We start from the raw sequence: 51,634 nt of genomic DNA, 5'->3' as shown, positions 1-51,634 counted from the left end.
GACGTGTCTTTCTGCAAAATTTGGGCAAACTTCCCGGGATTTTCCTTCATCCCCTCTTCTTATTTTCAAAGAAAACTGGTCCATTTCCTCGGCCCGAAAAACCCAAATGATCAATCACTAGCAAATTCCCCTTAGTAAATGCAAAGAGTGACATACTGGAAAATAGCATCATTAATCACAATTAGTTCCCTTTAGTCTCCTGAGATGTACTATGACACTGGTAATAAAGTGATACTGTTTAGGGGTGCTGGCAATACAGGAGTCCAATATCAAACAGTTTCCCAAAGACAGGCAGCATTGAAATGTATTGTGGTGAAGGCTGGTGTAGGCCTGGGGCTTGACTCACCCCCATAATAAACTAGCCTTGACCAGCCTTGTGTGAAATTCAGTGAAACCACTGAAATTAAGAAAAAATGCTCTGTTGCTGCTAAGGTTCCCGCACTTCAGGAATGCTCCTAAGAAGAGTTATAACACCAAGGGTTGTAAAGTGGAGACACCCAGGTGCTGGAAAGTTTTAGGGAGGATACAGAAAGACCCAGCAAATGGTAAAATAGATATGATCAGCTCTGACCAGCAAATTTATGCTGACCATCTGCACAAACAAAGAAGGTTATAAGTAATTTACAATTTGTGCAGGAGAGATAAAATGTAAAAAAAAAGACTTGAGCAAGGAGGAGGAAACATAGGTGCCAGGGTGAGATTGGTTACGTTTTGTTATCTTGGTGTATTGAATAATGATAGGATACATATGCCAAGCAAATCTGTTATGCTCACCACTCCCAATATACAGACAAGCTTCACCTGATGGTCAGTCAGGATCCACTCGTCTGGAGTGCCGGTGCCCATACAGGTCACGGTCGTGCAGAGGGTAAGATCTCTAACATCTTGATGTTGGGCTGCAGTCTGGAGATGGTTCCTAAAGAGCACTGTTTTTCATTTACATTGTATAGGTAAAATTAACTACCTCCTTTAACTCTACTAAACCTGTGTGTGTTGCTAATAAATAGATGTTTAGAGCACAGCTGTATAAGGCTCTTTCACTGAGAAAAGGTGAGATCCGTAGAGCTCTGAGCCCCATTGGTAAGGGTAGGTGCCTTACGCCCCGAGCCCTCAGAAGGGAAAGGATGGGGTTGCCTAAATTAACCAGGTCATGCCTCAAGACCTATAGGCAGGGTACCCTAGGTTTTTATGGGTAGCACTGGGGTTTTTATGGGACTGTAAAGGAGTTAAGTATCCAACTAAAAGCAGGAGGGAGTTGAGTGCTTCATTTATTTAGGCAGTTTGAAAATTCCACACTAAATAGCTGCAGTTTTGGACTAAATTAAATTTCCAAATCTTGGTTAATTCCACACTAAATAGCTGCAATTTTGGACTAAATTAAATTCCCAAAGCTTGGTTAATGTACAGCTAAGTTTGCGCAACAGTGCCTTGTGCCCTTCCAGAATGTGGGGAGAAATGAAGAGTTAAAGTACTTGTCACATCTGAAATACAGTGTTGCCTTTGCTCACTTTAGCTGGCAATAACTATTGGCAATGGTTTGGTAAAGGGAGCTTCATAATAGGTAGACAGGGAAAACTCTTAGCTTAGTTGTGTTGTGTTCCGTAGATTTCAATTCCAATATTTATCTGCATACACTCTGCCTGCTTTCACTGTGTGAGAACAGCTGCATTATATGGTAGAGGGTTTACTTGGAGCAGTTTGCCAGAGCTGTCACTGGTATATGAGGAGAGGTACCTGTATACTAGGTAGGGTCAGGTATACATCATTTACATGCTGAATTTTTTAGACTTTTGCACCGCTGCAGAGACAGAATGTCTTCTTTCCATGGGAGTTGTCCTCAGTCAGACAACCAGAACTCCTCATTAACAAAGATTTGGGGCATTTAATTTCCCAGCTCTCCTCCACTGTCTCTGGCTCTCTGGCAATGATTACCCAGTCACAGAGTGTACTGGTTCCCTATTAATTAGTCCCTTGTCCACCCCAGCTTCATCTCCTCATCTCCTATTTCTTTGCCATCCAGCACAGCCTGTATTACCCTCCTCAGCACTCCTCCCCATTGAGAGACAGAAATCATCATGGGACCTGCACATGGAGGAGCTGTATGGAAGATACAGGAACAGCTTGGAGTCAGTGTGGACATTTTTGGAAGGACAGACATGGATGTGGGTCTTTTGGGGACAGAAAGTTGAAGCCTCTTCAACAACCCTCACTGCACAGTTCTGACCTTCTGTTCCAAGATACCAAGGCCAGAAGGGACCACCGTGATCCTCTAGTGTGACCTCCTGCATAATGCGAAATAGAGAATGTCCCCAGAATAATTCCTAGAGCATGACAAACAATCCAAACATGATTTAAAAATTGCCAGTGATAGAGAATCCACCACGACTCTTGGTAAATTTTAATTTCTCTCACCATCAAGACTTTACACCTTATTACCAGTCTGAATTTGTCTAACTTCAACTTCCAGCCATTGGATCATGTTCTACTTTTCTCTGCTAGACTGGAGAGCCCGTTATTAAATATTTGTTCCCTGTGTAGCCTGTAATCAAGCCACCCCCAACCTTCACTTTGTCAAGCTAAATAGATAGAACTCTTTGAGTCTGCCACTATGAGGCATATTTTCTAATCCTTTAGTCATTCTTGTGGTTCTTCTTTGAACCCTCTCTAGTTTATCAACGTCCTTCTTTAATTGTGACCATAAGAACTGGACACAGTTTTCCAGCAGTAGTCGCCAAATATAGAAGTAAAATAACCTCTCTGCTCCTGCTCCAGAATCCCCTGTTTATGCATCCCTTAATTATATTAGCTCTTTTGGCCCACAGGATCGCACTGGGAGCTCATGTTCAGCTGATTATCCACTATGATTGCCAAATCGTTTTCAGAGTCACTGCTTCCCAGAATAGAGCCCCCTCTGGTAAGCAGGCTTATATTTTTGTTCCTAGATGTATAGATTTCCTATAGATGTATAGATGTATAGACGTCAATGCATTGTTCCACACAGCCCCCACATTCACCCTCACTGCTCAGACCCCCATATTCTCTCCACCTGTTGCTGTAGCCCTGATTTGGAGATGGGGGTGTGGTCTCCCTCCAAGGCCTGACAGCAGTCCAAGATGGAAAACAGGCAAACAAAATATTCTCCAACAAAACATACTCAGCGGGCTTACCCCACCGTTCCATGCATGGCAAAAGGTAAAGAGTCTGTGTGAAGGGAGCTGGGTCCCTAACCTCCCTAAGTGCCTGCAAGGCCCAGAATGAGCATCCTGGGCACTAGTGAAAGGCAAAGCAAAATAAAGATGTTTCCTCTACCTCTCCAGAGGCTCCAGGCAGGAGAGGCTCTTCAGCTGGGTAAGCCACCCCTGCGTTGTGGGACTAGAGCACTCAAGCTCTGTTTCTCTCTCAGTGCCACCCTCCACTGGGCTCTAATCCTCCTTTTTAAGTTGCAGTCCCTCTCCAGGGGCAACAGGCTTCACAGGTGGGTTGGGTGACTGCTGACTGTGTCCAGAGAAACTTGTTAACCCCTTCCTGACCAGGGTGTGAACCTGCCCCACCAAAGGAGACAATAATATAGGATGAGTGAAGAGTTCTCTACAAATCAGTCTGTCTCCTCTCAGAAGATATCACTCACTTAGGCAAATTTCAGATATAGATGTTGTCACATTTGCAGAGTAACTGAGATGCTGACAACCTTTGTGGTCTTCTCAAAGGAAGCTCTTGTCACATTTCAGGGCAACTGCACCTGTTTTTCCTCCTCCATGGTCCAGCAAGGCCACCCACTCTAGGCTCCTAGCTCCTTGGCAATCACCTCTCTTGGGCAGAGACCTACATCTCTCTCCCTCCTGACTGGGTGTTTTCCCAGACTGCACAGTTCCCTGCCTACACTGGGATATCTCCAGCAAGCCAAAATGTGTAACAGGGCATCTGTGGTTTGCAGTAAGGGACAACCCTTTCTCTAACAAGAGTTCCCTCCCTATGTTCCCACCTCATACACACTCACAAAGGTCAGTTCCCTAGAATGTGAGCCATCCAGGCCATCCAAGAGCAGCAGCCCCAGCTGGACACCATGGTTAGCAATCTCATGAGAAAGAGCAAGACTGAACTTCTTTTCCACCCTTGTGCTTGTCTCTCATGATCAAGGCTGAGGCCAATAGGTCTGCAAGGATAATTACACTGGTTATGTTTTTGTGTGATTAGGTGGAGGCATGTCTGACAGGAATTGGACTGGGATCACTAATTTATTTCACTCACCCAACCAAACACTAGGCAGAAGGCAATGAAGCTCAGTTGATGTTGACTCGGGATGTTTTTTGAATGGGTGGGAAAGGAACTTCTATCTTATCCTTTCTCCCCTAACTGTGGTCCCCACCTCTTGGAATTTGTCCTGTAATATAAAATAGTCATGTCCCAAAAGTCCTGATACTGCATTATAAAGTCACATCAACACGTGATGGCATCATGTCATCACAACAGCATGGTAAAACACCATCACTAGTTGACACAACATGAAGACAACATCATCACCTCATGATGTTGCTTTACAACACCCAAAACAAGTTTATTTGACTGGGCCTCACTCCCAGCACCCAGGGCAAGAAGAAACTGGTCAATATTAGGAACTTTATGAGGAAATATGGGACAGATGGTAACCTCATCATCTCAGCAGATAGTTAGCGTTCCCTTTGGACTTGAGCCTTTCCATGGCTCCTGATGAAATGCAGAGAAAATACAGTCTTCAGGGGAACTATTAGGGAGTGGACCAGGACCAAGCAGTAACTTGTGAGAAACTATATGCAGAATTTCATGGGGTGGGGAGGATTGCAGGGGACATAACAGAGAGATTACAGCTACTGTCCCCATTTCCTTCCTCATTCTTCAGAATCCTCTTTTACTAACTACATCTTGGATGTCATGGCTAGATCCCCTTCTCCTCCCCACATCTCTGGATGGTTGGTAAATGGGGTGGGTGGTTGGGTGACATGAGGTCATTTTCACTCCCTATCAAGTGGCTGGGAGTGAGAGTCTGTTCTCTTTCCTTCCTCTCGGCAGTCACTGCTCACCAGCATGTGGAAAACATTCCTAGGAATTACTGTCTTGAGGGTCTTTCAGAGCTTGTAAAATGCCCATCCTTTTGAATCTTTGCTGTGACTTTTGGGGATTAAAATTTGATCATACATATTAATAAATCTGTGATGTATAGTGTTTGGATCTTTTGAACTCTTATGAATTGTGACCTGTTTGCCTTGTGAGCCATTACCTGGCCAAATACTTATAGAGCTGCACAGACAAAGCAACCATTTGGCTCAGCTCATATAAATTGGTGTAGCTCCATTTAGGTAAAAGGAGTCAGATCCCCAGTACTGCAAATCAGCACCTCTCTATTAAAGTCAATGGGCCAGATTCCCCAGCTGGAGTAAACTGATGTCAATCCACATTAGTAAATTGAGCCATGTTATCATTTAGAGCAGAAATGCAAATATTGTAAAATCCCATATGCCAGTGATCAAGGGCCTCATCCAACAGCTCCTGAAGACAATTGAGTTCTTTTCCATTGTCTTTACTGGACATTGGATTAAACCTTAATTGAACAGAACTGATGGCTGTTCACAAGCAACGATTCCGACAGGGCTCACTGCCCATTGCCAAACTTCTCAAGCTCCCCTTTCTAAGAATGCAGAGTTAATAGCAGAAGTTGACACGTGACTTCTTGTATCCTCTTTGTTATGTAGGAAGGTCCACTGTAGAATGAACTAGAATGTAACATCACAATTGTAAGATTCAAAGGCATCTACAGGACATGTTGGTGAAAATGTGAGAAGCTGGGGGGTAGAAGGGGTTCTTATTTAATTAAAAGACAGAAGCTGACAACAATTAAAGGAACTAACTCTCAAAACAGCTTTGAAAGCTTTCCCTAAATACTTGTCCAAAATAACATAGATGAGTGCTTCTTCAACAACTGTTTCCAGTGGAGAAACCTTGAAATGCCTCTGGGTGCTCATTAACCAAGGCAATGACACACTCCCAGTGTGTTTAATTTACTTTAAATATTTCTGCTTGAACTTCACAGCCAGAAGATCTTTCCCAAAGATCCTGTTGAACTGCGATTTTGCAGAATGAAATGTGGAGACAGAGCATGAGATCAGCCTCTAAGGCTTTCTGAATTGGGGGAGAGGTGGATTTGTAAAGATCCCTGAGTTCTCACTTGACTAAACCACTTCTCCAGTTCACAAATTTAGACCTTACACATCTTGACTGAGAGCAAAGGACATCCTAAGACAAGACTTACAAAGACTGGTGTTTAAATGAAATTTACAAACAGAAAATCTATCTTGCAGGGAATATCGGATGCTGTAGTAAATCACCCTCATCATTCTCCAGTTGCTCACTGCATTTCAGACCTGAAACCTTCATCACTGGAGCAAATTAGAAGCTGGGAAGATAAAGCCCATTTCCATCAAGGTAACTACTGGGATCTGTAAATACAACCCATGGCTGAGTATCTCATGTTGTTCGTTCCCTGCTTCTCTTTATTAATGTAAAGAAAAGAAAACATTTCATGAGGACTCACTCCAAACTAAATTCCACCCATTAACCCATCAATTGGAAATTAATTTATCTATGACTCTAAAAATCTTTCTTAGAAATTTCTTCCTTTGCTGAACATTATATTGTTATTTATTTATTTTAATGTTAGTCTTAGACCTATTTTACAAATTTAATCACAGCCATTAGAAGCAAGCTGCATAAACTGTAAAAACCATCGTTCTAGCTATTTGTCTATCTTTCTGTCTCTTAAATTTAATCCATTTTAGCTCATGACCAATCGTAAAAAATACTTTAGAACACAGGAAATTTAATTCAGTCAAATAAGTGAAATGGTAATACATAGGGTCAAGTTCTCTACTAAGATCTAAATGCTTTCCATTACTCTTGTGATATAGTTTAACTGACCAATCAAATACGGTTAATGTCTGCTCTGAATTGCTGGAGAAGCATAAAGTAGTTAAATTTGTAATGGTGAGTCTGTATCATAAAACTATTGGTTGAGTCAGGATCCTGGGAAAAGTTGGTCAAAATTTTCCACCAAAATCTTTTTTCAATGAAAATGGCTTTTCAGCTAAATGCAATTTTTTGTGAAATAGTTTTCACTTTTGTCTTTTTTTTTTTGTTTGTTTTGAAAATCTGAAAAATATCAAGTTGACTTTTTTGTTTTTGTGTTTTCATTAGTTAGTTTTGTATTGCTATTCTTTAAATGAAAATAGAAAATTTTGAAGAGATTGAAAACTTTGTTTTCATCAAAAATTTTCACAAGGCCTTTTTTTCTTGGGCATCCCTTGTTGAGTTTAAAGAAGATTGGTCATAATTTATAACAGGAATGAAGGAAACTAAAGAAATTGAACCTGATTTGGAGAAACCAAGAGATATTCTAGACAGCATCTCTCTGATTAGCATCAATTTAAGTCATACCTGTGTGGCTCTCTAACCACTGAGACCCACGCAGGGAACCCTAAGGATCATGATGTAACCTAGATCATAATTGCATTAGACATCTCTAGGAGCATTAATCAGAGGTAGGGCAAGAGATCTCCCAGTTGTGGAGCAAGGGGCAAAGAGCAGATGGAATTCAGGCATCTTGTGATGGAGTTCGAAAGGGAAGAGACAAGGTTCCCCCATACACAAAATTAGCCCATCAGCTGCCCTGACGCTGCTCTTTCCATTTCCCACACCACTAACATCCCCATTTATTTCCTTTTGTCATAAACTATAGAAGAAACCAGAGAAGAACCTTGCCCTCTATCTTTGTCTGACTAGCGCCCTGCCACACTTGGCACAGTAAAAAAAAAAAAATCAGGAAAAACTGTTACTAAAAAATTTGAGCTAAAGTTAGATGTGATGTCCCTATAAGGCAGACTCTAATGCAGACATAACAGGTTTCTAGGACAGGAGTAGACTCTGCGTCATTGACAAGGAACAATACGAAGGTCTGGAATGATGTTAACAAATAAGATTACATATTCCAGTACTTCACACTATTGTCCCTTTAACAGAAAAGAGTATCCCCCCAATTCATGATTTTCAAAATCAGATACTAAATAACTTGCTTTATGTGTGTGTGTGTGTGTGTGTGTGTGTGTATTCTTCCCGTTTCAGGTTCTCTAAGGGTTTGTCTTCACTTACCTCCGAGATTTGGAGGCAGCTGACCGGAGTTACACAAGCTACGCAAAAAACTTGCATAACTCCCGTCGACTTCTCTGCTTCTGTTCTGCGCGCCGTCTTCACTGCACTGCACCGACGAGAACCACGTTCCCATCGATGCAGCGCTACGCCACTTGAGAAGGTAGTCTTAATATGTTGATTTCTGGATCGACTGAGTGGGTCTTCACTGACTGCTCAGTCGATCCAGAGAAATCAATCTGCCGGTGGCGAATTTGCCACTGTCAGTGAAGACATAGCCTTAGGAATATTTATTTTAAAAATTCGGTTACATATATGAATTTTATGGTCCTAAGAGAGATTCCTGATGTTTGTCATGAAACTGATCAGGGACCACTTTTTTAACATTGGCTCCTTAATGAGACATCCCAGTTTCATGTCTTCATGTACAAATTAACACTTTTTAACACTGATGTGCCCAGATACAAAAGTGACAGTTCTGGACATTCGAATTAAGAAAAACTGGGATCCCTGAAAGTACTGAATAAATGCAGTAGAAATGAAATATAATATATGTCATGGAAGGGTTGATGGTGAAGCATAATTAATGTTGAGTTTTTCACTTATATTCAAAGTCTTTGATGATTCATTTCAACCTTTTTCTTGTGCATGACGTATAGAAATAACCCTCCCTAAATTGTCCACACTGATTATTTGAGTATATATCGTTAATATATTTCAGCACCTCAAGTTTAATTCCTACTGCTTGTACAGCTAAATATTAGCCCATTTGTCTTAGTCAAAGTCTACAGTTTAGCCAATGCATTTTTCATATTCATCTCATCATTGGATAATATCCACTTATTCGTGTCCTTGTTTTGTGTCACAGCAGGCGAATTAGCTCTGTGCTGTATACCCATCATTACACTGAGACCATGGAACCTGCACATAATGTGACTGAATTTATCTTCTTGGGACTCACTCAGGATCAGGAATTACAACAAACGTGTTTTGTGCTGTTTTTATTCTTCTATCTGGTTATCATGCTGGGAAATCTCCTTATCATTGTCATTATAAAGCGCAGTGAGTGTCTGAATTCCCCCATGTACTTTTTCCTGAGCTACCTGTCCTTTGTAGACATGTGTTACTCTTCTGTCACAGCCCCAAAGCTCATTGCAGACTTGCTTGTTGAGAGGAAAACCATCTCCTTCGCTGGCTGCATAGCACAGCTGTTTGGTGTCCATTTCTTTGGGTGCACTGAGATCTTTATCCTCACAGTGATGGCTTATGATCGTTATATTGCAATCTGCAAACCCCTCCATTATATGACCATTATGAACAAGCAGCTGTGCAGCTGGATGGTGGTGGCTTCATGGGCAGGGGGGTTTGTGCATTCCATGGTTCAGACTCTCCTGACTGCACAGTTACCATTTTGTGGGCCCAATGAGATCAACCACTACTTCTGCGATGTGCACCCTTTGCTGAAACTGGCCTGCACTGACACTTATATAGTTGGCATTATCGTTGTTGCCAATAGCGGGATGATTTCCCTGAGCTGCTTTGTTGTGCTAGTTGTATCCTACGTCGTCATCTTAGTCTCCTTGAAAACTCGCTCTTCCAAAGGGCGTCTCAAAGCTCTCTCCACCTGCGCCTCCCACATCACAGTAGTGATTTTATTTTTTGGGCCCTGTCTCTTCTTCTATATGCGACCTTCCATCACCTTCTCCGAGGATAAGATGGTCGCTGTGTTCTACACCATTATCACCCCCATGCTGAACCCCTTGATCTACACCCTGAGAAATGAGGAGGTGAAAAATGCCATGAAAAAATTATGGGGCAAAAAAGTGACATTGGGGGTGAAATAAAAAAATGTGATGTGTAGAATGTCTATAGCTCTGCAAAGTCATGGGGGGCATGGAGTGGAATATTAGTATTTGCCAGGAATTTTAGGAAACTCTATCTCTTCGTGCCAGTTTTTCAGGAAACTGTCCAAATGTTTCCCTCTGAATTCAGAGCTGCAAGCTGCCATCTTTCTGCTATTTCTGCCATTGTTTTGTTGTAATAATACTGTTTGTAAGATTATTGAAAAAACACCTATTATATTTTAAGTTATTTTCTCTTCTCTTTGCTCAAAGATTATTAATTATCATGACTTAGTATATAAGACAGTCAATTACTGACTGAAGTTAGGAAGAATTTTTTCCTACAGGCATCTTATTTAATAATTCTCCAATAAATTGTTCCTTTCACCTACTTCTCCTTTCTCCTTCCGGCTTAGTGGTCACTTGCAGACAAAAGAAACAGGGGTAGGGGGATCAGTGATCTGATCTGGTACAGCAATTATGGTAAAATGACCAAAGAGAGAGAACAACCCACATGTGACAGATGTTAGTCATGTTGTTCAATGAACTTATCAAGGTGTTTAGCTCCTAAGTGGATGAGGGCCATATAAACTATATGGAACCTATATGGAATACATTGGAACATATTCATACACTTTAAGCGGAGAAAGGACCGTGAATTCATCTAGCCTGACCTCCTATCTATCACAGGAAGCTAGTCAGAGCTGTAGAACCCCAGCAATTAATTCCTATTTTAACTACAGATTATCTTTTTTTTCTTTTTTCTTTTTTTTTGGGGGGGGGTGGGGGGACTTTTAATCTTGATTGAAAATTTTCCATTGATGGAGAATTCACCACAACATGAGAAAAGTTGTTCCAATGGTTAGTTAGAATACACTAGACATCCTAATGTTTTTTAAATAATACAAATTCCTTGAGTATAATTAAAAAGCTGCTTTCAATGAAGTCCTGCAATGATTTAATAGGTAAATAACTTGGAACAACTTATTACTTCTTATTATTCTTGACAACGTTTTAAGAGGTTCGCCAGAACACCTAGACAGACACGGTTCTGGCACCAGGAGGCTAAGACTAAAAAAATATCTAAGTTAGTTGCTGGGTTCTCAGTATTTTGTTAATCAGGCCAGTTATTTGGGTGACTAAATATGGACCCAGGGCCCTACATTCAACATCCATTTTTAAAAAGAATCTTGACCTTCTTTCTGAATGAAATAACTGTATGAAACTTGTAGCCCTCATTGAGATCTGAACACAGATTGCTGTGTTTAGAGTTGATAGTGATAACCACTGCAGCATCATTAAAGAAGTTCCACTCTTGATTTACAACGCAACATAAATCCTAAGCAAACATTCTTCGAAATTTCTCTCTCTGATCAAAATTTCAGAGAAGAGAATATTGTTACCAAAAGAATGTTGCTTGACCAAAAGATCTTTTAGATCCTCTTGCCATAACTGCAGATATTTGTCTCGCAATTTAACCATTTCGTGTTCCGGTCTCGCCTCATTCATCTGTGTGCGTATTCTGCAGTGAAGTTGTCACCGTTACCATGGAAATAACCATAATGGAATCACTTATAATGACAACATTACAAGAGAACAAAATTCTAAAACCCAAATTGATTGTGAGTGGAATTGACGCTTGTATCATCAAAAGAATTAGTGCCCATTGCCACAGTTCTCCACATCTCCTGCTTGAAAATCAGCTGTTCCTTGCTGAATGTGTCTAAGGGCAGGTCTACATACTGCTTAAGTTGATATAACTTACATTGCTCAGGGAGGTGAAAAATCACCCTACTGAGTGATGCAAGTTACAGTTACCTAAGCGCTATCCATTCCGGCACTATGTCGGACATAGTTTTATCTAGTTCCTCGGTTAATGCCCATGACTGCAATGCCTGCATGATGCGGTGTTGGTACCTGGGTTATCTTGAAAGTTGAATGTATAAAACCCAAAGGAAGGGGAATCCTGGCTTTCAACATGAAAACAGAGACTCCCTGAAGAAATCTGTTCAACAGGGGACTCCATGTTGTCTCCTCTGACCCCAGTGTATGGGAGCTGTCATTCTCACCCTCTTCAGTCCTCCTCTGTCACTTTCCTTTCATCTGCAATTTTCCAAACTCTTTCTTCAAACTCCTGTTCCCATATTCCCCTCAAAATTCCTCATTTCTAGGCCTCCTTGTGCTCTCACCTCACATAGTTTTTACCTTGCTCTTTATTTTTCTGCCATCCTAAATTACATCTGTCTCCAGTTTCACACCTCTACAGCCTCCTTCCTTCACCCACTACATTCTCCTTCCCCCTTTCCCCATATTTATGTAATCCCTGCAGTATCCTTCCCTGTATCCTCCATAGTCATCTGAGTCTTTCAGTGATCCTCACCTCCTCCTCACAGCATAGAGGGCTGCTACATCTCTTAGGGCATTCTGTCCCACGGTAAGCAATGAGAGATGATAGCCATCTTTATTAAAGGCAGTCTCATTGGCATACGCAAAGTCTATCTGGAAATAGCAGTCATTTTGATATCAGGGTGGGCTGTAGCTTCAGTCTCATTGAGAAAGAAGGAAGTGGCGTTTAGCTTGGTCAATCCTAGGTCATATGAAGCTTGGAAAAGGACCCAATATCCTGAGATTGAGTTAAAGCATCTCCAAAGAGAAGCATTTCTATCTTCTTACTTGGCATTGCCCAAAGTGGCACCTGACTCACTACTCCCTCACCACTCGGAGTGCAAAATGTTTTCCTGACACCTGAATCAGGAAAACCAACCAAAAATATCCAAAAATAGTGATTTGGGTGAGTTATACACTTACAGATGCCACAAAGAGCCACTTTGGGCCTCATGTCCATTCAGTGCAAAGGACAACAGATTACACACACACCCCGTCTTGGATACATAGGTTCTGCATTCATCACTTTTATTCCATGTTTTGCCCCACTAAGACCAGGCTTTGAGCAGGCAGCACATATGCTGTGCCAGGAGGTTGGGCTAACTAGATGGCTGGAGCCCGGACAACAACGGAGTGGCTGCAGTGAGCAACAAATGAGATGAGGAGGAACACTGATGCTGTACTGCTTTTCAGAGAGAAGAAAACCAAAGCACATCTTTCCAGAATGGTCATTGAGAAAACATAACAACAGTACCATTGGCCTAGGATGGGTGTTGTTCTTTGCTTTGCTGTGGCAGGTCAATTAGTGGACCTTGATGCAAAGCATGGCCAGGAATTGGCAATCCTGTCCTATGATGGAAACATTTTGGGAATGACTAATGACATTGGCAGGGTGACTCAATCATGTCCCAGTGGACATGGCACAGTAGACCTGGGATAAGATCGTCCCGGGCCTAAGAAGGCAAAGCACCATAGTTGGTGACCACGGTCTCCACCCCAGTACGTGGATAGGTTCCTCCCTTAGCTCCCCTGTTTTCTACTTTGAAATGGGCTTATATCCCCGTCCATCCATTGCTCACCATAATAACTGGGATATTAGGAGTTTACTGAAATCTGCCGGATCCTCATGTAGAGATGAGAAGGAATCCGAACACCAACCATCTGCTTAATCCAATAGCAAATATGGAAGAGTCAAAGTGAACATATTGAAAAGAATCCAGCAAAGAAATAATCTTCCAAATATTCTAATGAATGCTTAAGAATTACAAACATGTTCAGAGCCAATCAGGATCACTTTCATGAACAATTCTGACTTTCGGTTCTGACCCACCAAAAGTGCCTGACAGAAGAAGAAGATACAGACATGGAAGACTTGAACTGTCTGATGTTGCTCACAGCTAATGGCATTGCTGCTCTTGCCACCTATGTAGACCAGCACTTCAGGACCAGAGCCACAAGCACAGATTGGTGGGATCACATCATCATGTGGACCTCAGATGACCAGCAGTGGGTCCAGAACTCTCGCATGACAAAAGTTACATTTATGGAGCTTTGTGAGCAGCTTGTCCCAACCCTCCAGCATTATGATACCCACCTGGGAGTGGCCATGCCAGTTCAGAAGTGGGGAACTACAACAATCTGGAAGCTGGCTACCCCAGACTGCTATGGTCTGTTGCTAACCAGTTTTGTGTTGTCAAGTCAACAGTGGATAAAGTGGTGATGGAGGTTTCTGAGGCTATCAGATGTGTGATTTACCCAATATCCCTGAAGTAATTGCTGGCTTTGAGAGAATGGGATTTCCAAACTGCACCATGGCCAGAGATGGGATATTTACATTAAATATTCTGGGTTCTGTAAATTGTCATTTTTCAATAATGACCAGCCCTAATGATGAGAATGGAGAGCGGGCTCCTGGGCCATTGTGGTGGAGGGGATTCATGAGCAAATATCTCTCTCCTACAGAGCGGTCCACAGGGATTTACAGCGTCAGGGAAAGGCTGGAGGTAAATTTGTGACAGCAACTTGTACGTGGTCTATTGCCAATTTTTCTGCACCAATCCCATGTCCCTCCCACATTTGCTCTTCTTATGATGCCCTCATCATTATAGTGTTAGTGTGGCACAGAGAAACTTCCCTAAACTGGTCACACTAGTGGGCCTTTGGTGACTGGATCGAAAAGGCCTTCTGTGGCAAAAAATAATCCTTCCTCACATTCACTCTGGTCTACTGAGAATCTGCCCACACAGCCACCACACTGATGACCCCCCTCTTCCATGTTTTCATCTTCTCTACCATGCTGAAGATACTCTCCATGAGGGGAAGAACACACCTTTCCTCAGATGTGCCTCCTGGCATTATCCTATTGGATGGCCATGTTAGTACATGTCCATATGCTGAAGTGGTACAGAGGAGTGTCTGTTGCATAAGGTGTCCCATCCTGTGCTCGTGGGAGTCGGTGATGGTGTATCCATTGAGTTCAATGGGCTTTGGGTTGCGGTCAGGGAGAGAATCCCAATTTTGAAACACCTATTCTAAAGCCCTAGTGATAAGGATTGAAAGAAGCTCTGTTCTGGGCGGCAGATGGATTGATTAGGAAGACCCTTGCCAGCAATTCACTCAGGGTGCTGAGCACCCAGCAGCTCACATTGCAGTTAAAGGGGAGATGTAGGATGTTCAGCATCTTTACAAATCAGGCCACTTATTTATGTGCCTAAATATGGACTTTCAAACCTAACTTTAGACACCCAGTTTTGAAAATCTTGTCCCCTATAGGATATAATTTTGAAACATATATCTAGGAAGGGATTATTACGAGAGTGTTGTAGAGGCACGCAGAGATGAATCCAAACTTTGGTAAATACAAATCACTTCTAATTAAAGAATCAGCTTTGTTAATTTGTGGCATGGAGTTTCCTGATTCAAAATGCACCACAATAAGTCTTAATTGCATCTGAGGCACCTGCCTGAGAGTTGGACCTCAGAGAAACATCCAGGGAATCACAGATGGTGACTGAAAGCCATTATAAATATCTCTGCCAGTACAAGGAATAGATTCATTTGAATTCTAAAGGGATGAGCATCCTTCTGCTGCAGGTAGGTTCAGTTGTTATTGATTCCATTGATGCTTGCATAAATCTCTGTCTATTTGAATATCTTCAGTGGCATAATCCAGGCAGAACTTGGAAATGACTTCCTCTCCTCCAAACTTAAAGTATAGCACACCACATTCCAGATGAGTATCATTAATTCATACAGTGTCATTCCAAGATGTTCAATATTATCCTCCTTCCTACATTTTTGCATGCTAGCTTTACATTCCTACGTTTTTGTTGGCTCTTTGATGACTGCCACACTTTGATCAGAGGTCTTAATTGATACAGTGATGCCCAGGTATTGTCTCTGATCTGCTGCAGTTAATTTAGAATCCAGCACTCTGTTCAGTAATTCAAATTATTCCACTCAGCGTACATTACATCACTTTTCACCTGTCCATTCATCTTTTTTCAATCTTGACTAATTTGTCATCCACAAATTTTACGCACTCACTTTTCATGTGTTATTTATTCATAAGAAAATAAGAACATCAGAATGACCATACTGGGTCAGACCAATGGTCCATCTAGCCCAGTATCCTGCCTTCTGACAGTGACTGATGTCAGATGCTTCAAAGGGAATGAAAAGAACAGGACAATTATCAAGTGATCCATCCCCTGTCATCCAGACCCAGCATCTGTCAGTGAGAGGCTTAGGGACACCCAGAGTGTGGAGTTGCATACCTGTCCATCTTGGCTAATAGCCACTGATGGACCTATCCTCCATGAATGTATCTAATTCTTTTTTGAATCCAGTTATAGTTTTGGCCTTCACAACATCCCCCAGCAATAAGTTCCATAGCTTGATTAAGTATTTCCATACTATTAATAAATATTTGAAGGGCAGTGCATTCTAAGTTCAAGCTATAACTCAGATTTTTCCCCTAATCTCCTCCTATCCACACACAAAAATCTGTAGCTCGAGGATTGAAATTTGAGTGATGCTGAAGTTTAAACTGGTTATGCAGTGGTGATGCAGCACTCCAACAACAACTCATCAGATACTAATCCAAACACTCTTTGTAGCTCCAGTACGGTTTTGAAATGTGGTCACTCTTAATCTGGTTGCTGGAGTGCAGTAACTCAAAGGTTCTAACTGTTGTAGTGAAGACAAACTCTAAACATGAAACAAACCCTAGTCTTAAATCTTGGGTGACTCCTAATTAACTTTTTGCCATGATTAAATTGACCATTTATTGCTTCTCTTTATTTCCTTACTCAGTTTCTGATGAATACTTTTCCTCTCACCCTATCTATTTGGTTTCCTAAATATCCTCTTGTGAGAGACTTTGTGAAATGCTTTTGAAAATCTAAATAAATTATGCCAGCTAGTGCGCCTTTATCCACTAATTTGCTGATTCTATCAAACAAGTCTAGTACTGTTATATAGGAGCTATTAGTATTAGATTATTATTATTGATTATAATATAATAGTAGATTAGTGAGCAAAACTGATTGAGAAATGGGGGGGGGGGAGATTTTGAAATAAATACCAGTTTCAAAGAATTATTCATTTTACAGGGTCTAAAATGGACCCATTTTTTATTTATTTGCAAAAACGTTCACAATAGTTTCCATGGAAATTGTTGTGGAAAATTTTCATTGATTGAAGACTGAGTTTTCAGTCAGTGAAAAATTTCTATAACCATTTAGATTAAAAAAATACAATTATGAAAATGTAAAAAAAAAAAAAAAAAAAAAAGATGACAATTTTTTGTGAAAAAAAATATTAAGGAGGGATATTTCTTATAAACTTATCACCGGAAAAATGTTGACCAGCTTTTATTAAGCTTTTATTTATTAAGCAGACATCATTTTTATTTACTTTTTTTTAACAGCAATGGGCTGGTTTGTGCCTATAATATCAAGTTACAATAGATATTTTATCATTTTATTTTAAATTATAATTTCTTTTGATTGAACTGGTATGGAAGTAAGGATCACTACTCTCTGAATACCTTAATTGCTTTTAAAGACAGGTGCTCTGGTCCTCTCCAGTCCTCTGGTAAAGTAGCTGATTTTCAGAGTAATATGTAGCAGTCAAACTGATAAAGTCAAAATGAAACATTTAAAATTTATCAAAACAAAATATTTTGAGAATATTTCATTTCACTAAAAATTTGAGATTTCAACCTATAATCCCAATTTGGGATGAAATGAAATTACAAAATTTCAGAATTTCTTATAGGATGGAAATTTAGGGTTGTTGTTGTTTCTTTTTTTTAACAAGCTTTAGCAATTGAGATAGCATATTTTTATTCGTAGCTCAGCCACTTTGCTTTTAACATCCTTCAAACTCTTCAGTGCATCCTGTCTCTTCCCATTGACTTGCTTTTTAAAGCCCTGACCTTATAAAGACGGGTGCACATGCTTAACTTGATGCATCATTAGTTGTCCCATTTAAATCAATTTTCCTGACCACTGCAGATCAGGTTAGGCACTGTAACCACATGGTTCAGGGCATATGTTACTGCTGTCCTATTTAGTGTGTCTTCAGACATCACTACTGTGTTCCTATATATGTCAAATATCGGTTGAGTTCTTTTGCCATCTTGCTGAACTATTTGCCACAGTTATGTCTTGCGGTAATGAGTTCCAAAGGTTAATTACAATGCTGTATTTTAAATTATTAGCGTTTTACTTTTTTCATTTGACAAGCCCATTTGCACCTGAGCCAGACAAGATGTGTTAAGCAAGACTTTTCAGTTCAGGATTCATGGCCCAAAAGCACTCAACCCTGGGCCTCACTCTGCTCCTGCTAAAGTCTCATCAATGGGAGCAGAGTTAAGTCAATTCCGAGTGCTTTTGATAACCCCACCCTTGGTCGTCACTAAGAATAGGGCAGACTATGGGCCAGATCCTCAGCTACTGTGAATCAGCATCACTCCACTGAGATGAGGGATTTCCAATATCTGACCTAACCCTCTGTGTCTTTTCTCTGGTACATAAGCCATGTCCCAATTGTCCTATTTCCATTATTATGAAGTGCCTCCCTGCTATCACCACCTCTGTTCCTTGGGGATTTCCGGTGCAAAGACATTGTGAATCCATGACTATTTCTCTCATTTTAACCTACAGCTTATACTCCGTGTTGTAAATTCCCCGTATTGACTCCATGGCAGGAGAAAACTGCACTACAGTGACTGAGTTCATTCTCTGGGGATTCACGGATTATTCAGAGCTGCAAGTCATCCTCTTCTTGGTGTTCCTAGTGATCTATGTCATTACACTGGTGGGGAATCTTGGGCTGATCATGTTAATTAGAGTCGTTCCTCGACTCCACACGCCCATGTACTTTTTCCTCTGTAATTTGTCTATTGTTGATCTCTGTTACTCCTCAGCCATTGCCCCCAAGGCACTGCAGAACTTTTTAGCAGAGAGGAAAACGATCCCTTATGCTGGTTGTGCTGCTCAAATGTTCTTCTTCACTACACTAATAACCACAGAGTGTTACCTCCTGGCCGTGATGGCATATGACCGATACGTAGCCATCTGTAATCCACTGCTCTATGCGATTATCATGTCCCCAAGGATCCGTGCCCAGTTGGTGGCTGGGTCATATCTCATTGGGCTCATTGGAGCTTCAGTACAAACAAGTGGTGCATTTCGTTTATCCTACTGCAGCTCCAAAGTCATCAATCATTTCTTTTGCGACGTCCCTGCGGTCGTCAAGCTCTCCTGCTCTCGCACATACATTTCAGAGCTGGTGCTTTTTGTCTTCTCGGTGATTATTGCCATATCCACCATGTCAATCATCCTTGTGTCCTACGTTTACATCCTCTCCACCATCTTAAGGATCCGCTCCACTGAGGGCAGGCACAAAGCCTTCTCCACCTGCACCTCCCACCTGGTAGCGGTCATTGTGTTCTATGGGACAGCCTTTTGTATTTATGTCCTGCCCCAATCTGAGGACTCACTCGAACAAGGCAAAATTGTCTCAGTGTTCTATACTCTGGTGATTCCCATGTTGAACCCTCTGATCTACAGCCTGAGGAACAAGGAGGTGAAGGATGCTCTGCGATCAACCATAAGCCTAAAAACACACTCTAAAATGTTGTGAACCTGATTTTAATAATTATCAAATAATATGTTTCTCCTGGTCTTTGTGACATGGCTTCATCTATCCTCTCTTCTCCTTTCCCAAAACATCTCTTAGCAATCTATGAAACTCTTCGGTGTGCTGCTTCAATTGGTCATGTATATCAGGAAAATTCAGAGCTGACTGAAACCTTTAAAAACATTGTATGGATAATTTATTCAGCAAATGTTGATGTTATTCCTTAAATAAATTATTCAATTAATAGCATTTGCCCAGCTGTGGAGCTGCCAAAATACCACTTAAGTTAATAAAAAGAAGTAGTGTAGTCTAGTGGATTAGGTACTGGGCTGCAAGTCAAGAGACCTAGATTCTATTCCTGACTTTGACCTGCTGTATGACCTTCGGCAAATCTATTTCCCTCTCTCTGCCTTTGCTTATTTAGATTATCAGCAATTCAAGGACTCTCCTGTAATATGTGCTGGTACAATGGGGCCAAAGCCTCAATTAAATGTACTGCCTGGAGCCTCCAACATGGATCCAGCCCCACACTGTGCTGCATGCTGTAGTTGTGCAGATGCATTAAATTTAAGGTGTCCCAAGTAACAAAAATCCCACTGAGCTTGTTACACAAAATTGTTTAGGAAAGTCAGCAAAAGATGGAGACAGATAGACTGGTACAAACTGGATCACTGAGTTAAAGGAACAGACCCTTCCTCTGTAGCATGGGGCACCAGTCACTTGCTGGTGGATTCTCTGTATCTTGACGTGTTTAAACCATGATTTGAGGACTTCAGTAACTGAGTCAGAGGTTAGGGGTCTATTACAGGAGTGGCTGGGTGAGGTTTTGTGGCCTGCGTTGTGCAGGAGGCCAGACTAGATGATCCTAATGGTCCCTTCTGACCTTAAAGTCTATAAGTCTGCGAGGAATCTGGTTAAGTCACGGGTTGGTAGGGTAATGAGCAAAAAGATTTGAGAAACTGGAGGAAATGTTTATAAGTGAATCCAACTAAATGTGCTCTGATTATGTTGCTTATCTGAGAGGGAGGTGTAACTACATGGTAGCAGGGGGACAAGTGGGTTGGAAGGCGTGAGCTTTAACATCATGGCTGCCACCCTCACTGTCCCCTGAAATCCACCATGACACAACTGGGTCTTCATCGTCCTGATCCTGAAATACATCCTGAAGAGACCAAGCCAGAGAGAAGGAACCAGATGCTGTCACCATGGGACACTTGTGTTCCTTCTGTCACCCCCCTCCCTCATGTGACGTTTTCCTTCCCCGCGTTATTTCCTCTCTTTCCTATCCCTTTCCTTTTGCCTCTTTTGCATGAGCATCAGGCTGAGCCACCAACTATATGCCAGTTTATTATTTTAAATAGAGTAACCAGACACTCCAATTTAAACACACTGGATTAGGTAAAGCAGTAAAACAAGTTTATTAATTACAAAGATAGATTTTAAATGCGTACAAGTAATGGGGCATAAAAGTCACAAACGGTTACAAGAAAAATAAAGATAAAACATTTACTAATGCCTAATGTAACAAATTATGTTAGATTCAAACAAAATTTCTCACCACAGGCTCCAGCAGATTACTGATCAAACACTCAGTTCTGGACCCCTCTGCCCGTGTCCAACAGCTCTTTTCCTTTATCTTCTTAGGAGAGATGCCAGAGACAGACAGGGAGAGAGAGGATGGGAGTATTGGGGTGCCTGCACCTTCTTTTTATAGTCCTGGTCCCCCCTTTGAGAAGCATTTTCAGCTTGGAGCAAGGTGACAGGCAATCTGGTGAAGAAAAGCAACGCCATATTGTTTCTTTGCTAAAATGTCAATTTTTTTGTCCCTGCTCCTTTCCATTCCAAAGAATGGCCACTTAGCCAGCTTAACACAGTTTCCTGAGGCATCAGCTTGCCCTTTGTCTCTGAGGAAGTGACTTAGCCACTCCCCAGACTTAACTGGGAAACATATGTAGGAATGCATTGTGGCATCCCCCAGAGACAGAGCCGGAGGGATGGCGTGAGAAGCCTGAGTGGACCAAACCAGACCCAGCAGCTAAGTCTGCGTGGCTACCAGGGAACCGAGCCACAATAGGACTGCCCGGCCAGCCCAATCAGCAGCCACGGGGCGGAGCCCCCATAAGAAGGGGCGGTATAAAAGCACGGCCCCAGAGCTCAGTCAGAAAAAGACTGCCGCCGGAGACAGATGTGCTGCCCCACCGGCAGAGGCCTAGGCCGGTGCAGAGCTGCCAAACAAGCCCAGCCCCAACCGCGCCTGGAGACTGGGTAGGGCCTTCCCAGAGCTGGACTAGGCAACCCGGCCAGAGAGACTGAGCCGAGGTACCGGGACCCCAGGACTGGGCCAAGCCACCGGAGCCCCGGGACTGGGCCGAGACCCCGGAGCAACCCGGGTGGAGGATACCCCCTGAGGCCGGACAGGACCCGGAGGAGCTGCCGGCTGCTGAGCCCCCTGAGTTGGGAACGGACCTGGAGGAGCTGCCAGAAGCCGAGCCCCTCCCCACGCCAAACGATCTAGAGGAACTGCCCCTCGAAGAGGAGCTCCTCGCATTGCTGCCCGTGGACAAGGAGGGACTGATGGGCCAACCCCAGCCGGAGAACCCCTGCGATACCGAGGAGACAGGTACTGGGGCCAGCGGGGAGGAAGTAGCCCAGGGGCAGCCATAGCTTCTGGCTGAATCTGAGGCCTAGTCGGTGTGTTGCGGTGGGAGCCCTGCCGACCCAGTGGCAACCACTTTTGCCACTGCTAGGGCCCTGGGCTAGGAGGCAGTGGAGACGGGTGGGCTTGCGTCCCCCTCCGCCCCCCTTTTCCTAGCCACCCCGAGGAGAGCTTCCTGCTCCCTACCACTCCAGAGAGCGAACCCACTGCTGACTTGCTCACTCACCCTGCCTGAGGGCCCGAGCGCTAAACTGCTTGCTCACCCTGCCTAACGGTTAGAACAATCGACTACTCGCTCGCTCGCCCTGCCTAAGGGCCAGGGCGATAAACTGCTTACTCACCCTACCTAAGGGGTAGAGCAACCGACTGCTTGCTCGTCGAAAGTGAACCAATTCCCCTTGTGTAGGAAGGTGCTGTGTCCTCCCCCGGAGACAGAGCCTGAGGGAGGAGCCCAGCAACCAGGCCAGCGAGGACAACCCGGTAACACATACTTCAGTCATCATTTCAGCTTATGTTCATAACTTTACATATAGTGTTGCTATGTGCATTTTGCCATGATATTACTGATCAACAAGTTATGAATTTTTAAATAATATCTCACAATGTATACCTTGTTCAAACACTATTACAATAGCATGTGTGGTGCGAACACAGGTATATTCTGCCACATGCCCCATGCATCTGAATGGCATGTTAACTTCAGGACACAGTGCTCTGGGAGCCCCGCCAATCCCATCCCAGCAAGGCACTGTGTGTGGCAGGAACAGAGGAGTGCAGTTGACTTCCTTCCATCAAAACCAGATACACCAGAGCTGATAGAGTAAGTACTCGGGGAGTCCCCTGCCATCACCCCTTCATCTCCAGGGGTAGAGGAAACTACCAAAGAGGAGGGATGGACAGACATAATGCTACTCCTGAGTAATAAAATGCATTATCACTGCCTTTCTGGAAGGGGATAGCACCTCTGCCATCACCATTCCAAGTTGGGAGTTAGTTTACAAGGAGGAGGATGGGGGGAGCATGCCATGATGTTCCTAGGGCCATAAACTGCCTTTAATCTCACCCTGAACTTTTTTTTAATAATAATTTGAAGTTATTTTTTCAGTTTTGTAGTGGCATAAGCAAATACCATAGGCCCTGGTCCTCAGTTCTCATAAGTAAAGTAATGCACTGGGAAAACACTGGCAGCAGGGACCTTTAAGAGATTATTTTCCTTTATAGTGTTTACATGTGAGGAAGGGGTTGTGGTGTAATACTAAAGGGGAGAATTTTAGCAAACCACCAGGTGCTTATGTCACTGCCAACCATTGAGATGAGCTATTAGTTATTTTGCTTATTGCTTTTTTCTAGGAGTAGTCATTTAGCCTATTTTCTTTTGTGTTACCTAGTTCAGCCAAGGCAGAGCCAGAAGGGAAGACAGGTGAACATGACGCTCTGTGATCTTTTGAACCTGGATTTCGATGCCCTTTTATGTGCAGGGCTGAAAAGCAGGCAGTCAGCACACTTGCCAGACTAACTGCTTGAAACCAGATAACAGTATCCTGTTTTGACATTCCTTGTAACCTTCGCCTTTGCTTGACAGTTATGTCCATTTGATCAGCAGTGCAAAACTTTTGATTGGCATGTTATTGTAACTTTTGGGATATAAAAGGGGAATTGGGAGTCTGGGTCAGCGGATCGCTTCATGGACACATTTGGAAGGATCTCCCAGCAGAGACAGAAGGACTGGCCATCCAGAAATCTGTGACTGATTCACCTGATGACTGCCCAAAGACTGCCTCAGACTTGTGTGGGTAATTATTAAGTTTTGGGGCACTTTAATCACCTATTGTATTTGAATGTACTTAAGACTAATAAGTGAAGACTTATTTGGTTTGGTCTTGTCTTTGTCAGGCATATAGCAGGCGGATGTACTGTGTTTCCTTTGGTTTATTTCCTGATACCGACTCGCAGAGACTAAAAATTACTGGGTCGAGGAACCCTGGGTAAGAATATCAGCAATTATCTGGAGAAGAGGGGGAAGGGCAGGGGATCTATTGACTTAAAACTGGAACTGGTCAAAAAATGGGGAAAGGTTTTCACAAAAAATTTCATCCCTTTTTTCCTGTGGCAAAAAACCACCAGCTCTACTTAAAACACAGCAATTGTGCAGCCTCCTCCCCTGAGATACAAAATTCTGATAACTCCATTCCACCAAAGAGCTGTATATTTGGGAGAAGAGGTACTGAGCTGTCTTTGCTTTAGATTGATTATAAGACTAGGAGTCAGGAACTTCTCCATTGCCACTGACTGGCTGTAATAACACTTTGCACTTATACACAAAGATGATAAAAAATGGGAGAAAAAAATATTGTTTGGCAGAAGTCACCATTGACGCTGTTGTACATAGTTTCAGTTCTTTTTCTTAGGCATGGTCTACACTGACCAGCAAATTTGTTGGCAGTGGATGGGAGGTAAGCAAGCTACATAGAGTAGGTTGCGTAACTTACATCGACTTCCTAACTTCTGTTCTACGTGCTGTCTACACTACTCTGCGCCGACAGGAAATGCGTACCTGTCGACAGAGCACTATGCTTTTTCTGGAGGTGGTTTTAATAGATCAGCTTCTGGATCAATTGAACATGTCTTCACTGCCACTCAATCAAACCAGATAAATCGATCTGACGGTGGCAAATTTGCCTTAGGGTATGTCTACACCACAGCTGGAAGGTGTAACTTCCGTCTCAGGTAGACATACCCAGACTATCTCTGATCAAGCCAGCATGCTAAAAGTAGAAGTGTAGTCATGACATCACTAGAGGTTATGCCCAAGTATATGCCTAGGGTTTCAAATGAGATCATACTCAGGACAGCTAACCCATCCTGCTGTTCACACTGCCATGGCTACATTTCTATTTTTATCACACTAGCTTGATCAGAGCTAGAAGGGGTATGTCTACCCTAACTGGAAATTATACCTCTAATGCCAGTATAAATATCCTCTTAGTGTGCAAGTAAGTTTAGACTCTTGAGGAAACATGCTGTGTTGTTTTCTTTGGGTAAAGTAAGGCTTTGATTGTAAAGACAGTTTTGGGGGATTGGGAGTTGTGTGAGTAGCAGGAGAGTTTACTGTCTGTCTTGGTCTCTGATTAGAGTCAATTTTTGAGGCAGAGTTGCTCTCTGGGACCTGGGCATTGGTGTTGAGATGAGATGAGATTCTGGGAAGAAGAGATTGCCCTGCATGCTGTTTGACCATCTCATTTCAGGATTGGTATATATGTGTGGTTTCAGAAGAAGAGGCAACAATATTATTTTATTGTCCATTATTTATACTGAGCCACAGGCACTCTTGATGCCTGGACAAACAAAAAGACAAGGTCGCTGTCTTGAAGACCATGCAATGTACAATACTGTAACCATGCAGAATTCATAGATTTATTGGAACTGCCCACATTTGCAACTTTTCACATTTTTTTAGAAAGAAATGTGTTGGCAGTTAATTTCCTTAGGGCTGATTTAACTTCCCTGTTTCTCAGACTATAAACCATGGGGTTCAGCATAGGGCTTAACAAGATATAAGACAAGGCCATCAGCGTGTCCTCATCTGGGGAAGAGGTTGATTTGGGTATTAAATATACAAAACACGCACAGCCAAAGTGTGCGATAACAATGATGATGTGGGAGGCGCAGGTGGACATGGTCTTGCACCTCCCCGTGACAGAGCGGATCTTCAGGATCGCAGAGAGGATATAGATATAAGAGATGATTATTCCCGTGAAGGTGCCTAGGAAAACAAAGGCACACAGAACAACAACGGCAGTCCCCATGATATGATTATCACCACACGCCAGTCTCAGAACGGGCAAGATATCACAGAAGAAATGTCTGATGGCATTGGGCCCGCAGAAGGGCAAACCAAATATAAGGGAACTGATGCCTAGTGCTATGAGAACCTGTCACGCATGAAACAGTGACCAGCTTAGCGCAAACCCTCCTGTTAATCACGATTGGGTATTACAGCGGGTTACATATGGCCACATAGCGATCATAGGCCATGACGGAGAGCAGGAAACAATTTGTGCCTCCCAGACCAAAGAAGTAGAACATTTGAGCAGCGCATCCCAGGAAAGAAATCATATGGTTTTCCAGCAGCAAATTCACCAGTAGCTTGAGGATGACAGCCAATGCGGTGCAAGTTTCTGGGAAGGACAAAGCAAAGAGGAGGAAGTACATGGGGGTGTGGAGGCTCCGATCAACCCTGATGGCTGCCATGATGGTGATGTTGGAAGCCAGGATTATCACGTACACCAGGGAGAAAACCAGGAAAAGCAGAACCTGCAGCTCTTTCAGACTGGAGAATCCCAGCAGGAGAAACTAAGACACAGTGCTTTCATTTCCTCTGGCCATGATTGAGACAAAGCATCTAAACTCAAGGGGAAAAAAGGAAACAAAAGATCCTAGGAGCTATACAACCACGTCAGAATCACTTCCATTAGCTTTAATGCAGCCTAAGACATGACTGAATGACTGGTGTAAAGGAACTAAAACAAACCCAAGACTGCTGATTTTTTTTTTGATTTTTTTTTTATTTTAGTCATTTCTTAGATATTACAGTGGGAGAAGCCATTTAAGGAGCTGGGTAGGTTGACTGATTTATTGATTGATTTGTAAAAGTTACAGTAGTAACATTAGCTTTGGCTGCAGTATGCTCTGTTTCCATGGAACTGTTACAGTATGGACCATGGCAATGTGAGTTTATCCCGAGCTATTTCCCCAACCTGACTCCGCTTTGTTTCAGAAGGGTCACTTCTAGAGGGACCAAGACTTCATGGACTATTTATGATTAATTATTATGATTGTTATTTATTATTGGTATTGTGGTAGCAACTAGAATCCCTATCATAAACCAGAATCCCGTTGTCCTAGGCACTGTACAAACACAGAAAAAAAAAAGTGCGTGCCCCAAAAACTTACACTTTAGGTATAAGAGAAGAGACAGCAGGTGGATACAGACTGATAGATGGGTGGTACAAGGAAGCAATAAGATGATAAGCAGTGGCCACAGCACACCATCTGCCTAGCTATGATCAACGTTTTTGTAGTCATCAGAGAAGAGGAGAGTTTTATTTAGTCCTTTTACTCTCTGTTGCAAGTGTCCCCAAGATGGGTAATGTACGCCACTCATAAGGGGTGTTGTTATTACCAAAGGATATGTCTAGGAATTATTTTGGGGAAGTTCTCTGTCCTGTGTTATACAGGAGATCAGTCTAGATGATCGCAATGATCCCTTCTGGCCTTGGAATCTATGAAACTCTGGGGGGGAAAAATGATGATGTGGGCACCTGTCTATTAACAGCTGGGTAGAACATAGAACTGGGAGTTAGCAGACCTAATTTCTGTTCCAAGCTCTGCCACTAGCTTTCTACATGGCCATGGGAAAGACACTTCACCTCCCCCATCTGTAAAACAGGGACAATTATACTCACAGGCCTTTGTCAAGCACTTTGAGATCTATGTGTGAACCGTTACACACATTCTAAACGTTATTAGCAAAATGCTGCAGATGTAGAGGCAGAGAGGTATGAAAAAAAAAATGAACTTTGAAATCTATTGATGAAAAGCGTCATGTAAAAGCTAGATATTAATATCATCAGAATCATCATCCAATCTCTCCTTGAAACCCCAGCTATGACACTAGGAGAGTTACCCGTTGTTTGCTACGTAGCTCTCTCAGGGTGTCTACGCTGCAATAAAATACCTGCAGCACTGAGTTTCAGAGCCTGGGTCCTTGGACCCAGGCTTGTGGGGATCCGACTTTGGGGCTAAAAACGGCTGGAGCCCGGGCTGTGAAGGCAAGGGGGAGAAAGTCTCAGAATCTGGGCTCCAGCCTAAGCCTGAATATCTACACTACTATTTTTAGCCCTGCAGCTCAAGCCCCATGAGCCCAAGTCAATGGACCCAGGCTCTGAGACCAGTGATGTGGGTTTTTCTTTGCAGTGCAGACATATCCTAAGATACTTATACAGTGCCAGTCATTGCTGATGATGGTTGCAGGAACAGGTTCCTCTGAACTATTGCTGAAAACCCTTTAACCGTTAGACAGCACAAAACAATTCTCAACTCCGTTTGCAGAGAGACACCAAGACCATCCCTCCAACTTCCCAACAAAATCAGACTCTGCTGGGTAAAAAAAGATATGCTTCTCTATAACTCGTACATCTCAAGGGGGAAACAAGACTATTAATGCACTAGGTGCAGCTCCCATGCACAGCAACATAAATCCAGAGGAACTCAGCAATTTCAGTGGCACCACCATGGGTTCACACCAGTCTGAGTGCTATCACATTTTGGCTGCATCAGGAAAAATTCTACTTGTGAAGGACTCACTGCATCAACCAAGACATTCCAGGCACTATACTTCCTGGTACTGCACTTCTAATACTGTATCCCCACCAGGCACCTGCAGGGCACCCATATAGATTAAATAGTCACCCTTTCCTGTGTTCCATCCTTCTTATTGGGTGGAACAGGAGGCTATTCTTTTTCCTGGAATAGGGGAATGTTGGGGCAGGCACGATGCTTTCCTGTAATGATTTCTGAATTAAGACACCCTGAAAAATGCTGATAAAAACTCAGTTTCAATAGTTCTTTAATAGAGATAGATAGATAGATAGATAGATAGATAGATAGATAGATAGATAATGTATTAGAGCTAGTAGAAAACATTTCCAATAGATAATTTTCCATCAAAAAATGCCGTTTTGTCAAAATTAGTGGGGAAAAAATTAGAAGACGTCTATAAAGGCTGAAATGAAAGATTTCAATCTTATTGGAATGGGATGTTTTCAGTTTTCTTTTCAAACTATTTTTTTCAGTTTGAAATTTATTTTAATTTTGTTTTATATTATAATATAATAAAATTAAAATGTAGAAATTGGAATGAATCAGTTTGAGTTTATTGAAACGGAACAATTTGATTGGACTGAAACTATTTTTTCCTCAAAAATTTCATTTCATGGGAATTTTTTTTTTTTTGTGGGGGGGAAGGGGGGATCTTTTTCTCTTTATTTTCCTATTTGGAATGAAAACTAATGTCAAAATGTCAGAATTTCCCATGGAATGGAAAGTCTGAATTCCTACCAACTCTTTTATACCCTTCTATCTCTCTATTATTGAGATAATAGCTAGACAGACAGATCACTATGCATTTGCATGACATTTAAAATGCATCTATTAGTTTTTTTTATTTCAACATCTAATTAAAGCCATCAGCAGGTAACATACCTGTAGCACCAGGAAAGAGACTCCAAAAGGATCAGTGCTTAGAGAAGTTAATATTGGGTTTTGACCACCTCTTGGGATGTGATCCCCTTTTGCTTCCCTCAGCTCCGAATCCAGGCCAGGTGCTCCTGAAGCAATTAAAGGGAATTTATAATCCATCCATGTGCATTTGGAATCATGTGGGTTGAGATGGAAACATTTACATTTGAAGTTGACTTTTGGTACAGGTGATGCATTGATCAATACTCATGAAATACTGGAATCTGACTGTTCCAGGTCTGTGTAAGGCTCTCATGGCTCCCTTTACCTTCTATATAAAGGAGAAACATTTTAAAGATTAAAAGTGAGTAAAGCGCTGAGGGGTTCTGCACTGACGGCCCTGGGGAATGGAGTCCTCAGGGTAGGTCCAGCCAATGGCACTGCATCTACCTTTCATAGTTCAGGGCAACTGCACCTGTGTTTCCCCTCCATGTCCCAACAAGGGCATTGTAATAGATTGGGCCTATTTTAGAGCGTCCTGTCAGATCAAGATTTATTCTGCCAGGTCAGCTCGCTTCCTGGGGTAAGACTATACTGTGCTTTCTCAAGGAATCCAGGGCAGTTGTGTTCAGCTGAGGTAATTTCTTTGACTGAAACTGCTTAATAAACACAATCCCACCCCATTCGGATTCTTTCTTCAAAGTTGGGGCAAGCATAGCAGCCTCCTCCCCAAATCAGTCTCTCACCCCCAATACTTCGCATAACAAGATTTCCTGACTCTTACCCCCAGAGTCTCAGCCCTCCAGGACTCCCTGGATAGTCTCTCCTCTTGTCCGTTGGGTTTCTGGACCAGTTCCTCTCCACGGTAACTCCAGTGGCAGTCTATTGGGAGTCCTAGTCCCTCTTTTATAAGGGTCAGCTATTTAAGTTCTACCTGTTTTCTCAGGGGCAGGGGGTAGGCAAATCAGGCAGCCAGGCCAGCTCCCGGCCTCTGAGCCCCAAAGAATGCTATCCTTTACTCCTTCACAGGCACCCAGTCGCAAAGCTCCCCAACCTTTGCCTCTCTTGGGTGGAGATACACAACCCTCTCCCTTGTGACTGGGGTGTTCCCAGGCTGCACGTCTCTGCCTATACTGTGAATTTCCCAGTGCAGACAGGTTGCCCCAGGATGTGTAATTGCTACACTTATAAGTACCACACACGTCTTTCTATGCAAGCCTATTTTATTCCTAAGATAAAAAACACTAGGTTTACCAGAATTCATTCGCATCCTAACATGGATTCTGGCAGGCCCAGTCCCATTTATTATAAAGCTTCATGACATTTTTAGTCCATCTCATGATATGCATGGGACCTAATTTATTATTTTTAAACAGTTGCCATTAGCCACACTGTATATATGAGGGATCAGATCCTCAACCAGCATAAATCAGCATCAGTGGTGTTATGATGGCATATGCCAGCTGTGGGTCTGGCCCAAGATGTCATTCAGTCAAAAACTCAGTTCACAGCAGCTAGCATTTTTCCAGGCATTTACAAATTCACAAAGAATTCCGCAGTTATTAAAAGGACAGACACTATCTCACGCAGGCTGATGGGCAGCTGTTCTCTGACATCAGAGTTGTAATGTTATACCCCTTGGTGGATTGTTGGCAATGGGAATTGAAGACCTCTGGATCTTAATTCAGGAGCCTTGACAACATGAGCTAAAAGACTCCTCCTCTGTTAGCCAAGTGTGTAGCAGGTTTATCAACCAATGTGACCTAGCAAACACTAGAGGGAGACAGAGCACTACACTGAGCAGCTATACTTCTGAAGCATAGCTTAGAAATGGACCTTTGTGAATAAATAAACCTGAAGAAATTCTGTGCACCTTTGGGGTTGTGAAGGTCAAAAAGCCACACAGAGATGAAGAAGCTGCTGACATCCATGGAGAATGAGCCCTACACTCTAGGGCTATTTTAGGAAGACCTCAGTTAAGTAACAACCAAAATTGTGATGGTGGAACCACCAAGGATCAGCTGCAAATCAGGCAGGTTAGGGCACAAACAGGGAATCCCAGACATAGACAGAGCCCTCCTTTCTATTAACTTTGACAGTGAGCTTCTTGTCCTTTGCAGTAAACTTTGTGGAGTTCTAGTGTAATAGGTACTCAGTCTATTCAGATTACCAAAGAGAAGGTGGAATGGTGACTTGAGCACTGTGTATAGATACTAACACATAGACAAGATATTTGACCGTGGAACAGATACTTTGCTGATAAAGTCATCATATGTTTCAATGGCTGTAGATTGAAGTTGGACAAATTAAAGCTTGAAATAAGACACAATTACCTAGAAGTGAGGGTAATTAAACATTGGAAAAGCTCCCCTGGAAAGGTGGTAGACTCACCATCACTTGGAGTTTTTAAAATGAGATTAGCTATCTTTCTGAAAGACATGCTTTAATCCAGTTTGTGGGAGTAATTTTGTGGCCTGTGTGTATAGGAGGTCAGAGAAGATGATCATGGTAGTCCCTTCTGGCCTTAGAATCTATGAATCTGTGATGGAGTTTGCAGCCCATACACTATGGTTAAAGGAGTGGTGAAGAAGTATTGGGACAAGAAGGCCCTGCCCCTCAACAGTTTCCAGGCATGCTACCCACAGAGGACCTGTTTAAAAGGGAGCTCTTCTGGCTGGTTGGGGAAAGACACCTCCCCCCCAGTAATACGTTTTCTTGAAAGTTGAGTTGTTGGTTCCAATTGTTGTCAGCTAAGAGATTTAGAAACCCAACTTCCATTGAATCCCAACAGAGATTTGGACTCCTAACTCCTTCAAGCATCTCTGAAAATCCTAGCACTAGTTCCTAATGTTCAGGTATTTATATCACCACGCATCCACCCAAGAAACCACATAGTAAAAAATGGCACTGGCTGGGACACTTGTAAGCAGACTTGACACAGGTGCCAAAGAGTGGGAGAATGAACTCTCCTGATGATTCCTTTATCAAGAAATCAGCCATCTGCACAGGCAGCTGCTATTCTGGAAAGCAGAGGTGATGTATCATGTGACTGAGGACACAACAAATGCACACACCGTGCTTGCTCCCAAGGACTTACATTGGTTCTTTCTTGTTCTGTTGTTTTCTTAATCGAACATAAAGGTCATTCAGACATTTGGTTTCTCTGTGTATAAGGTAAATATATATTCCCTACTGGGCATGAATGAACTAGTTCCAATTTCCCCCCTCAAAACAAACCATTGCTTCCCCCCACAGACCCATCCTCGTCTTCTAGCCCCAAATTCAGACATGAGTTTGTTTAAGAATCTGAATCATTCACATATATTTTCATGCCTTAGTGTTTTTAGTGTCCAGCTGAGACCAGGAGTAGAGGTACTGGGAATCTTATGAGAAGGTGGGAGTTTGCCACCCACTTTTTGCTCACTGTCCAGCCCAGTGTTAGAGATTGCACATGTTTGATTTGCACGGAAAAGCTTTGGATGCTTAAACAAAACTGACATACATTCTGAGAGCCAAAGGCTGGCCTGGCTCTATGGGGTCATTCAGACATAAGGGGGAGCATGACCCCACAGGTATGAACCGAAGTTAGGGGAACACTATGGGAAAAGCTGGGGCTGCACAGCTGATTCATTTCATCCCTCTGCACAGGTGGGTGGGATGTATACAGAGCATTGGCTCTTCCTTTATGTCACAATGTTCCAGTGCAGGTGAGGTAATTTATCTGCTGTAGCACCCAGATCACAATTCAATCACCTCCTCCTGGGTTGGGATAGTAAAGCATTGCCCTCGCAGCAGAACTGGTTGTCAGAGCAGAATCTAGTCCTGAACCTTTAGATAATACACAATGTCCTGAGCCATCCGTTCCACACACCCTGGAGCCATCTTGGAAACAGAATCTTAGCAGTGAAAATCTCCATATTCCACTCCCACTGCTTTCAATCATTCAGCCTCAGTGAGCTATGGACATCCTGGGACCAATTACCTACATGTACCACAGCGTCCTCACACAGTGTTATACAAATACTTTCTCTGAAAATATACTTGGCCCCAGCAATATGAATATAGCTGAGGCTCCTTCTTCTACTCACCTCCCTGAACTTGGAGAGACTTAAGGAATTAGGTCCCAAAGAATATAAATAATTCCCCTGCCCTTCATCCAGACACAAATCTCATGCAGTCATCACAAATTACTGATCCTTACGCAGGTAGGTTTGCTCTGTCTACGTGTAACACTAGCAGGGGAAAAAAGACTTAAAAAAAGCATATATTACTGTGAGCAGAATGAAAAATCTAATAATCCCCTGGAAAATTGCTTTGAAGATATAGTTTTGACCTATAAAGTCCTAACTGGTCTAAGAACTGCTTATGGAGGAAATTACCCCAGCCTGACTGCTGAAGCATGTACATCCAGAATGTAAGGAGCAGCCTTACAGATGTCTCTCCCCCTCTTGACTGGGGTTTTCCCAGACTGCACACTTCCCTACCTACACTGTGAATTCCCCAGCAAGCCGGACTGTGTAAGCCAGCCTGCTTTACTTTTCTTCTCAGAGATAAAAAACAGTGTAATTGCCACAGCTTTGTGTGACTATGCAGCTCTTTCTAAGCAAGCAAATTTATTCTTAAGGGGAAAGCATTATAAAGAAAACATGTTAAAAAAAATAAAAGAATCTCCATGCATGCTAATAAGCTCGCCAGAGATCTCCCCAACTTGCAAGGGCTCTGTATGCTGAACAGTCCTTCAAACCCTGTCATCAAGGGGTTTTTCTCTGGTCACAAGTTCATAACACCTTTTGCTCAGAACAAAAACACACAGACTAGACCACATCCTTCCAAACCTTCCCAGGAAAGATTGGGGCAGCCCTTGGATGGAAGGTCCTGACTGTTTGGAAAACTAGAAGGAAGGCTCTGAGTCTGATTTAACTAAGGCTATTTAACCAAAAACCCTTTCTGTGGCCATTGGGCCTTGAAGAATCCAGTTTGAACTAGTACACATGAGCCTTTCCCCAGGTGGTGGTAGCAGCTCCACAGAGGTGTTACAACATGAGTAAATTTGCCTTTACCACCCATTCTTAATTATTGGAGGGCTGTGGTCCCCTTCTCCCCCAGGAATTACATACAATTCCTAGCACACAATGATACATACATTTAATGAGGGCTGAAGAGGCCATAGAGACTGAGCTCTCCTCTGCCCCTTCTCTGGGGGGGGTTACACAGATGCCTCCAAACTCCTTTTCCCCATCACCAGAATCAGCAGGGCTATGTAAGAAAACCTGTGTCGCTTTAAGGGCCTGGAGGGCATCTGATGGAAGCCCTGAGGCTGTAAGAGCAGCTGTGCTCATTTGGTGCTGTTAATAGACTAGTGAGCAGCTGTGCTAAGCTTTGGAGGAGTGAGAGTCTACCAGACCTGCTGAGGTACTATTGTGGTTATTATAACTGATAAGAGATTAACTATGTTGTCTTGATGCAATGTTTAGGGCCTGAGATTTTACATCTCTGCTAGGAAATGTGGGGCTATTGAGCTTCAAATAGGATACCTGGGTTCTAATCTCAGTGCTGGGAGGAGAGTGAGGTCTTCTGGGTTAGAATAGTGGGGTGGGGGGCTGCATGCCAGGATTCCTGGGTTCTACTCCTGGCTCTAGGAGGGGAGTGGGGTCTAGTAGTTAGAAGGTGGCGGGTGGGGGAGGGAGGTGAGCAATAACCTGGTTATCACAACTCTTGGGTTCTGTTTCCAGTTCTGGGAGTGGAGTGGTCTCTAGTAGTTAGAGTGGAAGGGAGGGAGTCAGGACTCTTGGTTTGTATCTGCAGTTCTGGAAGGGGAGTTAGGTCTTGTAGGTTAGATCAGGAGGGTTGGGAGCCAGGACTCCTGTGTTCTAGTCCTGGCCCTGGTAGGGATGTGGGGTCTAGTGGTTAGAGAAGGGAGGGAGGTAAGCTGGTTTTCAGGACTCCTGGGTTCCATTCCCAGGTCTGGGAGGGGAGTCTAGAGGTGTTTGCATTTCAATGCTCCTGAGCCAGTATTGCACGATGAAAAAGGTGTGCAGTTATTGCATAGGGCTGATTGTCATGCAGGCATTGTATGGGGTTTTTTCTCCATGCCTCTTCCTGCTACAGGGAGAATGAGCTCTGAGCAGCTTAGTGCCTGGTGCTACGTGTCTCCTGACCTTGGGTGGGGAGAAAGGGGAATTGGATCACACAAGGGTATTGTTTCTTCTGATGATCAGGTTCTGGGCCCTGCAGCTGGGGCTGCTCAGTACTGGGATCCCTGAGGGAGGGTCCAGCAAATAAAACTTTGTGGTGAGGTAAGCAGAAATGGGGGTGATTCACCATCCAGGTCTGGGTTCCTCAGGCTGGGGCCCTGGGCCATTTTTCCCTATGTGCAGCATGTGGGTTTGGGTTGGGAGATATGGAGATTCTAGGGCAGGGCACAGAGGGTTAAAATCTGTCCCCCACCCCCAATTGGGAGTATGTTTAATTCTAGGGGTGTGGGGGGGACTCTTGGTCTTCAAGGGGTTACGCCTGGGGTGCTGAAGAGGAAGGTGCCATGCATGAGATTGTGGGTCAGGGGAAAGCCACATGGCATACAGGGTTTGGGTTCTGGGATATGGGGCCTTTCTCCTCTATAGTACATGGGCTCTGATCCAGGGGCTGGGGTCACTGGTTGTTTCATTACAAGTTTAAAAAAAAAACCAGATATAGAAACTGGGAGTCAGAACTCCTGGCCTTCCTTCCTAATGCCTCCTACTTCTGTCCTCTAGACACCTTGGCCCACCCAGAGCCAGGGACAGAACCCAGGAGTGCTGACTCCAGATTCACCCCCTTGTCCCCGTGCAGTCCCACATAGTGAATAATATATTGCTTCTCCACATAGCCTGCTTTTGGATTGTGTCTTCCCGCTGCCTCTCCCTGTCTAAGAGCCCACCCACCCCCTCCAAGCCTGCCCTAGAGCAATCCAAGCCATGGCCTCCCTCGACCCGTTGGAGACCCTGCGTATGGACACCACCTGCTCCATCTGCCTGGAGTACCTGATGGACCCAGTCACGATTGGCTGCGGCCATAGCTTCTGCAGGGTCTGCATCCACCGCTGTTGGGAGCCTGGGACCCATGATTTCCTCTGTCCTGTATGCCGGAAGCTATGTGCCCAGCACGTCGTGGTTCCCAGCCGGCAGCTGGCCAGCGTGGTGGAGATTGCCAAGCAGCTGCACTCACCCAAGCGAAAGGTGCTGGACGAGCCCCTCTGCCCTCAGCACCACGAGATGCTCCACTTCTTCTGCAAAGAGGACCAGGAGGCCATGTGCCTGGTGTGTGCTGTCTCCCATGGCGACCGTGCCCACAGCGTGGGGCCCCTGGATGATGCCATCGTGGAGTACAAGGTATGGGACTGCTATCCCCTGGCAGTAACTGCTAGACCCCACTCCCCTCTTAGAGCCTGGGAGAGAATCCAGGAGTCCTGGCCTCCCTAGCCCTCCTGCTTTAAACCCCAGTCTCCTCCCAGAGTTGGGAGTGGAACCCAGGAGTCCTGGCCTCCCTGCCCTTCCTGCTCTAGTCCATTCCCCTCCTAGAGCTGGGATAAAACTCAGGAGTCCTGTCCTTACAGCCTCTTGGTCTAACCATTAGAACCCTCTCCCAGACCCAAGAATTGAACACAGAAATTCTATCAGCCCTTATCTAGTCACTAGACCCCCTCTTCCCTCACAGAACTAGATTTAACCCATAAATCTCTCTGAATCCCCCTTGAACAGATCACTGAATTTGTCTGTGCCTCCATTTCCCACTTGTAAAATGGGAATGAGAATTCTTCCTTTATCTCAGATTGTAAGCATCTCAATTCAGGGACTCTCTTGCAATGTGTTTATACAGCCCTGAGCATGAGAGGGCCCTGATCCTGATTAGGGTTCTGCCATAATGCAGATCACTTAGGTGTGAAACACTGAATCACAATGGATTCATCCCCTCACCCTCTGGAAGGGAAATTGCCCCTCTCCTGATTGTATTGCTTAGGGTAAGATAGACAGAGGTGGAAGGGGATGAACTAATGAAGCATGGTGCTTGAGTCACCAGTGGGATTTGAATGCACGGACTTCACTGTGGTAAACATGAGCTTGTACTGTTTAGGCTAAAAGAAATAACTCCATTAGCTGGCAACTTTGGTAGACATGTATCCACTTGTGGATAAGCCACTAGAGGGAGACAAAGATTCCCACACTTTGCTAGTGCTGGTGTTCCATGCTGATTCCATGAGAACTAGATCCTTGTTCCTGGATATGTTTCCAGTCTGTTCTTTGGTGGTGAGAATATGTTTAGTAGATTTGCAAGCCAGAAGAGATTGTTGTGATCATCTAGTCTGAGCCCCTGCAGCAGCATAATACAGGTCAGAGAATCTCCCCTAGGAATGCCTGCCTCCAGCCCCTATCTGGTGCTTGAACTAGCGCTCATTTTAGAAGGACACACCCAGGCTTAATTTAAAGCCTCCCGGTGATGGAGAAGCCACTATATCCCTTGGAAGTTTTTCCAGTACTTTATTACCCTCCCTTTCAAAAATGTGCAGCCTATTTCTAGCCTGAATGTATCTAGCTTCACCTCCCAGTCCTTAGCATTGCTGTGCATTCAGAGTATCGATCTTGGCAATGGAGGAAGGCTACTTGGAGTTCTTTGTCCTGTGGTAGCAGCTAGAGCCTCCAGCCAAGATCAAGGCCCCAGTTTCATTAGGCACTGAACGTAGGACATCATGAAAGACAGTGCCTTCCCCAAAGAGCTCGGTGTCTAAATAGACAAAGGATGGAAGTGGAAACGGATGCGCACTCTAGGAAATGACTTGCCCAAAGCCACCGGGAACAGATCCCAGGTCCCCTGAGTCTGATTCCAGTGCCTGAGCCTCTGGCTATTTTGCCTAAATAGAAGCTGCTGCTTGTCCCCCACACAGTCCAAGCTGCAGGATTGCCAGCTGCACCTGGATGTGAAATTGCAGGAGGTGAACAAGCGCATCTCCACTGAGGAGAGAAGGCCCCAGGAACTGAGGGTGAGTGGGGTCAGAGAGTCTCTAGGGGTGGGATAGGAAACCTTTGACCTTGGGACGTGCTGGCTCTGATCTGCCCCCAGGCTGGGGGACTGGCTAGTTTAAGGGGTGGGAAATGGGACATGGGGCCTTTGACCTCCCTGGGGCAGGACTCTGATGCGGACTCAGATCAGGGAATGGTCTCCACTGATCTTATGCCATTTGTCTCCTCTGCCTGTAGGAGTTGGTGAAGAGCCGCCGCCAGCGCATCATCTGCGACTTTGAGGAGCTGCGCTCCCTTCTGGAGGAGGAGAAGGAGGCGCAGCTGCGGCGGCTGAAAGCAGAGGAGGCAGAGATCCTGGAGAAGCTGAAGGACGGCATGGCCCTGCTCTCAGAGCAGCGACTCTCCCTCAGCAAGCTCATCACTGACATGGGGGAGAAGTGTCTGGAGTCTGGCACAGAGATGCTGAAGGTCAGTGGGTTCTAGCAGTTGTTGGGGGGGAGGAGGGCAGGGCAGGGCAGGGCAGGCAGAGAGTTAGGATTGCTGGGTTCTCACCCAGCTCTGGGAGGACAGTGGGGTCTGGAGGTTAGGGCAGGTTGTTTTGGTAGTCAGGACTCCTACATTCTTTTTAACCCTTTTGCTTCAGGCCAGAAGCCAACCTTGATCTGCATGGGACTGAGGGTTCGTCTATACTTAGGTTGACATAACTGTGGTGCTCAGGCGTATGAAGAATCCACATCTTGAAGTGCCAGTGTAGACATGGCTAGATCAAGGGAAGAATTCTTCTGTTTGACCTAGCTCGCTTCATTTGGGGAGGTGGAGTTACTAGAGTGAGGGAAGAACCCATTCCATTGCTGTAGTGTGTGTCTACACTGCAGGGTTACAGCCGCACCGCTGTGGCACCACAGGCATGCTGCTATGCGCAGATGAACCCTAAGGAGTAACTTCTCCTTATGGTCAGTTATGGAATAACCTGACCAGCAGGGGGTGGTTAGTCGGTGGTTGGCCAGCACTGCGGGCTGTGTGGGCCTGGAAAATCCTGTGTTAATACAGGACTGCTTGAAAGGTTCCTAAGTTCACGAGAGACACTGTTGGATAACATCAGTCACAGGGAACTTCCAACCTGGATGGCTGGTCTTTAACACAGAGAAGAGAGCCTGGGAAGAACTGGGTTCAAGTTTCTATTCTACCACAGACTCCTTGTGCGATCTGTGCCTCAGTGCCACATGTGTTAAATGTAATAGTAATCCATTATGTACCTATTTAATTTGTGAGCTTTTCAGGGCAGGAACCACATCTCTCTATCTATAAGTGCGGCACCCAGTGTAATGAGACCTCGATCTCAGTTGATTTCTCTAGGCCCTACCATAATACATCTAAGAAATAACCTTCTTCTTCTTGATGGCTTAGGAATGTGGGGAAACCAGCAGCCAGGAGTACCTCCTAGAGTTAAGGCTAGAAGGAGCCATTGTGATCACCTAATCTGACCTGCACATCGCAGGCCACAGAACCTCACGCACCCACTCCTGTAATAGACCTGACTTACCTTAAAGAACTCCTGTCCACCCTTCTGATGTCTTATCTCTATCATGTGTTTATAGAGAGCAACCATATCTCCTCTCACCCTTCATTTGGTTAGGCTAAATAAGCCAAGTTCCTTAAGTTTCCTTTTGTAAGGCAGATTCTCTATTTCTCTGGTCATCCCTAGTAGCTTTTCTCTGCACCTGTTCTAGTCAGAATTCATCTTTTTTAAACATGGGAGACCAGAACTGCACACAATTCCAGATGCGGTCTCTCCAGTGCCTTGCACAACAGTACTAGCACTTCCCTGTCTCTAGTGGAAATATCTCACCTGATTCATCCTAGGACTGCATTAGCCTTTTTCAGGTCTGCATCCTCAAGCCCAGCAGAGAGGAATCTGAGGTTGACAGTTCTAAAGGGGATGAGGTTCCTGAGGAGAAAGGGGTTAGCTCGGTGCTTAGGTCGTTACCCTAAGGATTTCAGAAGTTCAGGCTCAAGTCCCTGCTCCACAGCAGACTTACTCTCTGACCTTGGGCAACTCATGTAGCTTCTCTGCATCCACTTTTCATCTGTCAAATGGCATTACAAGCACTGCCCTACCTCGTTGAGGTGTTGTGAAGATCAAGATTATGAGATGCTCGTATTACAGTGTGGGGACAATGGGAGTACCTAAGATAGACAGATATCTAGAAGATAAGAAGCACCCTCTAGGGAATTAAGAAATCTACTGATTGCAATGGAAAGTGCCCTAACCACTGGATGATACTTCCCCTCCTGATCTGTAAGTGTATTAGCCCCAAGGAATGTCTAGGGGGTGTTTCATGCATATTTTTATCAGAAACAATCCATCTTTATATTGTTTAGGAGGGAAGGGAGGACACAGTATGATATGTTCATTTGCAGAATATTATTCAGCCACTAGCTGGTGCTGTCTGGCTAGAGATCTGTGTGGGTTGTAGTTCATGATAGAGAAGACTGAACAAGCTGGGACTCAAGCTGTGTGGGTGAAAGGGATGTTGTGTGACTAAACCATAGAACTTGCTTTATGTTTATCCCTCCTCTCTTTCCTTCTAGGACGTGCAGATCATCATGCAGAGGTGAGTTCCACCCTGTCCTGGCTGTGAAATGGTGTTTAAAATGCTGTGATTCTAGAGTAATTCAGCAGGGACCACTTTTCCATTGGAGTCAGCGCCAACCCCCATTGCCCCAGCAAGGTGCCAGAGGATTGCAGTGCTCTCCTCCCTGATTCCTGGCAGTAGCAAGCGCTCCATTGCCGGGGGTAGCATGAGAGGCGCAGTAAGAGGTGCTCTCCTGTCTGAATCAATACAGATCCCAATGACCCCGCACAGCACTGCAGGTAGAATCCCTTCATAAGATCTAAAATTGGAGGATCTGACTCCTCATGGTCACTAAATTGCCCCTGACTCTTCCTCTCCAGCCCCTAGATTCAGGACATTGATCGTAGTGTCCTGGTCAAATCCCCACACTGGCAGTTCTATCCTATCTTTCCTCAAATGCCCCCTGTGGTTTCAATTTAATATGGGATAGCCCTTCATGTTGTGGCCCATTCTGTAGCAATTGCTCTGCTGATGTTAATCAGCTGCCAGGCTCCACCCCAGAAGTAGCTGCATTTCAGCTCCGGATGAAGAGTTTCTGTTAGACGTACGCTGTAAAGTTCACTGCTGTAATAATATGCCATTCATTTTCCTCAGGTATGAAACATCTGAGACCATAGAGCTGCCTTCAGTTTCTCTTGAGCTAAAGAGGACAATGGAATTTTTCCCGCGGCAGTTTTTCACACTCACTAAGTTGCTGAAGAAATACAGTGGTAGATGAATAACTAAAACATATTCACCCCTGGATGTCAGGACTCATGAATTCTATCTCCATCTGTAGGATGGGAAAGGGGGCTGGGAGTCAGGACTCCTGGGTTCTATTCCCAGCTCTGGAAAGTAGGATGCTGCATACTGGGTGTTTTTGTGCTGGCCATGGGAATGATGTGAATGGGGATACAGGAGTATGACGCAGCTGCTGGTTTTATCCTGTAGGGTGACTACATGTGGCTCCAGCTTCTTGTGGGGCAGGAGTTTTCCCACTGGCATTAATTGGCCCTCTGCCTGGAGGCCAAGGGCTGAATGGGGCATGGAGAAAGAGTCTGTCTCTCTCTGTCTGTCTTTTTAGATGATGATCTCTACAGGTGGAGGGCTGAGACATGCGGGCAGGGGGTGCTCCGTGTGTGTATGGGGATTCCCCATACAACTAGATACCTCTCTATTTCCTGAGTGCAGGAGTAGTCCATGCAGTGGCAAGGCAAGCTCTGCCCTCAGACAGCACCCCCACTAGTATACCTCAGTGTACCTTACCCCAGGGAGGGGTCTGGAGTTGGCCCCAGGCCTGGCAGGTGGCACAGCCCACAGAGTATGTGGGGAGCTGGGAGGGAGTTAGACTATCTGTGGAGAAGTTCAGCACAACACCCTCTAGTGGCTCAGTAGGTACCTTGGGAATCCAGCCAGGCCCCGCCTTCATAGAATCATAGAAGTGTAGAGCTAGAAGAAACATTGAGAAGTCATGAAATGCAGCTCTCTACACTGAGGCAGAACCAAATAAACCTAAACCATTCTGACAGGTGATTGTCTAACCTGTTCTTAAAAACTTCCATTGATAAGGATTCTACAACCTCCCTTGAGAGCCTACTCCAGAGTTTACCTGCCCTTATAATTAGAAAGTTGTTTCTGATGTCTAACCTAAATCTCCTTTGTTGCAGATTAAGCCCATTATTTCTTGAAGATAGCTTCAATGGACATGGAGAACAATTGATCACTGTCCTCTTTATAAAAGCCATTAACATATTTAAAGACTATTATCCAGTCCCCTTTCAGTCATCTTTTCTCAAAACTTAACATGCTTAGTTTATCAACCTTTCCTTATAGGTCAGGTTTTCCTAACATTTTATCATTTTTGTTGCTCTCCTTTGGAATCTCTCCAGTTTATCACAATTTAAGAAAAACGTGGGTTCCCAAAATTAGATGCAGTACTCCAACTGAGGCTCACAAGTGCTGAATAGAGTGGGACCATTCTCTCCTGTCTTACATACAATACTCCTATTAATACACCCCAGAATGTTGTTAGCCGTATCTGCACCTGCATCACCTTGTTGACTCATATTTAGTTTGTGTTCCACTATCATCCTCAGATTCTCTTCTGCTGTACTACCACTTTAGCCAGTTATTCCCCATTGTGCATTTTATTGTTTTCCCTTTCTAAGTGAAGTACTTTGCACTTACCATTATTGAATTTCGTCTAGATTAATTCAGATCAGTTCTCCAATTTGTCAAGCTCATTTTGAATTGTAATTCTGCCCTCCAAAGTGCTTTCAACCCCTCCCAGCTTTGTGTTATCCGCAAATTTTATAAACATACTCTCCACTCCATTATCTAAGTTATTCATGAAAATATTGACTAGTGTTGGATACAGGTCTGACCCCTGCAGGACCCCAGTAGATAAACCCTTTCAGTCTGACAGCAAACCATTGATATCTAAACTTTGAATATGGCCTGTCAACCAGCTTTGCACCCACTTTATAGTAATTTAATCTGGATCACCTTGCTCTAGTTTGCTTGTGAGAATGTCATGTGGGACTGCCAAAAGCCTTATTAAAATCAAGATACGTCGTGTTTACTGATTCTCCCAGTAACTTTATCAAAGAAGGAAATTAGGTTGGTTTGGCATGATTTGTTCTTGACAAATCCATGCTGGCTATTCCTTATAATGCTATTACCCTCTAGATGCCTTGTTCAATAATTTGTTTGTGTCTTTACAGGTATCAAAATTAGGCTGATTGGTTTATATTTCCCTTGGTCCCCTTTTTAAAGATATGTTTTTCCTTCTCCAGTCTTCTGGAACTTCATAGGTTGTCAAAGACAATTGCTAATTGTTCCAAGATTGCTTATCTAGTCCCTTAGGTACCTTAGGATGAATTTCATCAGGACTTGCCATCCTGAATACATCTAACTTCTCTAAATATTCTTTAACCTGTTCTTTCCCCATTTTGCCCCTTGTTAATATTAATTGTGTTGAGTATCTGGTCACCATTAACTTTTTTCAGTGAAGACGGAAGCAAAATAGGCATTAAACCCCTCAGCCTTCTTGATGTCATCAGTTAATAGCTCCCCTTCCCTGCTAAGTAGAGGATCTACACTTTTCTTCCTCTTTCTCTTGCTCCTAATGTCTTTAAATTACCTCTTCTTATTGTCTTTTATGTCCCTTGCAAGGCATAACTCATTTTGTGCCTTTCTGATTTTTGTCCCTAAATGCTTGTGCTATTCTTTGGTACTCCTCCTTAGCAATTTGTCCATGTCTCCACTTTTTGTAGAACTCCTTTTTGATTTTCAGGTCATTAAAAAGCCCCTGATGACTCTTACTATTCTTCCTCTCTCTCCTTTGTGTCAGGATAATTTGAAGTTGTGTCTTTAATACTGTCTCTTTGAGAAACTACAAGCCTTCCTGAACTCCTTTTTCCCTTAAATTTTCTTCCCAGGGGTCTTAGCTACCAGTTCCCCGAGTTTGTTAAAGTCGACTTTTTTGAAGTTCATGGTCCTTATTCTACTGCTCTCACGCCATCCTTTCCTTAGAATCATGAAATTGATAATTTCATAGTCACTTTCACTCAAATTGCCTTCCACATTCAGATCTGCTATCACTTCCTTCCTCCTGATCAGAATCACATCCCCTGATTACTGCCTTTGTTTTCTGAAACAGAAAGTTGTGCCTAATACATTCCAAGAATTTAGTGGAAGTTTGGTGTTTTGCCCTATTACTTTTCCAACAGATGTCTGAGTAGTTAAACTGCCCCATTACTACTAGGTCTTGTTTTTGGATATTTCTGTTATTAGTTTTAGAAATACCTCATCCACCTGATTTGGTGGTCTATAGAAGGCCTCTACCATTGCATCACCACTATTTTCTTTTTATCCCTTTTTTGTCTTTATCCAGATACTTTCAACTGGTCTGCCTCTCAACTCTTTCTGGACCTCAGAGCAAGTGTATATATTCCTCATGTATAATGCAACACCTCTTCCCTTTTTAACCTGGCTATCCTTCCTGAACAAGCTATAACCCTCTATACCATTATTCCATTCATGAGACTTATCCTGCTGACTCTCTGTGATGACAATTGTCATAATTTAGCTTATGTATTTAGCTTCCAGTTCCTCTTGTTTGTTCCCCATGCTCTTTGCATTTGTATATAGCCATCTAAGATGTTAAGCAGATTACCCCACCGATTTTCCTCTTATTGAGCCTATGACTGTATTCTAAATTTCCACATCTCAAACCCCTCCCCCCAACATCTAGTCCTCTGTTGAGTTTGCCCCACCATTTATTTTTTGAGGTTACCATGGGGACAGGGAGGTTGCTAGGCACCTGTTTGCTCCACCCTTTTGGCTGGGGGTGGTGGTAGATGAGCAATGGGGGACCCTCCAGCTACTTCCTCTTTCCTGTTTGAATGTGTAAATCTCTCCTCTGTGATCTGTCCTTTTTCCTCTTATTCCATTCTCTTCTTTCCTCACCTCTTCTGTCTCTGTCCAGGGGACATGACCCTGGATCCTGAGACGGCTCACCCCAACCTGATGCTCTCGGAGAACCTGAAGAGCGTGCACTTCATCAACATCTGCCAGGTGCTTCCCGACACCCCGCGGCGCTTCACCATCTACCCCTGCGTTCTGGGCTCGGCCGCCTACATCTCAGGCCGGCACTACTGGGAGGTAGATGTGGGCAACAAGACCCAGTGGGCCCTGGGTGTCTGCTACGAGTCAGTCAGTCGCAAGGCCGAGATCGACACCAAGCCTGAGACTGGTTACTGGCGGGTGCGGCTGTGGAATGGGAAGTACGCGGCCACCACTACTCCCTTCACCCTGCTGCACCTGCGTGTCAAGCCCAAGCGCGTCGGGGTGTTCCTGGACTATGAGGCTGGGAAAGTCTCCTTCTATAATGTGACGGACCACTCCCACATCTACACCTTCAGTGTTGAGTTTGCAGAGCCCGTCTGTCCCCTCTTCTACCCGGGGATCCGCTTCGGCCATGTGAATGCTGCCCCCCTTGTCATCTGCCAGCCCTTGGACTGGGACTAAGCTGTGTCTTCTCCCGTCTCTTCCTCCATCAGCCCTGGGCCTGGGAGTGACTGTCGCCAGTGCCAGCAACCAGGCCTTGATTGTCTAGAAGAGCCGGACTCCTGACCCTCCAAGTGATACCGATGTGCCCCAAGCCACCCTTGTCTCTGGCACCCTGCAGTGCCAGAATCAGACCCTGCCCTCTTCCCCCCGCTAGGGGCAATGATCCTGACCTTGCTTTGATGGGCATGTTCAGTCTTTTTGTATTTCCCTCCTAGTTAGCAAATTGAAGCTGACCCAGCTACCCAAATTACACCTTCTTTCTGATACTACTGATCACAGGAGCCAAGGTTTTTCATGTGTATTTCTTTTGTGCTTTAGCAGAAACCCTGGTACATAGGCCATTCCCCTCTCTCTCCCCCATGGTACATTATTTTCTCCAAGACCTATCCCGAGCACTGTGCAAGTTAAACAGCAATTGGGTGGGGGGAGGAGATAGTATTTTGATTTAGACTTGACTGATAGTGGTTGTGAGATCTTATCTCCATGCTCCAGCCTATGTTTTTGTCTTTCTGTTTGTAATTTGTCTAGTCCTAACTGGTGCTCATTGTCTGTTGCTTTGAGACTTTCGTTTCTTGTTATGTCAGATGGTTTTACAATAAATTGTTTTGGAGTTTTTGGAAACAGACATCTCTGCCTTGGTAGCTTGAGCCATGCTTAGTTTTTTTAGGGCTTCAGTGCTGTAAATCAGTGATTCTCAACCTCTTCCATGCTTGGAAACTGCCCCCTCGCTTCCATGTAGCAACACAGGGAGTTGAGACTGTCTTGCCCTTCCTGATGCAAATTATGGGTTGGGAATCCTTGTCATATGATGGTCCTGTAACATTTTTCTAACCAGTCATTTCATTGCTTCACTCTACCCTCTACTGGATATGATCAGTTGCTCAGCTGTGTGTCATGGGCACTATATATTACTAGGCACATAAAAGCCATTCCTCTTGCTTCTGTAAAGGGGGCCTTCCTTGTTGGTGCAGGGGTAGGTGAGGGATGTTAACACTTTTGCCCTTTTATATACCTCTTTCCGGCTGCAGGCCACAAAATGCTTTACACAGAAAGAAATTGAGATTTGGGGTTGGAAGGGACTTTTCTGATGTCAAATAGTGAGTTAGGGTAGAACACAGGATGGAGAAACCAGATGTCCTGACTCCCAGTCCTGGACTTTGATTGGCTACCATGTCTCTGAGCTGAAAATAGGATTTGGGAGTCCTGACTCCCGTTCCCAACCCTTTCTGCTCTACTCACTTATACCAATTGTCAATAACTAGGAATTTGAACTAGGTCTGGAAATAGATCTCCCTAGGAAGAATTGGTAAGAAATATTTATATGGCCAAGATTTCAAAAATTGGGTGCCTAAAGTTAGGCCATTGAATCAATATTTAGACAATTTGAAAGAGAGTTTTAAAGGTTCAGATGGTAGTTAGGCACCTAACTTCCATTGATTTTTTTTTTTCTATTGGCTCTATTTTCAAATATGCTTCTACTGACATCAAAAAGAGACTTTGGGTGTTCAGAAGTTGTGCAGACACACATTAAGGCCCAAATATGAATTTAGCGGCCCAACTTGAGGCACCCATTTTTTTTGAAGATCTTAACCATATAATTTGGCTTTTCAAAGATGAGCTGCACTTTTGAAAATCAAGCCAGGAGTATTATAAAAATATTACCAAACCTTTTTACATTTGACAAAAGATTATCTGATAACATAGACTGAAGTTAACATAAAAATGGAGTACCCATCCTTTGGGAAATTCTGAAATTTCAAGGTTTGTTTTTCATCCTGATTTTTTTTATTTGGGAAATTATTGTTCAAAATTTAACATTTTCAACTGGAAAAGTTTCATCTTGGATTGTTGAGGTGAATTGAAATGTTTCTCTTTAGGTCAGCCCAGTATTCATCTACCTGAGTAGCTGCAGTACCTTCTGGGAAGTAGTTCCGTGTTCTTTCCTTTGAGCAAGGCTGCCCTAGCTGATTAAATTTCCTAAGACGCATCATAGTCTTTCCATCTGGTGACATGCAATGGTGTATCATAGGAGTTCTATGAACACAATGCATCGTGGGAAAGGTAGTTCAACCAGGGACTCCCCTCAGAGGGAAGAATAAAGTCAATAGGCACTCAAACTACATCTCCCACAAGGGACCATAGATTAGGTGTATGCAGAAACTTAAAGTACAAATGATCCAAAAATGTAACACTTGGTTTAGATTTCTCACAGCAGAAAATCATAACTGTTTTTCAAAATCAACATTTTCATGTGGAAATTTTCAATTCTGTGGAAATTTGTTTCTTTAGTTACTACTTATGCATAATCAGTTGTGTGTTCCAGTTTTCACACACACATGCACAACTATTTTTATTATTTCTATATTGGTAACTCCATACATGAGGTGCTGTACAAATAGACATTAAAAGACAATCTATGCTCCAAAGAGCTTGCGATATTTTTTCCATTGAATCACATTTTCTAGTGAAGAAAAAATTTGAGGAAAATTCCTGACGAATCTTGATATAAATCTTGATCTATTCCAGGATTTCGTTGCTTGATCATTATATATATATCATTTGAAATATTTTTAAGCAGAGAAGTGTTGAGTGAGGAGTGCAGTTTGATGGGTTTTTTTTAATCACGTTCTAAACAATATTTTAGGAAGTAGTTTTCTTCTTATGGTTGCTGTCAGAGCATCCTTCACATCCTTGTTCCTCAGACTGTAAATCAGGGGGTTCAACATGGGGATCACTAGAGTATAAAATACAGAGACAATTTTGCCCTGTTCAAGCAAATCCTCAGATTGAGGTAGGCCATAAATGCAAATGGCTGTCCCATAGAACACGATGACAGCCGTCAGATGGGAGGCGCAAGTGGAGAAGGCTTTGCACCTGCCCTCGGTGGAGTTAATCCGCAGTATGGTGGTGAGGATGTAAATGTAGGACACAAGGATAATCGAAAATGTGGTTACGGCGATAACCCCACAGAAGATGAAAAGCACCATCTCTGAAATGTAAGTGCTGGAGCAGGAGAGCTTGACAACGGCGGGGATGTCACAGAAAAAATGATTGATGACATTAGGGCCACAGAAAGACAATCGAAAGGTACCACTTGTTTGAACGGAAGCACCACTAATGCCCAAGATAAATGACCCAGCCACCAGCTGGCCACAGATCCTTGGGGACATGATGGTCCTATAAAGCAGGGGGTTACAGATGGCCACGTAGCGATCATAAGCCATCACTGCCAGGAGGAAACATTCTGTGGTTATTAGTGTAGTGAAGAAGAACATTTGAGTAGCACATGCCATGTAAGGGATTGATTTCTTCTCTGATGAAAAATTCTGCATGGCCTTGGGGGCAATGGCTGAGGAGTAACAGAGGTCAACAAAAGACAAATTACTAAGGAAGAAGTACATGGGCGTGTGGAGAGGGGGGTTGACCCTGATTAGCACAATCATCCCGAGGTTCCCCACCAAGGTGGCGATATAGATCATTAGAAACACCATGAAGATGGTACGCTGTAGCTGTGGATGGTCGGTGAATCCCAGAAGAATGAATTCGGTCACTGTAGTGTGGTTTTCCACAGCCATCTATTCAGTATTGGGCATCTTCCATAAGAAGGTTAAAATATGTTAGAAAGAATTAGAGATGGTCTTAAGGAAAACAGTCTTGGATTCACAATTTTTTGTCTAATAACACCTCCCCCTAGACAGAAGAAATGCCCACTCCCTTTTAAATCTCTCAGAAATACACTAGAGGTATTGAAAGGTGGAAGGCACTTTGTAATCACAGGCAGCTTTGAGTGTTGGCTGGGAATAGGACAACAGGGCAATGGCTTACATTCCAGGGGAAGGGTAGAGTTCATAATACCCTCAGTCAATGTTTCCAAAATTCTGAGAGTAGGTGAGGGGAAGAGGCAGATGTTGCAGGTATATAAATGAACCTTGATAGGCCTTTAGCAACACAGGGAGGGGCTGCAGCAGGGTCCATGATTGGTTTCACTTGCTTGAAGGGGGGGGTTAGCTTTAAAATATCTGGGCAAAGCTGCCCTATATGACACTAGGAGCTAAACAGTTCCTATCCACGCTGTGGCTTGGGTGACTCCTGTACAACACAGACAGAGAATGGGATTTCAAAACATAGTTGAAAGTATCCTAAATTATTTGCCACAGTAATATCATGTGGCAGAGAATTCCAAAGGTTAATTATAATGGTGGGGAAATTTATCCAAAGGTTAATTATAATACCACATTCAAAATTATTTCCTTCTATGCCTTATTCATTTTGGAATTATGTATAGGAGCACTATAGCCCCTGTAGCCACAGTTGATTAAAAAAAATATAGGCACTGAAGTCACATATTTCAAGGCATAACCTGGTTTGCTGGAATTAGAAAATAATTTCTTAAACCCATCTGTTTTTAAAGGAACTTATTCTTAACCTTTGCTTCTTTTCCTAATTAACATATATTTTATTTTCCTCACTTGCCTATCATTAATTCATTACTTTTATTTTCAGTTCACACCTGTTCTTTATTTACCTGTTCTTTATTGAATAGTATCTGCCAGAAAAAATAATGGGGGTGCTAGAGTCACAAACCAGCAGTAGCCCACCTTCTAACTTTTAAGCGCAGTGGTTAGGGCACTCTCCTGAGACATGGGAGGTTCCAGGTTCAAATAACTACTCTAGAGCAGGGATTTGAATCCAGGTTTTCCCTCTTGCAAGTGAATGCCTAACTGTAGGCTTCTCTCTCAATCTCTTCTGTTAAAGCTGTTCTACTTTGTCCATTGTCATTGGAACAGGGATTTAAAATTGTCTCTCCCATATTCTAGGTGAGTGCCCTAAACTTCAGGCTACAGCATCATTCTCAGCTTCTTTCTCTTCTGGCTCAAGGGCTATTCAAATATTTTATACATAGTGGAACTGTTTCAAGAGGGGAGATGGAGAGACCCCTACCTAAGAATGTCCTATAACCTAGTTAATAGGCTACTTACTTAGCCGATGGAAGACCTTAGTTCAAATGTCTATTCCAGAGCTGGGATTTGGAAGCTGTCGTCCCTCATCCCAGGTTGTGTTCTAATCACTAGCCTAAAAGTTACAAGCTGGGTTTCTCCTCCAGCAATTTTCTGAATCCAGTCCTTTTCAAAATGCCCAGAAACAAAATACTTCAGATTGAACAACATCTTCCATTTGATCCAAAATGGACTTTTTGGATTTGCCAATTTTTTTTCAGAAATTTTAGATTCAGTTTGATGCAAATCCATTTTTTTTCAGAACTGACAGCAAACTGTAAATCAGCTCTTTAACTCAAATTGCAGCAGCTTTTTAGCACTGGACATCCCTGGTTCAGGCCCCAGCTTGTCGGCCAAGGTAGTGGCCATCACAGCAACACTACACTTTTAAAAGGCGGATTTTTTTTTTAAAGGAGGAATTAATCAAAAAGCCACTGAAGACAAAAATAAGACATTAAAACCATTATATGTGGCACAGATGACAATGAGGAAACAATAACAGAATATCAGAAGA

The 51,634-nt window shown here is 43.6% G+C and overlaps 4 protein-coding genes, 1 long non-coding RNA gene and 1 pseudogene across 8 annotated transcripts; 3 read left to right on the top strand and 3 right to left on the bottom strand.

Moving 5' to 3' along the window:
* Positions 1–9,086: 9,086 nt before the first annotated feature.
* LOC137154866 (olfactory receptor 4S2-like) lies at positions 9,087–10,016 on the top strand. The gene has a single exon (XM_067550711.1). The coding sequence runs from the start codon at positions 9,087–9,089 to the stop codon at positions 10,014–10,016; it is 930 nt and encodes a 309-aa protein (XP_067406812.1).
* Positions 10,017–18,605: 8,589 nt separating this feature from the next.
* On the top strand, positions 18,606–19,550 carry LOC137154830 (olfactory receptor 5J3-like). Its single transcript, XM_067550681.1, has one exon. It carries the CDS (start codon positions 18,606–18,608, stop codon positions 19,548–19,550), a length of 945 nt encoding a protein of 314 aa, XP_067406782.1.
* A 1,465-nt stretch (positions 19,551–21,015) lies between these two features.
* LOC137154769 (uncharacterized) lies at positions 21,016–34,678 on the bottom strand. The gene is made up of 3 exons (XR_010920293.1): positions 34,586–34,678; positions 29,467–29,591; positions 21,016–21,315 (listed from the first exon to the last, which is right to left on the bottom strand). It is a non-coding gene; the product is annotated as an uncharacterized lncRNA (long non-coding RNA).
* LOC137154767 (olfactory receptor 10T2-like) lies at positions 25,643–26,589 on the bottom strand (annotated as a pseudogene).
* A 47-nt stretch (positions 34,679–34,725) lies between the features above and the next one.
* On the top strand, positions 34,726–47,705 carry LOC137154765 (E3 ubiquitin-protein ligase TRIM39-like). Of its 4 annotated transcripts, none has more exons than XM_067550572.1 (8): positions 34,799–34,854; positions 35,661–35,738; positions 36,352–36,809; positions 38,360–38,455; positions 38,673–38,903; positions 41,028–41,050; positions 41,666–41,781; positions 45,540–47,705. In XM_067550572.1, exons 3-8 carry the CDS (start codon positions 36,396–36,398, stop codon positions 46,079–46,081), a joined length of 1,422 nt encoding a protein of 473 aa, XP_067406673.1. In that variant the 5' UTR covers positions 34,799–34,854; positions 35,661–35,738; positions 36,352–36,395; the 3' UTR covers positions 46,082–47,705. The 4 variants fall into 4 exon arrangements, with proteins under 4 accessions (XP_067406671.1, XP_067406675.1, XP_067406673.1 ...); XM_067550571.1 differs by having other exon boundaries at positions 34,822–34,854; positions 36,308–36,809; XM_067550570.1 differs by lacking the exon at positions 35,661–35,738 and having other exon boundaries at positions 34,726–34,854; positions 36,308–36,809.
* Positions 47,706–48,364: 659 nt separating this feature from the next.
* On the bottom strand, positions 48,365–49,800 carry LOC137154766 (olfactory receptor 5J3-like). The gene has a single exon (XM_067550575.1). It carries the CDS (start codon positions 49,696–49,698, stop codon positions 48,745–48,747), a length of 954 nt encoding a protein of 317 aa, XP_067406676.1. The 5' UTR covers positions 49,699–49,800; the 3' UTR covers positions 48,365–48,744.
* Between the last annotated feature and the right edge of the window lie 1,834 nt (positions 49,801–51,634).

Source organism: Emydura macquarii, unplaced genomic scaffold, assembly GCF_026122565.2.
Source record: "Emydura macquarii macquarii isolate MOO-44397 ecotype Brisbane River unplaced genomic scaffold, CSIRO-AGI_Emac_v2 contig_1305, whole genome shotgun sequence".
Taxonomy (NCBI): domain Eukaryota; kingdom Metazoa; phylum Chordata; order Testudines; family Chelidae; genus Emydura; species Emydura macquarii.
This window is presented reverse-complemented; position numbering and strand designations above follow the sequence as displayed.

What these genes read in the sequence shown, in the direction of transcription:
- LOC137154766 (XM_067550575.1), bottom strand. Translation starts at nt 49,698, where the DNA reads ATGGCTGTGGAAAACCACACTACAGTGACCGAATTCATTCTTCTGGGA.
- LOC137154866 (XM_067550711.1), top strand. Translation starts at nt 9,087, where the DNA reads ATGGAACCTGCACATAATGTGACTGAATTTATCTTCTTGGGACTCACT.
- LOC137154765 (XM_067550570.1), top strand. Translation starts at nt 36,396, where the DNA reads ATGGCCTCCCTCGACCCGTTGGAGACCCTGCGTATGGACACCACCTGC. An exon ending in GAAGGCCCCAGGAACTGAGG is followed by an intron (nt 38,456 to 38,672) that starts GTGAGTGGGGTC and finishes CTCTGCCTGTAG; the next exon opens with GAGTTGGTGAAGAGCCGCCG. An exon ending in GTGCAGATCATCATGCAGAG is followed by an intron (nt 41,051 to 41,665) that starts GTGAGTTCCACC and finishes CATTTTCCTCAG; the next exon opens with GTATGAAACATCTGAGACCA.
- LOC137154830 (XM_067550681.1), top strand. Translation starts at nt 18,606, where the DNA reads ATGGCAGGAGAAAACTGCACTACAGTGACTGAGTTCATTCTCTGGGGA.